Source organism: Tasmannia lanceolata, unplaced genomic scaffold (assembly GCF_043159265.1).
Source record: "Tasmannia lanceolata isolate RefF3 unplaced genomic scaffold, GAP_Taslan_0.1 ptg000016l, whole genome shotgun sequence".
NCBI classification, from domain to species: Eukaryota; Viridiplantae; Streptophyta; class Magnoliopsida; order Canellales; family Winteraceae; genus Tasmannia; species Tasmannia lanceolata.
The window spans coordinates 1,887,789-1,959,877 of NW_027518693.1; the positions used below are offsets into that span (position 1 = coordinate 1,887,789).

At 40.3% G+C, this 72,089-nt stretch overlaps 3 protein-coding genes across 5 annotated transcripts in view; all 3 read right to left on the reverse strand.

The window, feature by feature from the left end:
- Positions 1-1,505: 1,505 nt before the first annotated feature.
- LOC143848859 (alpha-terpineol synthase, chloroplastic-like) lies at positions 1,506-27,520 on the reverse strand. Its single transcript, XM_077357916.1, has 10 exons — positions 26,868-27,520; positions 26,414-26,582; positions 26,173-26,326; positions 4,881-5,050; positions 4,451-4,697; positions 3,995-4,370; positions 2,742-2,960; positions 2,493-2,631; positions 2,125-2,373; positions 1,506-2,008 (listed from the first exon to the last, which is right to left on the reverse strand). Exons 1-10 carry the CDS (start codon positions 27,518-27,520, stop codon positions 1,709-1,711), a joined length of 2,676 nt encoding a protein of 891 aa, XP_077214031.1. The 3' UTR covers positions 1,506-1,708.
- A 12,633-nt stretch (positions 27,521-40,153) lies between these two features.
- Positions 40,154-47,987, reverse strand: SWEET1 (Nodulin MtN3 family protein). The gene is made up of 8 exons (XM_077357447.1): positions 47,765-47,987; positions 47,616-47,652; positions 46,933-47,028; positions 45,176-45,455; positions 44,781-44,900; positions 41,074-43,505; positions 40,627-40,689; positions 40,154-40,442 (listed from the first exon to the last, which is right to left on the reverse strand). The coding sequence occupies exons 1-6, from the start codon at positions 47,796-47,798 to the stop codon at positions 43,323-43,325; spliced, it is 750 nt and encodes a 249-aa protein (XP_077213562.1). The 5' UTR covers positions 47,799-47,987; the 3' UTR covers positions 40,154-40,442; positions 40,627-40,689; positions 41,074-43,322.
- Positions 47,988-56,997: 9,010 nt separating this feature from the next.
- Positions 56,998-72,089, reverse strand: part of LOC143848350 (NAC domain-containing protein 82-like) — a 20,828-nt gene continuing 5,736 nt past the window's right edge. For 2 of the 3 annotated variants that reach the window (XM_077357273.1, XM_077357272.1), the window contains 4 exons: positions 58,584-58,952; positions 57,959-58,273; positions 57,734-57,854; positions 56,998-57,369 (listed from right to left, as the gene is read on the reverse strand). In XM_077357273.1, the coding sequence (XP_077213388.1) occupies positions 57,164-57,369; positions 57,734-57,854; positions 57,959-58,273; positions 58,584-58,952 (1,011 nt within the window). In that variant the 3' untranslated portion in view covers positions 56,998-57,163. Of the gene's footprint in view, positions 57,370-57,461; positions 57,499-57,733; positions 57,855-57,958; positions 58,274-58,583; positions 58,953-72,089 lie in introns of all 3 variants that reach the window. The other variant, XM_077357274.1, reaches the window with a different exon arrangement.

Genomic DNA, 72,089 nt, shown 5'->3' on the forward strand with positions numbered 1-72,089 from the left:
ACAGATCTAGAACAAAAAAATTCAGGTAAGGATAGGACAACAGGACCTTTTGCATTAACAAAGAAAAGAAACAAAAAAATTAAAAAGGAAGAGGAGAATCATGACCTTGCTATGAAGGAAACGAACTCCACTCCCACAGAGAAGAACTCTCCTCAAAACCTTTCCCAAAGATACCCCAGGAACTGAAATTTTAGCAATCTTCCAAAGAACTCCTTGTTACAGTCACTACAAGCCTATTTATAGGCTGCACATTAAGATTCTAGAAAATTGACAGCTTTATGCAGCTGTAATTGCTGACATGGCCTTCCTCTTGGAATGCCATGTGGCACATCTAGCTGTCAGTCAAAACTGAACACTGAACACCGTGGAGAACCAGATCTGTTTCAGATCTATGTTACTCTCCTCACAAGTCCAGTCTAAACTGAACACTTCAATTAACTTTGAATGCAATTATGAAGTAGAGTTAATGTCCTGTTTATTTTAGATTATGACAATTGATTGTGGGGTCCCCAACCGATTATTGGACACAAATTTAGTGCAATTTTGGCTGCAATTATCGGTCGGGGACTCTACAATCGGTTGTCATAATCTAAAACAAACAGGGCCGAGGATATAATTAGGTCCTCAAAATGAATCCTGCTATTGTTCTACCCATGAAAGATACAAAAAGTCAATTGGCTTTTCTTGATCGAAACTTCACGACAATGTTAAATAACCAGAAACTGAATTTTGTGCTAAAGGAGCAGCAGCAGATTCATTGTAAAATGGCATTCAAGCATTTCAAACTCGCTGTCATCTGAGCAACATTGTGAACTAAACATCCAGTATTGTAAGCGATTTCATAGGACCGATGACTGAAGGCTTATACCTGAGGAGTCTCTTGACTTCCAGTTCCAAGTCACAATGTTCAATCGCTTGAATTCTGGAAGCTTTGCTCATTGACCAAGTGATACAACAATCATGAATTTCAGCCACTAGTTTTGTCATTTAATTCAGCTTTTAGGAAGAGAATTCATGCCTATTTTCTTAGATGATTCATAAGAATCCAGAACACTAATACGATATTATTAACATTCCATATATTTAGGGGTCTCGCCAACTCCTAGCTTATCTACCAAAAAAACATTTCAAGATTTAACAGTTTTCTTGTTGAGAACCCAGATCTAAAGGTCATTGAATCATATAACAAAATCGAGTGTCAGCTGCTGGATAGAACTCATTCTCTTCAGTTGAGCTAGTGATATTGGATGTTCAATTTGATAACCTCAGGAAAAACCGGTTACCAATAGATCTTGATAAGATTCAAACCTAATCTGAATTCCACATGCCGAATTTCAGATCTGGCTCTGGTCTTCTAACAAATTTCCCAACCCAGGAAGACAGAAATGTATTCTTGCACAGGTCCGGAAGAAAAATAAAAATGTGTGGCTGTTTTAGATGTCTAGCAGGTACTCAAAAAGATAGAATTTTATTTGTAGAAGTTAAATTGAGTAATAGTATTGAAATGGACTTGTTGTTTCGAAGGCAATGACTAGAAACACATCACAGTTAATACCATAATATTATGTAATTTTTTTATTCTGTATATAGCATGAGTAATCTTGCTAGTTCATGTAAATAACATTAGATTTGGGTTTAATCTGATAACCACTGACATGAAGCTACTATTAATCCTTCAATATCATCTACATAAATCAGGCTGGGCTAACTATTCCATAACTGAAATGGGTTCAACCAACAATAACATGAATCGCTCCTTGGTTTCATTGTTCGAAACCTCAAATCCATCGCCATATTGGTAGTACCACTGAAAAATCCTTGCGAAATCCAACACAGCATTTTTAAGAGTTTTGGGAAGCAAAGAACAGGAGCCATAATCTCTATTTATCTTCTTCCACATATCACTAATTATACCTCTTATATGTTCACGAGCAGTTGCCTCTAGAGCACCTGTTTCATGCATATAACATTGGATCGATTTCGGGACATCACCTCTCTCTAGCTCTGCCTGCAATGGTGAAAGAGATACAAGTATGCAGTAAATTCAATGATTTAAATATCTTAACATTCAAAGGTCATATAGTTAATGAAACAAGACTGCTAAGTGATGCATAGCTCATGTACCGTTGAGGTCCCCAAATCATTGCAGAGTCGAGCAATCATCGATGAACAGCGTATGAGATTCGGATAATTGTATAGGTACTCCATTGCCTCCTTTGTTATCTCTGATTTTGATGAAAAATATGTAGTGGCCACTATGACTGGCCCTGATGTTGAAATCCATGCATTGGTCAGATACTCATCAAGTGCCGGCATGTATCCATTATTATACCATTTTGCCTCCACAAGGTATGCTTTACATAGACCTGCCCACTGTATTAAATAAAACCACTCAGAGATAAGTTGAACACTTAAGTATGACATAAAATTAGTTACTTGAATTATGCAAGAGTAAACATCAAACTAGACAAAAAAGATATTGAATGCACTACCATTTTTATCAGGTACTGGGTGGTTTCCCATCCCTGTTCTTTTAGGGTATTATAAGCCATTTCATTGACGGTGTTGAAGAGAGCTAGAAAACATATCCTCATGTACTCTGGAAGTTTTTCCATGGCCCTAACATCCCATCTGAAAATTTCCACCAATTATTCGAAAGTACAAGAATTAAAAGAAGCGTCATAAGCTCTCAGAATATTGTGAAATTTCTCCTACAAAATGAAAAAAAATAAAAACACCACCTTTCGACCGCATCAGTAAAGAGCTCTAGTTCTTCCATAGATCCATAGAGATCATAGACATCATCAATGGTAGTTATGAGTTGAGTTACTTTTGTAAGCTCTTTTCTAGACTGTGCTAACTCTGGTTCGGACGTAATTCCAAGACCCCATAGAAAGCACTCTAGCAAACGGTCTCTGGCAAAGCTTAACTTATTACCAAGTCCCAAACTTCCCCACCACCTAGCAAATGGTAAGAACAAAAGATGAGAAAAATGGAAATCTTTTAAGTGGTAACTTACATACCCTCACACATTCACTATAAATAATCTTAGATAGATTATATTATATTATCATTCCCTTGTTTTGGTAATCCCAGCTTGTAACAAGACTTCTTTTATTGGCCATTGTTAACCTTTTGGAATTTGTTAATAACACCTGCCAATAGCCAACTAAAACTGTGTAAACAAAGAGGGGGTGGGTCCCAAATTCCATTGACCGTGCATCCCCCCCCAACACACGCACTCTTTAGTTTTTATGTGGGAATAGTTTGCATTCTCTCTCTCTCTCTCTCACATGGGACATTTACTCTTCCATGTGAAATCCCTATACTCTAGCCGAGCATCATTGTGGCACAAAAAGTAGTTCTTTGCACCACTTTCTCCTTTTACCTTATATTTGCGCCGCATATCGTGGGGGCCAATATGTTCCCTGCATAGGATCATGTACTAGCATTCTTGACCCATACTATGCATGGGCGAAAACCAATGGACCCCACCCCCTATGCATGGAGTTGGGGTTTAGATATAGGCCCACCATGGGGTGTAAAATGGTGGCCCCCACAATATGCATGATTTTGGGTAGATATGGAGGGTCCAACCATATCAAAACTTGAGATGTAAATTGGTGGGCTCCACCCATGCTATGCATGAAGTGTAAAAAATCCAGAACAGAAAAAATTCCAATAAAAAATCTAATAAAAAATCCAGCAAAGAAAAAGGTTTTCAAATACAATTTTCCATTGTAAGAAAATGAATGACAAAGGAAAGAAGCAAGTTAAGTATATAGGCTAATGATATTTTCATATTTCCACTACCATGTTTTGGTAATTGATGAGATGGACTCACATTAGCTTTTATTAATAAACATGTTGTCAAAAGCTATTACAATTCTAGAGAAGCTCTCAACAACCAATTAAACAATAAGGGAGAGAGATAGAGGTATGGATGGATAGATATAGATATAGAAGGATCATACCAGCTGCATGCTCTTCTTACCTAGCCATGTCTTTAATATCAGTTTGGTATATAGCTTGCACCATGTTGTAATCCAACTTAGCAAATTCAAATAACAATGGGATCATATCTGCTTCTCCAACGTATGTTTCTATGTACCACCTTGCCTCCAACCTTGGAATGCTCCAGTGGAAAGGAAGCTCCAAGGCATGCTCTACTTTTACTTTTAGGTTCTGGTCTAATATTTTCCCTTTGAGTTCTTTGAGATGTCTTGTTGTGAAAGCTTTGGCCTCGTCCAAGACCATCTCCCCTTCGAAAACAAGGTGTGAAGCTTCATACAAGCTCAAGATCCCCTCTATATCCTCACAAAGTGATTCCATAAATTTACCATTCTCGTCCAACAACCCATTAAAAACATCTGTCTCTCACAAACACTTGGAAAGTTAGATATCACAGTAAGTTTAAAAGCAATTGTGTCATTAGAGCATATTTAATTACCTTGTGAGACCTTGAACCCATGTTGCCTAAGAAGCCTAAATTGGAGAACCATAGTATAGAGATCATCCTCCATCCTCATGTTGATGTCACTTAGTGCTTCTTTGATCTCAGTCTTGAAGTGATAATCCACACCAAGCCTTTGGAGGGTATCAATAAGCTTCAATTGAGCTACTGGTTGGTCAACTTTTTGGATCAAATCCGTCACGTCTTCCTTTAGCTTCTCTAGCCGTCTCTCATACATATCACCCTGCATAAAAAACATACCAGTTCAAATTTTCATACTCCCAATGTTGGGGAAACACAATGGATTGCAATAATCACCGTGTAATCACCCTTTTTTTTTTATGAGCGAGCTGGGGTTTAACAGGGACCCCTACCGATTTATTAGATATAGAAAAAGATATCTATTGCCGATTTATTAAATAATCACCGTGTAATCACTCTTTACAGACTGAATGAAGTCATAATCCCCAAAGCTTTGTGGGTAATTTGCTGATCGCCGATTAATAGTAGGCTCCAATGTGTGGGTGCTTAGTATGCATGTAATGTGCTTAGACATGTTTACATTTCTTCTTGCTGTCTGCGAAGGCACAAGAGAAGCTGGCAAGCGTGGTAAGGAAAAAGGGATGAACAGGGAAAGGAGAGGAAGAGCCTTAGTATCAAAGCTATGATTTTGAGACCACTGTTGAGTGTATTTATACCCTCTTGGGAGACATTTCTGTGCTTTTTGGAAAAATGTAATCGTTCTATCCAAAGTTTTAAATTTTAGTTTGGGGGTAATTTCGGTCCTCACCGAAACCGAAATTTTAGCTGAAATCCCGAAATCCCAAAATCTCAGCTGAAATTCGGCAAAGGCGCTTGAAATGTCGGTTTTTTGTGCCGAAATTTTGGCCAGAATTTTCATAATTTCAGCTGAAATTCTGTAAAGAAATATAAAAAAATAATATATTATCTAAATTTCGCCGAAATTTCAGAAATTTTGACCGTTGAAAGATTTTATCTAAATCTCTTGGGAGCCTTCTTTATACAATTACTTGGTTGAAAGCTTGTTGAAATTGATTTCTACTCTGTACAATACAAAAGTGGCAACTAAAGATCTCAACTTTTTTGTTCTTGAAAGAACAAAGAAGCCGCAAGGATTTCAGTTTGGGATTGGATTCCGATTAAGTTCTTCTCTTCCTCCTCCATCTATGCAATGAGAGGAGCCACTACATCGACATTCAGAGCTCTCGGGTTTGAGAAACACTGAGCACTTAGTGGGGAGTAGATCAAGCAGTGATTATCTTCTCAGATAATCTATGGTAAAGTTTTCTATTCTTCTATATTTCAATTCATCCCCATCATGAATCTAATAACTAGGAACTTGGTCTGGTCGGTGGAAAAGGAAAAAAATTAGTTTTTCGTGTACCAAAGCTTCCACCGCGTGTACTGATTCCACCACAGACTTTCAGTGCATACACCATATATATTGTGCAAATCCTCCCCGTATCTCATACAACGGATCTCGTACATCCATGCAATCTATAAATCTGGGATCATAATATTCCAAGGATCATAATGGATCAAGCGAGTTGTGACTGGGATCATCGTAGGGATCCGATGGTCGAACTAGTACAACCTCAAATAAGCCCCACTAAGACCTCGCTCTGTAATCATACTACTGTCGCATTGGGCAGGTTGCCTCCACCAGGACATACACCTGAAGATGGCCGTAAGATCATGCAATACCCCTAATCACATCTTATGTGTACGTTCTCCTCCAATCCTCATCTACTAGGCTGGTAGCTAAGGAGGGTGGACACTGACTACCCCCTTGGCCCACCCAAAGATAGACCTTCCAATCATACAGCCTGGGGCCGCAAATGCAATTGCAAAACCATTTCAAAATACACACAATTGTTTTCGAAATCCTTTGATAAACCTTATACCAAATCTCATAGCTAGGCACTTTTAAAGGCCCCATGTTATGATTGAAACTGTAGATGACTTTCCTCTTTACAAGAGGTGAAAGATTCCATGGCCGACATCCCTATTGACCTCATGACTACCTAAGGACCCAATACTTCCTGAATGTGACCCTAAACCCATAGCCACTATAAGGCATACCAATGTCATGGTGCGGGCTCACAAACCAATATGACCCCTCAAGTCGAAGGACATATAAAGGGTCCAGTCTTGGACGAATAGACTTACCTTTAGTCCTACCCATATGTTATTCTGGTACGATCCCATTCAACGCGTGAACAATTCACTGCACCCATTCATCTTGGTTAGGATCCACAAGTACAAAAGAATTAGATGTAGGTTGGCTTCCAGTGGGAATTAGATGTAGTTTGGCTTGAAGAGCTAGATTTTGCCATCAATTTTGCTAGGAGGGATAAGTTAAAAAAGAATTCTCTCATCGTGAAACTTGGTTGGATCTTGAAATAAACAAAAGGTTCGTGCCACCTTGCATTGTACTAAAATGGGCCCACACTGCTTCATCTCGACATCAGCCATTGGGCTTTCCCGCAGTAATGCAATGCCCAAATATTAACTTCAGTAGACAATCATGACCCATGGCTTAAATGCCCGCAGATGTCCAATGAGATCCTCGTAGTGAATAGCCCTAGTAGAGGAAAATTAATCCCACGTTATTTGTACTAACCATTGAATGATCCCAACCATTGGTCAATGGGCTCTTGCTGATAGAATGAGAATTGGGGCATACATTTCTTTTTAATTAAATATAGAGACCGGTTCACCACCCTTGCAAATCAGTCTTCAACATTTTTGTGAAGGGGTGAGGTTAAAAGACATGTTTCTTAGTAAGTTTAATCTCAGCCGTTCACAGAAAGGTGATACCTAATGGGGTCCAAAATCTGCAACCAATCGGCTGTTGACACGTGGCCCTCACAGGGACCACTGCAAAGCCAACACTTGTCCCTGCTAGGTATGACACCTGGACCAATCGGGGACTTCCACCTGCCCCTCCTAGGTATGAAACCTGGTCCATACAGGGGCTACCACCTGTCCTGGACAGGTGGCTCAGAACCACTATAAATAGCCTTCACTTGTGCTAAGGTGAGGGATCTGAGATCCAAACCCTAAGCTTTTTGCTCTGACATTGCTCTGCACTCCTGCTCATACTGACTTGAGTGTCGAAGCGCCCGTCCGGAGCACCACTCCGGGTTGGTCTTCTGACCCTTTGTATCCTTGTCTGTGCTTGTGCAGCGCATGACTCCATTGGCCCTTCAGCTGTGGCTTGCCAGATCAGCCCTTCCGGGCCTACCATAACCTGTTACCAATTTTAGACCTAACAGATTTGGCGTCATCCGTGGGACCCCGGAACAAAAAGCTGTTCGGAACCTCACTCAAGCAATGGTAGGGAAAAACGGAAAGCATGTGCCAACCTCCCGGACGACCCGGGCTACAGCCCCCCGCGAAGGAAGAAGCGAGCGACTGGCCTCGCAGATAGAGGCCGAGGCGGTAGGGGAGCAAAGTCCGACCCGCTCGGACCCTACCCCGACCCCAAGGGAGATGCGGGCCCTTTTCCAAGAAATGACAGTTATGATTGCGCAGTTCAGGAATCCGGCCCCCGCACTCCAGCAGCACCCATTCGAGGCTTCTCAGCCCACCCAGAGGAGGGGAAGCTCCCGCAGAGAGCACACGCCCCTGCCCCGGGATCAGACTCGTCACTCCACAAGACGAGATCACCTCTCCCGGAACAAGCATGTGCGCCCCGAGCCTCGCCTACATCACCGGTCACGATCTCCTTCCGTACAAAAGCATGGTAGCAGGAGAGACCCCACGCACGGAGAAGGATCGCGGCACCGGCGAAGGAGTCCGGCCAGTCAGTCCGGCTCTGCTATGAGCCCGCCGGCAAGAAGAGAGAGGCCCGTCCACCGGGCAGAGAAGAGAGACGACCCGATTTTACTAAGGATCCAGCAGATCGACCACCGGATTGAAGAGCTCGCCAGAGAGCAGGGCCGGCCTGCCTCCCGGATCTTCACAAGCACTCCCCCATTTTCGGACAGAGTGCTCAGCGCGGCAGCCCCCGCGGGCTGGAAGATGCCGCAGATTTCGCAGTATGACGGGACCACCGACCCCGTGGACCACCTGGAGACTTTCAGGACTACAATGCTCCTCCACGGGGCGTCGGATGGATTCCTTTGCCGGGCATTCCCCACCACATTGACCGCAGCCGCGAGGGACTGGTACTCGCGGCTCAAACCCAGGTCCGTGGACAATTTCGATGACTTTGGGGACGACCTGGCCCATCACTTTATGAGCAGCAGAAGACCCAGGAAGACGACGGCTTCGCTGATGGCCCTCAGGCAGGGAGATGATGAGGCCTTGAAAGTGTTCGTTGGTCGCTTTAATAGGGAAGCTCTTCAGGTTCCCAACTTGGATCCCTCCGCGGCCACGAATGCCCTTATGGCCGGCGCCCGATCAACTGACTTCAGACGAGCAGTGGCCCGGCGCAATCCGCAGTCCCTCGCAGACCTGATGGCCGGGGCAGAGGAGTACATCTCGGTGGAGGAAACTCTCGTCGCCCTGGACTCTGCTAGCAAGAGAAGGCCTGAGGAGAAGAACCCTACCAAGCAGCGTATGGATGATAAACCTCAGAAGAAGGAGAGAAGCCCTTCCCGCGAGGAGAGAAGCCCTTCCCGCAGGGAGAGAAGCCCTTCCCGAAATGGGAGAAGCCCCCACCCGAGAGAGCATTACACGCCGCTGACCGCGTCCAGAGCATAGATCCTGGCAGCCATTCGGGAAGAGGATTTCATCCGGTGGCCGGAGAAGCAAACCTCGACGGGGAAAAGAAACATGTCCCAGTACTGCAGGTTCCACAAGGACCACGGCCATGACACCAACGCGTGCCTTCATTTGAAGGAGGAGATCGAGCAGCTGATCAGCAGAGGGTACCTCGGAAGGTACTTAAAAAATAATGACAACAGAAGAGAGCGCAAGGACAAGCCGAGGAACAGAGGCAGAAGCCCCCGGGACGCTCAACCTCTGGACGACCGCATCCAAGCTCCTGCCCCGGCCAACCCCCCTTCTCAGGTACCTCAACCTCAACCTCAACCTCATGGTGTTATTGGTACCATTTCAGGAGGGCCGACCGCAGGAGGAACCTCTTCATCAGCCCGCAGGACTTATGCCCGGCAGGTCAACGCCATCCATACCTGCAGCAAGAAGGCCAGGCTAGAGAACGAGATATCCTTTTCAGATGCAGATCTCGACGGCCTGATCCTCCCGCATGATGATGCCCTGGTCATCACCATGCTGGTGGCGAACTGGGAAATGAAGAAGATCTTGGTCTACAACGGGAGCTCCGCAGACATCCTCTATTATCACGCCTTTGAGCAAATGCTGATCGGAACTGACCGTCTGAAGCCGGCCAACTCTGATCTGTTCGGGTTCTCCGGAGAAGTTGTCAAAGTTGAAAGACAGATCGAGCTTCCAGTTCTTATCGGGGAGCCGCCCTGCCAGTCCTTCGCCATGGTGAACTTCTTGGTGGTAAGGGCCAAGTCGGCCTACAATGCTATCCTGGGACGCCCCGGCCAGAATCTCCTCCGAGCTGTTCCCTCCGCCTATCATCAGAAGATGAAGTTCACTACACCAGGAGGTGTAGGGGTTCTCAGAGGGGATCAGCCCCAGTCGAGGCGGTGCTATGTAGCGGCACTGAAAGGGAAGAATGCGTCCCTTTGTACAGCGATGACTACCTGAGGGTTGTCCAGATCGGCTCTGCCCTGTCAGAGGCCGCGCAGCAGGATCTTGCTCAGTTCCTCAGAGCCAATGCTTGAAGGCCTGTAAAGAATCTCTGTAATTAAATTTCAAAGAGAAATAAAGTGGAGTTGTCACTAAACAGTGTCCCTCATTTTTGAGTCACTAATATATGCCAGCTCCTCCAATAAAAGACTCTAAGTGTTTGCAGACTTAGCTCTCAACCTAAGTGTTTGCAGACTTAGAGAACGGCAATGGTGCACTCCGGCGCGTCCAATTTGGTGTGGAGATCAGTTCCAACCATGGACCCGCCCAAGTGGAAAACCACCTCAAAGACCTGCCCGGCCTGGCCGTCCAGCGCCTAAGCCGGACAGGATATGGCGCAATCGCTAGACGCCAAAAGACCTGCCCGGCCTGGCCGTCCACAGCCTAAGCCGGACAGGATATGGCGCAATCGCTAGACGCCAAAAGACTCTAAGTGTTTGCAGACTTAGCTCTCAGCCTAAGTGTTTGCAGACTTAGAGAATGGCAGTGGTGCACTCCGGCGCGTCCAATTTGGTGTGGAGATCAGTTCCAACCATGGACCCGCCCTAGTGGAAAACCACCTCAAAGACCTGCCCGGCCTGGCCGTCCACAGCCTAAGCCGGACAGGATATGGCGCAATCGCTAGACGCCAAAAGACTCTAAGTGTTTGCAAACTTAGCTCTCAGCCTAAGTGTTTGCAGACTTAGAGAACGGCAGTGGTGCACTCCGGCGCGTCCAATTTGGTGTGGAGATCAATTCCAACCATGGACCCGCCCTAGTGGAAAACCACCTCAAAGACCTGCCCGGCCTGGCCGTCCAGCGCCTAAGCCGGACAGGATATGGCGCAATCGCTAGACGCCAAAAGACCTGCCCGGCCTGGCCGTCCACAGCCTAAGCCGGACAGGATATGGCGCAATCGCTAGACGCCAAAAGACTCTAAGTGTTTGCAGACTTAGCTCTCAGCCTAAGTGTTTGCAGACTTAGAGAACGGCAGTGGTGCACTCCAGCGCGTCCAATTTGGTGTGGAGATCAGTTCCAACCATGGACCCGCCCTAGTGGAAAACCACCTCAAAGACCTGCCCGGAATGGCCGTCCAGCGCCTAAGCCGGACAGGATATGGCGCAATCGCTAGACGCCAAAAGACCTGCCCGGCCTGGCCGTCCACAGCCTAAGCCGGACATGATATGGCGCAATCGCTAGACGCCAAAAGACTCTAAGTGTTTGCAGACTTAGCTCTCAGCCTAAGTGTTTGTAGACTTAGAGAACGGCAGTGGTGCACTCCGGCGCGTCCAATTTGGTGTGGAGATCAGTTCCAACCATGGACCCGCCCTAGTGGAAAACCACCTCAAAGACCTGCCCGGTCTGGCCGTCCAGCGCCTAAGCCGGACAGGATATGGCGCAATCGCTAGACGCCAAAAGACCTGCCCGGCCTGGCCGTCCACAGCCTAAGCCGGACAGGATATGGCGCAATCGCTAGACGCCAAAAGACTCTAAGTGTTTGCAGACTTAGCTCTCAGTCTAAGTGTTTGCAGACTTAGACCTCCTCAGCTCAGCTCTAAGTGTTTGCAGTGTTTGTAGACTTAGACCTTTGCAGCTCAGCGGTGGTACACTCCGGCACGTCCGCAATGGCTTGAAGATCAGTTCCAACCAAGGACCCGCCCTAGTGGAAACCCACCTTGAAGATTCTAAGTGTTTGCAGACTTAGCTCTCAGTCTAAGTGTTTGCAGACTTAGACCTCCTCAGCTCAGCTCTAAGTGTTTGCAGTGTTTGCAGACTTAGACCTCTGCAGCTCAGCGGTGGTACACTCCGGCACGTTCGCAATGGCTTGGAGATCAGTTCCAACCAAGGACCCGCCCCAGTGGAAACCCACCTTGAAGATTCTAAGTGTTTGCAGACTTAGCTCTCAGTCTAAGTGTTTGCAGACTTAGACCTCCTCAGCTCAGCTCTAAGTGTTTGCAGTGTTTGCAGACTTAGACCTCTGCAGCTCAGCGGTGGTACACTCCGACACTTCCGCAATGGCTTGGAGATCAGTTCCAACCAAGGACCCGCCCCAGTGGAAACCCAACCTTGAAGATTCTAAGTGTTTGCAGACTTAGCTCTCAGTCTAAGTGTTTGCAGACTTAGACCTCCTCAGCTCAGCTCTAAGTGTTTGCAGTGTTTGCAGTGTTTGCAGACTTAGACCTCTGTAGCTCAGCGGTGGTACACTCCGGCACGTCCGCAATGGCTTGGAGACCAGTTCCGGCCAAGGACACCCAGTGAAAAACCACCTTATAAAGCCCAAGTTCTGAAGACTTGGATCCAAGCAGTGGTTCACTCCGGTCCGTCCCGAAATGGCTTGGAACCCAATTCTGGCCAGGGACCACCCGTGGAAAACCACCTGAAATCCGAGTTCAGAAAAATGGGATCCTGCATTGGTGGTTCACCTCGGTTCGCCTCTAAATGGCTGTGAGCCAACTCCCGGCCAGGAGAGTACGGGGGCCAAAAACCACCCACGATGAAATCCAAGTTCTTAAACTGGGGTTAAGGAGCCGCTTGGTTCACTCCGGTACAATACTATGGCCGGACAGGATATTTTTCCTGGTCATCTCAGGCCGACCAGAAAATGAGGTCATCTCAGGCCGACCAGAAAATCTGGTCATCTTAAGAAGACAAAATTCTGCCCGACCGAGCCGCCCAGAAGGCTTAGCCGGACAGGATATGACGCGTTCGCTAGAAGACAAAAGTCTGCCCGGCCGAGCCGCCCAGAAGGCTTAGACGGACTAGATATGACGCGTTCGCTAGAAGACAAAATTCTGCCCGGCCGAGCCGCCCAGAAGGCTTAGCCGGACAGGATATGACGCGTTCGCTAGAAGACAAAATTCTGCCCGGCCGAGCCGCCCAGAAGGCTTAGCCGGACAGGATATGACGCGTTCCCTAGAAGACAAAATTCTGCCCGGCCGAGCCGCCCAGAAGGCTTAGCCGGACTGGATATGACGCGTTCGCTAGAAGACAAAAGTCTGCCCGGCCGAGCCGCCCAGAAGGCTTAGACGGACTGGATATGACGCGTTCGCTAAAAGACAAAATTCTGCCCGGCCGAGCCGCCCAGAAGGCTTAGCCGGACAGGATATGACGCGTTAGCTAGAAGACAAAATTCTGCCCGGCCGAGCCGCCCAGAAAGCTTAGCCGGACTGGATATGACGCGTTCGCTAGAAGACAAAATTCTGCCCGGCCGAGCCGCCCAGAAGGCTTAGCCGAACTGGATATGACGCGTTCACTAGAAGACAAAAGTCTGCCCGGCCGAGCCGCCCAGAAGGCTTAGCTGGACAGGATATGAGGCGTTCGCTAGAAGACAAAATTCTGTCTGGCCGAGCCGCCCAGAAGGCTTAGCCGGACAGGATATGACGCGTTCGCTAGAAGACAAAAGTCTGCCCGGCCAAGTCGCCCAGAAGGGCTCGGCCGGACAGACCTCCAGTGCAAATTCTGCTTGGCCGAGCCGCCTAGAAGGGCTCGGCCGGACAGACCTCCAGTGCAAATTCTGTCCGGCCGAGCCGCCCAGAAGGGCTCGGCCGGACAGACCTCCAGTGCAAATTCTGCCCGGCCGAGCCGCCCAGAAGGCTTAGACGGACAGACCTCCAGTGCAAATTCTGCCCGGCCGAGCCGCCCAGAAGGCCTAGACGGACAGACCTCCGGCGCAATTTCTGTCCGGCCGAGCCGCCCAGAAGGGCTTGGATTATGGCAGTAAGTTTTCTTGCTTCTCCAAGCCGTCATAAATGGCTCGGAGAACCAGGGGGCAACTGATGGGGTCCAAAATCTGCAACCAATCGGCTGTTGACACGTGGCCCTCACATGGACCACTGCAAAGCCAACACTTGTCCCTGCTAGGTATGACACCTGGACGAATCGGGGACTTCCACCTGCCCCTCCTAGGTATGAAACCTGGTCCATACAAGGGCTACCACCTGTCCTGGACAGGTGGCTCAGAACCATTATAAATAGCCTTCACTTGTGCTAAGGTGAGGGATCTGAGATCCAAACCCTAAGCTTTTTGCTCTGACATTGCTCTGCACTCCTGCTCATACTGACTTGAGTATCGAAGCGCCCGTCCAGAGCACCACTCCGGGTTGGTCTTCTGACCCTTTGTATCCTTGTCTGTGCTTGTGCAGCGCAGGACTCCATTGGCCCTTCAGCTGTGGCTTGCCAGATCAACCCTTCCGGCCCTACCATAACCTGTTACCAATTTTAGACCTAACAATACCCAAGTCAAAGCAGAGAATTAGGTGGTGGAACTAGTAAAATGAATTAATTTGGCATGATAAGGACCACAGTATTATTAGTTAGGACGGTCCACAGTAGTCAAAACCTTTCTTGCTGCTCTCAGTCTTTCAACAAGAGAAAGAAACGATTTTCCCTTGTTCGCACAACAAGAAGCCAAAAACATTGATATTTTCCTGTCAGGAAATTTTGGTAAAGATAAAATACGACTTTCGTGCTTGAGCATCGCGGTTTGTTAGTTCTAGGGAAAAAAACTTTAGGACTATCCAACGACTGTAGTTTAGATCCTCACGTGATGAAGACAACATGTGGGTGGGGACCTTCTTTTCTTTCTAAAGAAAGAGATGCTTTTGATGGTGATTTTCCACCCCTTATGGCCCAACATCCTCGCTGGCACACCGTACTGTGGGAGGTACGCTCTGATACTATTCTGTCATGCCCAACACGACTAGGTAAATATTGTCCTGTTCTGGGTCTTTTACCATCCCCGGTTTTGCTTTCCAACAGCACTAACCGTGCCTGACCCACTCTGCTGGGTCACGCCTTGGAGATGCTAATAACGCATCTACACAGAGAGGGGGGTTCACATATATTGCCTAGGAACTTTCTCTCCATTTCTGATGTGGGATCTTACAATATAAATACACTCATCACTTGTCTCATAACCACACCTATTGGAGTCAAAATAAGGCTATCGATAGCACAACTGACACATAGTAAGGGACCCATGAGAGCATGTTGAGCACCACCGATCCTTCCACTTCGGATACAAGAACCGGAAGAGTTCGGCCGAGAGGAGGGATGGCACGCCCCTGACCTCAGGGCACACGACATTTGTGGATGAGGTGGCCTTTCTGTCTTGCAATAGACCGTATGCGAAATGCCATTTGTGATTGACCCTAGCAAGTCCCAGTAAATAACATATTTAAAACAAGGTGTCAATATTAAAAATAGGGTGTTGGAGATGAAATTTGTGCCACTATCAAAAGCTGGGCAAAAATATTTGAAATCAGGGTGCAAATATCAAAAGCGAGTGATGGCATCTGACAACAGGGTCCTAGTATCAAAATTAGGTGATAAAATTTGAAAATTAGGTGCCAGTATCAAAACTAGGTGATCGCATTTTGAAAACTAGGCGTTAATATCAAAACGGGGCTATGATATTTGAAATTGAGAGCCAGTCCAATAACCAGGTTGTTAGGGTGTTATAGTTACATGGGCACTCGTAAACCTACCTATGTGAGTGTGGAAGTGGTGCCCCTTCCTATGAGAATTGGCTAGCCTCTGTGGACCCCGATCCGAGAGAGGCGGCAGGGACGTGTGCCCCACGCGCTAACAGTCTCAGGATCATCCACGTGAATGGAGAGCTCTACCAAGGAACTCTCGAAAGAATAATGCCTCTCACAGCATGAGTGACGATATGAAAGGTGAGATACCTCTCGATTCGGGGACTAGCCCAGATTCGAGGCGTACCTTAAACAAAGAAGAGTCGCCATCCAAGGAAAAAGGCAAATGGGCCTTGGATCCCATACTATGCTCTGTTGCAACGGATAACCAGAGATATAAAATAAGGTTCGTGCCTGGTTACGAATTCGGAAGGTCTAAAGAGCACCTCATCCGCCCAAGTGCAAACACCTGGTCTCTTATGCCATTTACTTAATAATTTTGAAGAGCTTTGGGCGAAAATCATATGAAATGGGAATAAATATCTCCGAGAAGACGTCTATCTAATCATGCATGTCTCGGAGATGAAATCAAAGGCACACAAGATAAAATAAAAGAAACATGTGTCACCTAAGCATAGCTAGGTTATAAGTGACATGCCTAATGGGTGTCTAAGTTCTGATGAACAAACACATGCATGACACACCAAAAAAGTATAAGGTCTGCGCAATAAAGTAAGAAAACACTGCAAAACATAGAAAATGACTCGATACCATACAACCCTAAAACTCTAATCTATACCTAGGCCCGAGTCTTTAGATGATCTGATGTTCATCCAAAGAAGCCTATGTATCCCCGCCTCCACGAGAATCAAGGCAACGTAGTTCTTCGCACCTATTCTAAGCTATGATGCCTAAGACATCTAGACCTCTATCCTAGACTCGATCTAAAAGACCAGACTAGTTCTTAAAGCTTCTTGTGTGATTATTTAAATTCCAATGGATTGTAGATTTTAGGACACCCTATATGTCTTAACTAAATGCAGGTTAGCCCTAAGCTAATGCAGGTGGTTCCTATAATCTATGTGTAGCTAGGCTGTACGCCCTAAGGGAAACAATGGGATCACTAGCGTATCCAAGAATTAATCATCAGTCAGCGATATGAATCGCCAACTGACTGGACGGAGGCGCTCCTATAACTCTAGGACAGACTCCTAACTCTAACACAAACACAAACAAACCACACAACACATCAAAGACAAACTCAAAACTCTAAAACTCTTTAACTAGGATAAACTCCTAACTCTAGAGGAAGATCTTGTTGAAAACAAGGTTTTGAAGATTTTTGGTATTTTTTCTTAAAATGGGTAAATGATTTATTTACAAAAGGTTTGGCTGGACCTGAGATAAGAATCTCAAGCTGCACTACGTACCTCGTGGAAGAGGATCAAGCCAACGTAGTTCGAAACAGATTCCCTAACTACTCCTAATGACTCAAGATTTTTGAGATTTTTGGTTTTTTAGATGTTTTTGTTGTTTTTAAGTATTTTTGACTCAAGGGGGACAAATCCTATCATCATAAGGGGAGGACAGACTCCTGATATCCCGCAAAGGTTGGACAGCATCCTATGCTTTGCGGGGGAAAAGAATAGAAACACAGCTCTGCAAGGGTTGGACAGCATCCTATACCTTGCAAGAGTGGATAAAAACATGATACGATGAGAGGTAGAATAGAATCCTAACCCCTATGATGATAGAATTTGATTCCTGAACAAGAGGATTGACTCTCTAAACTAAGGACGGATTCCTGTGCTAGTGGACTAATCAAACTAAGATAAAGCTCAACAAGTAATAAGGAAAGACCTTGTGCATATTTGGCAAAGGTAAAACATCCAGCCGGGCCGGACAGCTACCTAGCCCTAGGGTGCAACAAATGTGCAACCCAATACCCATAAGGGTAAGGGGTATGTTGCCAAGCCGAGTAGGATGTTCTCCCAAAACCAAATGATGCACAAAGAGGAGGGTTTAAGACCTATGAGACTAGAGGTAGTCTTCTAGAGGTTAACTCAGGTTGATTAATTAATGAGACAATGCCTGTCTCCAAAGATTTGGATCTAAAAGACTAGGCAAGTCTTTTGAGAAAATAGAATGCTATTTGGACTGTGCAAGTCCCCTAGAAATGGGCTTGGGCTAGCGCCTTCATCGCCCTTGCAACGAGAGGGAATTCTAATATCTAAAGAATTTTAACAGAAATCTATAAGACTGTGTTAGTCTATCAAAAAGAGAAGAAAAAAAACTACCAGATAATCGCAAATTTTATTCTAAAAATAAATCAAGTGCTAAGCAAAGAAGAATATATAATCTAATAGTAATCATAAAATGATAAATAACATTAATTAGTCCAGACCAGCCGCTGGATAGCCTAATAAAGTAAAAACAATATCAAACACTTCAAAACCAACCACAAACCCCAATACGGGGACTCCAATGAAATCAGATGATGCCAAAGTAATCATCTGATATCATATACACATGATAATATTTCTAATCCCGCCTTGAGATCAGACAGTACTCATGTCGATAATATCGAATAGAGTAGTCATCTGATCTCCTTCTTCCTATTAACAATTTATTTAAATAAAAAAAGAAATGAGTATAAAAGCAAAGCAAACATTTAATACATATTCAATTTGCACACTCGCGGGATTTTGAAAAAAAGAAACAAAATAAACATCTGATCACTAATAAATTTACATGCTTGTAAAAATTAAGCAGCCAAACAAGTATCTCTCCTGTATATTTTTTTTTATCAACTAATAAAAATTAAAGGACAACTTAAATCAAAATGACTACTAAAATATGATAGCTCTCATATCAGCAATTAAATAAACAGCCACAAGCATCATTATATCTTAACCATAATTCTACAACGTCCATTTAAACTTCTACTCCTCACATTTTCCACATCAATATATAACAGTAAATCAGCTAAAATGAGAATTAACATACATATTTCAGATTATGATTGTAAACAATTAACGTCAACAACTGTAATGTAGAGAGGAACAATGGTACATAAAAAATATATATATTCTATTTTTGCAAGCTTGCCAAAATGACGGCTCAAACATGGCTAGACAGATATATTTTCTACATGACTAAACAAAATGAATCAAAACAGTGTATATAGATCCAAGAAATTTCAATTTCCAAGCAATACATACCAAATTGACCTATATGTGAACAACATTGGGAACAAATCTAAAGTGGCCTGAATCTGCCTTTTGAAGAGACATATACATTGATCATACAAACATAAAACCTGAAATGATCTATACCTCTACATTAAACGACAATATTAACTTCCATGATAAAGATTACACTAGTATGATTCAAGCATTAATATTGAAAATTTTAAAATTGGGATGGAATCAATTTTTAAACCATAAGACATTATGCCCAAACTCTTTTGAAGCCATTTGCCAAACATTGGATGTGCAATATTTAAGACAGATTTATGCAACACAAAGACCGACACAGTAACCGAACCTTAGCTCTCTATTAACTCACAACAAAACCATAAACAGATCTAACACCTTATAATGCAATAAAATAAAATATCCAAACATTTAGCAAATGAAATCAATACTAATTTCCACATCAAGCATGCCTAATCATTTCAATCCGCATATGAAACTAAAAGCAGAGTACCTGAATCCCTCTGAAGTTGATGAGTTTTAGATTTCTGATTCTCTTACTGGAATTCTAAAAAAAATTCCAGTTCTTGCTGTTCACAAGATCAAATTCGTTGAATAAAGAACCTCAAATGTAGATCCGAGCTTCTCCTTTTCTTCTACTCAATTTCGGATTAAGATAGAGAAGTTAAATTTCAGTAGAATTTATGAATGAATTGGACAGCAGCTCTTTGATTCCGGAGAAAATAACGATCAGCTCTCCTCTAAAAATTCTCGGATCTCTCTCCCTCTCTTGCTCTGAAATTGCAAGATTCTAACAAAATTCGATCGGAGGAGGAGAAAAAATGCTTAAACTATCAATGGAAATTTCAATTGAGCAACAGATGATCTCGATCACAAAGTGACTTTCCAGAAAAGACAAGAGAAACAGATCTTCTTCTTTATAATGAAATGGATCACTAGATCTAGAAATTGAAAGTGAGGTTTAGAACTTTGAATTAGGGCTTCATGAAGAAAAACAACGAAATCTAGGATTTCCAGTCAAAGCTTTGTGCAAAGAGCGAGCTTAGAGGTACGAATATGTCGTTCGGGACTTGGCCGGAGCTACAGCAAGGCTGCCAGAGAAGATAATCGGTCGGAGCTTGAGGAGCGGAAAAAGCTAATCGGAGATTTGCTGGAAAAAAGGAGATCGGAGAAAATGGTTTTTGGCCGGCTGGAGCTTAGGATTCCAGTGAGATCCTCCAAAGAAGGTGATCAGAAAATTCTCCCTTACTCTGCACAAATCTAGAATTTTATGATTCAAAACACAAAGGATGTAGATCTAGGGTTTAGAAAAATTGGATCTAAGGTCTTAGGCTTTATATCTAGGGTTTCAAGTTAAACAAAGCTCCAGATCTTACATGAGGGAAGATCGAATCAAATCGCACATATTGAGAAGAATACACAATGATCTACCGGAGCTCAAGCTCACCGGAGGAGGTGGAATTGCCGGAGAAGAAGAAGTACGGTGGCTTGCAGGTGGTGAAGTGAAGAAGAAGGAGATAATGGCGGCCTCTTCCTCTTTCTCTCTCTCTCTCTCTGATAGATCTGGAAATGATCTCTAACCGAGATGAAGAAAAAAATCCCCTTTCTAATCTTTCTCCCTCTCTGCGCGTTTGGGCGAAAATGAGAAGAAGGTGAACTAGCTGATGATTCAAGGGTAGGTGATGAGCGAAAATAGCCGGCGAGAATGAGTAACTACCGGCCGAAAAATGACCGGCGGCAATGGTTGATCGGAGAAAATGAAGAAGAAGCTTGGAAAATGGGTTTTTGCTCTTCTCCCTTTTCCTCTCTGCGAATTTTCCTCTTCCCTTTCTTTTTTTCTGTTTTGATTTTCGTATTTAAAGAAAATTTTGGGAAATGATATTGGCACTCCAAATTTGATGGGCGCGCGGTTGCGTGAAAAGAAATGATAGGCGCGCGATTTTGCGCGTCCTATATGGCTAAATTCAGCCCTCCCCAGGATAAACTCACCTCCCTTTTTCTGGTTTACACAACGGTCCTTTCTCGGCTCGTTCGCTGGGCAAACGCATTCCGATTTCAACGAAATTTTATGGGGACCTAGCCGGGACCTTGACCTAGCTAAGGGTGGAGTTTGGGACCCTGCCTAGTTGATTTAATGGGGTTTTGCGCAAAATCGAAAGGATTAGGGCACAGTCAAAATGGGGTGTCTACAGATGCCCCTCTTTGGCAGAGCGTGCTTGTCGCGCGAATGTCAAAGCTGAACAGACAACACATTTTGACTGGCCCAAAATTAAAGAGTTTAAAATTTTTGATTTTTGATTTTTGAAAATGATATCCACAAGATAACACGGTGAAATAGCCTTTCGCCGGACTCTGACTTTGCAAACGCTGGTGAGATAGCCTCTCTCCAACTCTTAACTCAGTACATATTGACGAGATAGCCTCTCTTGCCAACATTAAAGGATAGATTTGATTGTAAATGATCTTGAAATTTGAAGAGAAAATGAATCTGGATGCCGTGTGAAAACGTTCTTGAATGCCGTGTGGAAACGGACTTGGAATGCCATGTGAAAATGGACTTGGAATGCCATGTGAAAATGGACTTGGAATGACTTGGAATGCCGTGTGAAAACGGACTTGAATACCTTGAATGCCGTGTAAAAACGGACTTTAAATGCCGTGTGAAAACGGACTTGAATACCTTGAATGCCGTGTGAAAACGGACTTGAAAATATTTTATTTTTTTAAATCTTTCAAATGGTGAAAGAAATGACCAAACTCCAAATCGCGGAGCCATTGGCGAAAACAGCTTTTAAAATCTTTCAAATGGCGAAAGAAAAGACCAAACTCCAAATCGCGGAGCCATTGGCGAAAACAACTTTTAAAATCTTTCAAATGGTGAAAGAAATGACCAAACTCCAAATCGCGGAGCCATTGGCAAAAACAACTTTTAAAATCTTTCAAATGGTGAAAGAAATGACCAAACTCCAAATCGCGGAGCCATTGGCGAAAACAGCTTTTAAAATCTTTCAAATGGTGAAAGAAATGACCAAACTCCAAATCGCGGAGCCATTGGCGAAAACAGCTTTTAAAATCTTTCAAATGGTGAAAGAAATGACCAAACTCCAAATCGCGGAGCCATTGGCGAAAACAGCTTTTAAAATCTTTCAAATGGTGAAAGAAATGACCAAACTCCAAATCGCGGAGCCATTGGCGAAAACAGCTTTTAAAATCTTTCAAATGGTGAAAGAAAAGACCAAACTCCAAATCGCGGAGCCATTGGCGAAAACAGCTTTTAAAATCTTTCAAATGGTGAAAGAAATGACCAAACTCCAAATCGCGGAGCCATTGGCGAAAACAGCTTTTAAAATCTTTCAAATGGTGAAAGAAATGACCAAACTCCAAATCGCGGAGCCATTGGCGAAAACAGCTTTTAAAATCTTTCAAATGGTGAAAGAAATGACCAAACTCCAAATCGCGGAGCCATTGGCGAAAACAGCTTTTAAAATCTTTCAAATGGTGAAAGAAAAGACCAAACTCCAAATCGCGGAGCCATTGGCGAAAACAGCTTTTAAAATCTTTCAAATAGTGAAAGAAATGACCAAACTCCAAATCGCGGAGCCATTGGCGAAAACAGCTTTTAAAATCTTTCAAATGGTGAAAGAAATGACCAAACTCCAAATCGCGGAGCCATTGGCGAAAACAGCTTTTAAAATCTTTCAAATGGTGAAAGAAAAGACCAAACTCCAAATCGCGGAGCCATTGGCGAAAACAGCTTTTAAAATCTTTCAAATGGTGAAAGAAATGACCAAACTCCAAATCGCGGAGCCATTGGCGAAAACAGCTTTTAAAATCTTTCAAATGGTGAAAGAAATGACCAAACTCCAAATCGCGGAGCCATTGGCGAAAACAGCTTTTAAAATCTTTCAAATGATGAAAGAAATGACCAAACTCCAAATCGCGGAGCCATTGGCGAAAACAGCTTTTAAAATCTTTCAAATGGTGAAAGAAAAGACCAAACTCCAAATCGCGGAGCCATTGGCGAAAACAGCTTTTAAAATCTTTCAAATGGTGAAAGAAATGACCAAACTCCAAATCGCGGAGCCATTGGCGAAAACAGCTTTTAAAATCTTTCAAATGGTGAAAGAAAAGACCAAACTCCAAATCGCGGAGCCATTGGTGAAAACATCTTTTAAAATCTTTCAAATGGTGAAAGAAATGACCAAACTCCAAATCACGGAGCCAAAGGCAAAAATATTTTTTAAATGAAAGGAAAATTCATTGAAATGATTGAAGAAATGACCAACTTTGATCGATTTCACAAGGTGAATAAGTCATTCTTCGCCAAGAATGATTGAAAATGCATGATCTTTGCTGAAGATAAAACTCAAGAAACTTGAAGAAAATTCCAGGTATTGACCCTTCTTTAACAGGTAAAAAAGCATTATGCTGAGGTTTGAAGGTTGGGGAGCAAATTCTAGACTCCATTGAGGAAATTGATTTTTCTTGGGAAGTTGACTCTTCAGGAGATTTGGCTTAAGACGTGCTCATATCTCTCTTATTTCAACTTGTTATACACATTGGCACTGATTACCTTTTCTCCTTGATATCTTTTATGACGCAAGTCATAATAGATGCCCCTAGTGTATTGTACTTCCATGACAAGAGTCCCAAGGAAAGTAAAACCAGGATAGGTAGGAAAATTTGGGTTTGTATAGGTTCTTTCTTTGGAATAAAGATGGGATAATGGCTACGCTCAAAGACTTCTCCTTTCATTGACCACTATTTGAGGTTCGCTCTTTCCACCACCTTCTGCTTGAAATTTGACATCTTCAACATTTCTGAACAAGATATTTCTCGCTTTTCTCTGGTACTTAAACCAGGGTCTATTCATTTTTATCACTTCAGAAAGTATACACCCATTCTTCCAGTGCCAGATGACTTGGACCTTGAAGGAAAACAAATATGAATGAGGAACAGACTTCCAAGACTCTATCAAAGAAAATGTACATTATTCAAGGGACTTGACTCACTTTTGATTCACCCTTAGACCTTATGTGTATTTTTAAATGGTAAGGCTAGCCGTTCTCAGAATAATTTCAAAAACCATGTCAAGAGGCATTAATTTCCTCCATCGGTATTTCCGTCATGGTTATTACCCCCTTTGGATTGCTCAGTTTTAATGCTCCTAGTTTAAAAAGGGTGTCAAAGTAAGTCTCACTGACACTACTTGGATTCCAAAATCCTGCCCAGTGTAGTGATTGCTTTTTCATCTCTTCGAGTCTCCTCTGCTGGGAACTCCTGATTATTGCATTCCAGGTTTCTGGTTTAGCAAACCATTTGCTTCAGTTTTTGCCTGGAATTCTCATACTACTCAAACTTCAGAATTCTTCATAATCGAGGAACTCCTTCCATGTCTTATCAGCTCACTTTTTGTGGAAAGTCTTCGCCTATGACTGGATTGCCTCTTCAAGTTTTCAATCCATTGGACCGCTACCCTCATTTTGCATAAGCCGGCTTCTTTGGTTATCGACTTAGCAAATACATGACTTTATCTAGGCCGCCCTTTCGGGTTTTCAACCTAGTGGGTCTTCAGACTATCGTTCTTTTCATTTCTTTCTGTTTTTGTTTTCAATTGCCTTGAACCTTTGCTCGTTTCACCAGAAGAACTTTATAGGTAGGCTCGGGTTCAAAAGGGTTGGATATCAGAAGTTCAAACGATTTGGACCGAATCTGGTCTTGCCAGACTACCTACGTACCCCAAAAATGGAGGATCAGATCCGCGTAGTTCGCTTTGGGTTTAACAAAGAATGGTTTAGCTTTTTAGCTTCAAAATTTTGGAAGGGGGATGATTTAGATTTTATCCCAAAGGTTTTGACCGAACCTGAATTGATCAGGTTGCCTACGTACCCCCGAAGAGTTGGGGATCAGGTCCGCGTAGTTCGGGTGCATAAAATGCCCCTGGTTTATAATGTGGTTGAAAGAATTGTTTGGTTTTAAAATGTTGGCTCAAAGGGCTCACAAAAGGATTTTTAAACATTAGGATTTTGGCAATAAAGGCTCAAACGTCCAAGGATGGCCTCCTGGTGTTTTGATGTACAAGCTTTTGAATGTTTAAGGTTCAAGACTTTGAGATTTTTATTTTATTTTTTTTTATTTTTTTAGAGTCTGGCGGTATTTGCAAGCAAGACTTCAACTATGGTGCTCCACTTAAACTTGTGCGCTTCTCGAATATTGAACTCATGCTCAAGATTATACTGCTCTCAATAGTCTCCAAATGTTGGAGACAATTCTGATATTCAATCTATCTCATAGACTCCATCACTTGGGTCTTTGATTTTTCTAAGGAGTTGTCTAAGGGACACATTCCCGTCTCCTTCTTATCTTTTTCTCATGCCTTTCTTTCTTTTGAATATTCTCTTTCTTTTGGACATAAGAATTGTCCTTACTATCTGAATACAATGACTTGAAATCCCACCAGGATGTACAACCCTAGTGTTCTTCTCGGGGATCAAGTTCTATGAATACAACTTTGCATCTGAAAACCTTCTCTCAATGTTCTCATCAGCTTCACTTGATGTCTGATGCTTCACTCTCTTGAATTTTTGCTTTTGACTAAATGTCTAAAGCTGATGGAGTCTTGCTTTTCATCACAACAAGGCATTCACCCGGTTTATCCTTATAGGATCAAGCAAGACTACCTCAAACCCCCTCTAAATAGGTTTATCAATTTTTCGCTTTCCTCGGGAGATAAAGTTTTGCCAATCAGTCTTTCCCGAGTTTCGGATTTCAATACCACTATCAACAGCTTTGATTTCTTCTTTGAGTGGCTATGCTCGACGCTCTTCCTCTAGTTTGATCATGTTTCATATCTCGAGGGGAATTTCGTCTGCATTCTCATCCGAAAAGGGTGTCTTTAGTTATTTTAAACATTAGATCTAAGAGTGAATCATAGAACATCAAAGATATAAAATGAACAACTTTATTGAATTGAAAACTGTATATACAATGGTAACACTCTTTTTCTCTTCTTCTTTTTTTTTTTTTTTTTGACGCGCCTCAATAGGCTCTACATTGGACTTGACAAAGAACGGAAACAACAAACTCTTGAATGAACAAGATTGACAAACATGACACTCTTTTTATTGACACTACAAGACGCACTAACTCTCAACACGAGAGCTAGTATACACTTGACGGAAAATAAATCTTGAAATATGACACTTGACACATGACATTTGAAACATGACACTTGAACTGAGACAAGGAACTAGCACTGATGTTCATGAGTAGCACGCCTTCCTCCATGATAATGACAACTACTGAGTCCGATCTCGGAGTAAGAATCGCGGAAAGGGTAATCCTACAAAGTCCGGATGACCTGGCTTGTATTGATCTCCACCCTTTGACCTCCCTGAAGTCTTTTTAGTCATGACAGAACTTTCCCGAATCTCAAACACTAACTCTTTTCCTTTCACAGCTAGTTTGCCACTCGGTACCGGGGTATGAGCAATAACAGTTGGCTTTGCAGACAGCTAAACAGGATCATCATTTTCGATTCTCAGAATATATGGAACATGCTTCGGTTCACTTGACCCTGGAAAGTGGGAGGTAGAAATAACTGGTTTTGCGAGAGGCTGAATGAATCCATCATCCTCATCTGACTTCAAAACATACGCATCCCGTCTCAGAGGTCTCTGATAAGTACTGAGCTCATGTAGAATATGGAGATCCTCATCTATCAAGTCTTGGATCTTGTGCTTCAGTGCAACACAATAATTGGTACTATGGCTAAGACATTGGTGGTACAAACAATAGCATTTACCATCACTCTGCTTCTCTGAGTTTTTCAACAGATTTGAACACGGTGGTAAGGTTAACTTTCTCATTCTAACCAACTTCTTGAGAGCTGCTGCTTGTGTACAAGGTAATTTTGAAAATTTTCTTTTCAACTCCTTGGCTGGTTTTTCTTTTTGAACAAAAGGTCTCTTTAAAGGTTGAAGGGAGGTTCTACTATAATTCATTTCCTTTTCAGCAATAAAGGATTTCATTCCATCTGGTTTCTCCTTGGATGACCTTTGCTCATAATGGATGACTTCCTCTACATTTCCATAAGAGAACCGATCAAGAAACATGTCCACTAAATCTTTCAAACTTGTGATATCCCTCAAGTTTAAAGTGAAAAACCATTTCTTAGCTTCACCAGTTAAAGAGAGTGAAAACAACTTGGCTATCTGCTCTGGAGATAGGCCTTTCATTTCTAATACAGGAATATATGACCTTAAATGACTCCTCGGGCATCCCATCCCGTCATACATGTCAAACTTAGGAACTTCAAACTCAGGAGGGAGAATAACATCTGGAAAAAGGACATAGTCATTAAGGTCAAACTTCTTTTTGTTCTGAACCCTCTTATTTTCTCCATCGCAATCCAATATCCCAAGCTCTTCTAGTAATGATTTTCCTTTGTCTAACTTGGTCTTATGTTCACAAAATTTCTCCTTGATATGTGGTCCATTATCAACATTATGCACTGATGACTTCTCAGACTGGTCCAGGCTTGTAATCAGATGAGAGTTTAAAATAGGCAGATTCTCAGAAATCATGGGTGCCTTCTCCTTTTCTTGAGCTTTCAAACGGGTCAACTCTTCTTTCATATTTGCTACCCGTAGGACGAGAGTCTTCATCATGTCCAATATCTCCATTTGTGTTTCCTCAGATTCAGCCATTTAGTAAGAACCGCGTAGAACAGGTGAGGGTTGAATAGAAATAGGTACTGAAAATGAGTGAAGTCAACAAGGTCAGACTCCCGCCATGGAATTGACAAACACTATAGTTCAATATAGGGTAATCAAATGAAAATCTCATATGCAAGTTGAGACAAAAGATGATACGAATATATCCTCTAATAGATAAAATCTGACAGCATAACATCTATGCAAAGAGATATGGTAAGATCAGCACATAGAGTTTGTCAACAAGTCTAAAAGGATACCGACCAAACCCAAGGTATTTGGAGAAAATTCGGCAGCATAACAGCTACATAGGGAGGTCAGGGTAAAGTAAACTCATGATCTAACCAACATTATAGAATAACTGTCATACACAAAAAGGTTCTAGGTAAAATTTGACAGCATAACGGTGCTACAAAGGGTATATGGGTAAAAAGAAACAGTAGTGCAGCACTCTTAAAAAGAATACCAATACCTCAAAATGACAGTGTCACTAGAAAAAGATAATAGGGTGAAAACTCGACCATAGCTAAAAACTATGTGACACGGGGTTTAATCTAATAACCGAAAGATCGAATAACAGATCATGACGATGGTAATGGACAAATAAGAGTCATAGACTAGATCTGAGACTGGATAATAAATGGAGATAACCCACTGAAATGAATAAGGATCCCTAACTAAAGGGAGAGAGGAGAACCCTAATCTAACAATCAAAATATACATATATATATATATACACATATATATCCTAACCAGGGGCACCAGCCCTAAATATATCCAAACAGAGTCAAGATACTTGACTCAAGACAGATATGTGAGTGTACTAGGACCGCATTGTAACCACATAAGGTGAGTTACAATAATCTATACACAGGACAAGGTTCCTAAATCTAGGTTCCAACATGTGTAAGTAACACATGTTCGCTCCTATATGAATAAAATACATATATTAGTACAAGCAAGTCCTAATTGGGTTTTTACTAGGTTAGCAAATATACTCATGTACATAATATATGTAAAAGGAAAGTAGAGCTCCGGACTCAATCAGGTACTATGCATATGATCCATACTTAGTATGTATAACACAAGTACGCCTAGTGTTATACATAGTATGCTTCATTGCTCATCGGCTGCTGTAAACACAAGTACGCCTAGTGTTTACGACTGCAGCACCGACGCATAGCTTGGTAATAGATACAACAGCACCATCTGGATAGTGATATCCCATGAGGCACGCATTATATCTATCCCGTGGAGCCAATAATAATAAAATCAATAAAAGAAAATAAAGAACAAAATGATGTATGCTGTGCAGTGTGTGAATCCCTTGTTTTAAACACCTATTTGGTGCCCCTGGATTCTAAACGATTAAATTCCCATTTATAATGATTTTAGCCCAAAATTTTTCAAAGTTAGTAACAAATGGCATTTTAACAGAGTTAGGCAATATCTCGAAAGAATATACCCAGCAGAGTCGCCAGCCTGTGGACCCCGATCCGAGAGAGGCGGCAGGGACGTGTGCCCCACGCGCTAACAGTCTCAGGATCATCCACGTGAATGGAGAGCTCTACCAAGGAACTCTCGAAAGAATAATGCCTCTCACAGCATGAGTGACGATATGAAAGGTGAGATACCTCTCGATTCGGGGACTAGCCCAGATTCGAGGCGTACCTTAAACAAAGAAGAGTCGCCATCCAAGGAAAAAGGCAAATGGGCCTTGGATCCCATACTATGCTCTGTTGCAACGGATAACCAGAGATATAAAATAAGGTTCGTGCCTGGTTACGAATTCGGAAGGTCTAAAGAGCACCTCATCCGCCCAAGTGCAAACACCTGGTCTCTTATGCCATTTACTTAATAATTTTGAAGAGCTTTGGGCGAAAATCATATGAAATGGGAATAAATATCTCCGAGAAGACGTCTATCTAATCATGCATGTCTCGGAGATGAAATCAAAGGCACACAAGATAAAATAAAAGAAACATGTGTCACCTAAGCATAGCTAGGTTATAAGTGACATGCCTAATGGGTGTCTAAGTTCTGATGAACAAACACATGCATGACACACCAAAAAAGTATAAGGTCTGCGCAATAAAGTAAGAAAACACTGCAAAACATAGAAAATGACTCGATACCATACAACCCTAAAACTCTAATCTATACCTAGGCCCGAGTCTTTAGATGATCTGATGTTCATCCAAAGAAGCCTATGTATCCCCGCCTCCACGAGAATCAAGGCAACGTAGTTCTTCGCACCTATTCTAAGCTATGATGCCTAAGACATCTAGACCTCTATCCTAGACTCGATCTAAAAGACCAGACTAGTTCTTAAAGCTTCTTGTGTGATTATTTAAATTCCAATGGATTGTAGATTTTAGGACACCCTATATGTCTTAACTAAATGCAGGTTAGCCCTAAGCTAATGCAGGTGGTTCCTATAATCTATGTGTAGCTAGGCTGTACGCCCTAAGGGAAACAATGGGATCACTAGCGTATCCAAGAATTAATCATCAGTCAGCGATATGAATCGCCAACTGACTGGACGGAGGCGCTCCTATAACTCTAGGACAGACTCCTAACTCTAACACAAACACAAACAAACCACACAACACATCAAAGACAAACTCAAAACTCTAAAACTCTTTAACTAGGATAAACTCCTAACTCTAGAGGAAGATCTTGTTGAAAACAAGGTTTTGAAGATTTTTGGTATTTTTTCTTAAAATGGGTAAATGATTTATTTACAAAAGGTTTGGCTGGACCTGAGATAAGAATCTCAAGCTGCACTACGTACCTCGTGGAAGAGGATCAAGCCAACGTAGTTCGAAACAGATTCCCTAACTACTCCTAATGACTCAAGATTTTTGAGATTTTTGGTTTTTTAGATGTTTTTGTTGTTTTTAAGTATTTTTGACTCAAGGGGGACAAATCCTATCATCATAAGGGGAGGACAGACTCCTGATATCCCGCAAAGGTTGGACAGCATCCTATGCTTTGCGGGGGAAAAGAATAGAAACACAGCTCTGCAAGGGTTGGACAGCATCCTATACCTTGCAAGAGTGGATAAAAACATGATACGATGAGAGGTAGAATAGAATCCTAACCCCTATGATGATAGAATTTGATTCCTGAACAAGAGGATTGACTCTCTAAACTAAGGACGGATTCCTGTGCTAGTGGACTAATCAAACTAAGATAAAGCTCAACAAGTAATAAGGAAAGACCTTGTGCATATTTGGCAAAGGTAAAACATCCAGCCGGGCCGGACAGCTACCTAGCCCTAGGGTGCAACAAATGTGCAACCCAATACCCATAAGGGTAAGGGGTATGTTGCCAAGCCGAGTAGGATGTTCTCCCAAAACCAAATGATGCACAAAGAGGAGGGTTTAAGACCTATGAGACTAGAGGTAGTCTTCTAGAGGTTAACTCAGGTTGATTAATTAATGAGACAATGCCTGTCTCCAAAGATTTGGATCTAAAAGACTAGGCAAGTCTTTTGAGAAAATAGAATGCTATTTGGACTGTGCAAGTCCCCTAGAAATGGGCTTGGGCTAGCGCCTTCATCGCCCTTGCAACGAGAGGGAATTCTAATATCTAAAGAATTTTAACAGAAATCTATAAGACTGTGTTAGTCTATCAAAAAGAGAAGAAAAAAAACTACCAGATAATCGCAAATTTTATTCTAAAAATAAATCAAGTGCTAAGCAAAGAAGAATATATAATCTAATAGTAATCATAAAATGATAAATAACATTAATTAGTCCAGACCAGCCGCTGGATAGCCTAATAAAGTAAAAACAATATCAAACACTTCAAAACCAACCACAAACCCCAATACGGGGACTCCAATGAAATCAGATGATGCCAAAGTAATCATCTGATATCATATACACATGATAATATTTCTAATCCCGCCTTGAGATCAGACAGTACTCATGTCGATAATATCGAATAGAGTAGTCATCTGATCTCCTTCTTCCTATTAACAATTTATTTAAATAAAAAAAGAAATGAGTATAAAAGCAAAGCAAACATTTAATACATATTCAATTTGCACACTCGCGGGATTTTGAAAAAAAGAAACAAAATAAACATCTGATCACTAATAAATTTACATGCTTGTAAAAATTAAGCAGCCAAACAAGTATCTCTCCTGTATATTTTTTTTTATCAACTAATAAAAATTAAAGGACAACTTAAATCAAAATGACTACTAAAATATGATAGCTCTCATATCAGCAATTAAATAAACAGCCACAAGCATCATTATATCTTAACCATAATTCTACAACGTCCATTTAAACTTCTACTCCTCACATTTTCCACATCAATATATAACAGTAAATCAGCTAAAATGAGAATTAACATACATATTTCAGATTATGATTGTAAACAATTAACGTCAACAACTGTAATGTAGAGAGGAACAATGGTACATAAAAAATATATATATTCTATTTTTGCAAGCTTGCCAAAATGACGGCTCAAACATGGCTAGACAGATATATTTTCTACATGACTAAACAAAATGAATCAAAACAGTGTATATAGATCCAAGAAATTTCAATTTCCAAGCAATACATACCAAATTGACCTATATGTGAACAACATTGGGAACAAATCTAAAGTGGCCTGAATCTGCCTTTTGAAGAGACATATACATTGATCATACAAACATAAAACCTGAAATGATCTATACCTCTACATTAAACGACAATATTAACTTCCATGATAAAGATTACACTAGTATGATTCAAGCATTAATATTGAAAATTTTAAAATTGGGATGGAATCAATTTTTAAACCATAAGACATTATGCCCAAACTCTTTTGAAGCCATTTGCCAAACATTGGATGTGCAATATTTAAGACAGATTTATGCAACACAAAGACCGACACAGTAACCGAACCTTAGCTCTCTATTAACTCACAACAAAACCATAAACAGATCTAACACCTTATAATGCAATAAAATAAAATATCCAAACATTTAGCAAATGAAATCAATACTAATTTCCACATCAAGCATGCCTAATCATTTCAATCCGCATATGAAACTAAAAGCAGAGTACCTGAATCCCTCTGAAGTTGATGAGTTTTAGATTTCTGATTCTCTTACTGGAATTCTAAAAAAAATTCCAGTTCTTGCTGTTCACAAGATCAAATTCGTTGAATAAAGAACCTCAAATGTAGATCCGAGCTTCTCCTTTTCTTCTACTCAATTTCGGATTAAGATAGAGAAGTTAAATTTCAGTAGAATTTATGAATGAATTGGACAGCAGCTCTTTGATTCCGGAGAAAATAACGATCAGCTCTCCTCTAAAAATTCTCGGATCTCTCTCCCTCTCTTGCTCTGAAATTGCAAGATTCTAACAAAATTCGATCGGAGGAGGAGAAAAAATGCTTAAACTATCAATGGAAATTTCAATTGAGCAACAGATGATCTCGATCACAAAGTGACTTTCCAGAAAAGACAAGAGAAACAGATCTTCTTCTTTATAATGAAATGGATCACTAGATCTAGAAATTGAAAGTGAGGTTTAGAACTTTGAATTAGGGCTTCATGAAGAAAAACAACGAAATCTAGGATTTCCAGTCAAAGCTTTGTGCAAAGAGCGAGCTTAGAGGTACGAATATGTCGTTCGGGACTTGGCCGGAGCTACAGCAAGGCTGCCAGAGAAGATAATCGGTCGGAGCTTGAGGAGCGGAAAAAGCTAATCGGAGATTTGCTGGAAAAAAGGAGATCGGAGAAAATGGTTTTTGGCCGGCTGGAGCTTAGGATTCCAGTGAGATCCTCCAAAGAAGGTGATCAGAAAATTCTCCCTTACTCTGCACAAATCTAGAATTTTATGATTCAAAACACAAAGGATGTAGATCTAGGGTTTAGAAAAATTGGATCTAAGGTCTTAGGCTTTATATCTAGGGTTTCAAGTTAAACAAAGCTCCAGATCTTACATGAGGGAAGATCGAATCAAATCGCACATATTGAGAAGAATACACAATGATCTACCGGAGCTCAAGCTCACCGGAGGAGGTGGAATTGCCGGAGAAGAAGAAGTACGGTGGCTTGCAGGTGGTGAAGTGAAGAAGAAGGAGATAATGGCGGCCTCTTCCTCTTTCTCTCTCTCTCTCTCTGATAGATCTGGAAATGATCTCTAACCGAGATGAAGAAAAAAATCCCCTTTCTAATCTTTCTCCCTCTCTGCGCGTTTGGGCGAAAATGAGAAGAAGGTGAACTAGCTGATGATTCAAGGGGAGGTGATGAGCGAAAATAGCCGGCGAGAATGAGTAACTACCGGCCGAAAAATGACCGGCGGCAATGGTTGATCGGAGAAAATGAAGAAGAAGCTTGGAAAATGGGTTTTTGCTCTTCTCCCTTTTCCTCTCTGCGAATTTTCCTCTTCCCTTTCTTTTTTTCTGTTTTGATTTTCGTATTTAAAGAAAATTTTGGGAAATGATATTGGCACTCCAAATTTGATGGGCGCGCGGTTGCGTGAAAAGAAATGATAGGCGCGCGATTTTGCGCGTCCTATATGGCTAAATTCAGCCCTCCCCAGGATAAACTCACCTCCCTTTTTCTGGTTTACACAACGGTCCTTTCTCGGCTCGTTCGCTGGGCAAACGCATTCCGATTTCAACGAAATTTTATGGAGACCTAGCCGGGACCTTGACCTAGCTAAGGGTGGAGTTTGGGACCCTGCCTAGTTGATTTAATGGGGTTTTGCGCAAAATCGAAAGGATTAGGGCACAGTCAAAATGGGGTGTCTACAGCCTCTAGAGCACTTATGAAACCGAGATACAGACACATGGCCAATACACGTGTCGGCTTATAAGAATCACCTGAGGAGAAGAATTTCTTATGTGTGTAACGTATCTGGTTGGCCGTATAGAATAGGTAGTTCAAAGACACGTCTACTATGCTATTCTGGTCAACTTTGATGTGTTCTCACTAAGTGAAGGTTCAAATCGTAAGATACCTTCATTTATGCATAAGAGTTCCAAGTATGATGAGACATTTTTTAATTTTGAAAATGGTGAGGGATTGTTAGATTTTGATTTTCAAAATCTTATTTTTTGGTCAAAAGAAACTGTTTAGAAAATGTTTTCTAAATGTGTTATAAAGCTTTACTCTTTTTTCTTCTTTATTATGGTGCACAACGGGTCTTAGCCATAGGTTGAACCGTGGGACGGTTCGCACACGCGTCCGCGGCGTGGGCAATGGGCTATAGGGCGCATTGTGGCATTTTTTTAGGCGCACTTTGCATCGTAGCAAGGAGCGATTGGAGCATTTCATTTCTCCCGATTTGATCCGGACTGTTGAATCAAGATCGACTTGGATCGGTCAAGTGGGTAGACCAAATGGTTAGGTGAGGTTGGGCCTGAGTTCGGGCCCAACGGTTGGCCCAGCAGGCTTAGGGGCTCCAATGGATAGTGCGTGAGCAGGTCCGATCCGAACCGTCGGATCGTGGTGTAACAGCTAGTGGATGATGACCGTTGGATTGTGTCTCTTCTACACAACGGTCAAGTTCCTAAAGGGTGCAATCTGCACCGTGGATGGGAGATCTAGCGGTTACGGAGTTGGAAGGGTTTTTACATAAGCCAACGGTCACCCCATGATTGATCTGAACCGTAGAGTCGCGATTAGACACGATCTAACAGTCAGAATTCAAACCTGCTGAAAGGATGCGCAGAAAGGGTGTTTTCCAACGGGAAAAGCCACCACAAGCTCTATAAAAACAGAAGAAATTGTCCATTCTAATAGAATTTAGATTTCTACTTTGGTATACCCAAAATTGCTATTTCCAGCACAATTCTCTCTCTCTAATCCCCTACAAAGTTTCTGTTTTACTGTTTTAGAAGTTTTGTTCAAAGTGTTCTATGTTCTGGAGAAACAGACACTTGTGTCTCACATACTTGCAAAATTCAAAGGTGATTCAGGGCTTGATTCCGTTCAGTACAGAACGTCGTCAAGCAATCGGTTTGGAACCGGGCTTCATTGCATCTTGGAGGCGAGTTCGTGGTCCCTTTTGCACACTACTGGTGGGGGCGAATATCATCTTAAGGAGAGCGTTTACGCACCTTGAAGCATCTTCCTATCTTCTTATCTTTTCTTAGATTGAACCAGTACACAAATTTTCCAACAAAAAGGTCATATGTTAAGTACATTGTCATTAAAATTTCCTACTTTTCTTACTCACGGAAAAGAATAAGTTCAACCAACCCTATTCAAGTCTCCAATTTTTTATGATAATACTTCTAAATTAACCAGAAATATATCATTTCCCTCTAAAGTTTTCTCAAGAATTTATTTTCTTGGAATTTCAACAGGGCGTAAAGGTTTGGGAAGTTCATCTGCTACCTGGTTGGATCTTGAAATAAACAAAAGGTTGAGATCCTAGGGGTGCCACCTTGTATTGTATAAAGTATAAATCAATTTCAATGTGCTTTTAATAAAGTAAGGGAAATATTATCCGCCCAACCTTATTTTGATATTTGCACAAACCCAGTTGTCTTTTTTTCTTTAATTGGCTGGTGAAGCTTTTTGGGAAATATAATAACCTTTTCACAGCTTTTCAAATACTAAAAGACAGGATGGGTTAGCAGCTGATAATAACCGATTGCCTGCCCAGCTCTATAAGGTATTCAAGTGTTCACGTAAAAGACAAGATGGGTTAGCGAAAATATCAAAATAGGGTTGTGATGATAATGGGATATCATTTCCGTAAAGTAATTAACTTTTCCATCCAAGTGTTCAATTCATTTCCCTAAAGTAATTAACTTTTGCTTTATTTAATACAGTGGGCAGATTTATGTAAAGCATACCTTGTGGAGGTAAAATGGTACAATAATGGATACATGCCGATATTTGATGAGTATCTCAACAATGCATGGATATCAATATTTGGGCCGGTCATACTATCCACTACCTATTTTTCAGCAAACCTGTCATGCCCCGACCCCACTGTGCAGATATTGTCCGGTTCTGGGTCATCTACACTCCCCGGTTTTGTTTTCCAGCAGCACAGCCCATACCCGACCCACTCCGCGGGGCCCGCCCCTTGGAGATGCTGAAAACGCGTCTACACAAGGAGAGGGGAAATCCACATATATAGTACAATAACTTTTCCTCCCTTTCCGATGTAGGATCTCACAATCCACCCCCTCCCCCCTAAGTCCTAGCATCCTCGTTGGCACACCGTACTTGATGGGAGGTCCCGCTCTGATACCATTATGTCGTGCCCCGACTTCACTATGTAGATATTGTTCGGTTCTGAGTCATCTAACCTCCCAGATTTTGTTTTCTAGCAACACTAACCGTGCCCGACCCACTCCGCGGGGACCACCCCCTGGAGATGCTGAAAACACGTCTATACAGGGAGAGGGGAAATCCACATATATAGCCCAGTAACTTCTCTTCCCTTTCCGACGTGGGATCTCACAAAACCAAAGATAACAAGGGAGGAAATGGAGTACCTATACAACCATCCCAATCTCATACAATGTTCATCAATGATGGCTCGACTCTGCGATGATTTGGGGACCTCAACGGCACATAAGCCTTGCTTCACTTAACAATCTTGTTTAGCTGTTTCATGACTATACCGCCTTTGAAGAATTCACTGTATATCTTATATCTTTTTCACCATTGCAGGCAGAGTTAGAGAGAGGTGATGTTCTCAAATCGATCCAATGTTACATGCATGAAAAAGGCGCTCTTGAAGCAACTGCTCGTCACCATATAAGAGGTCTAATTAGTGATACTTGGAAGAAGATGAACTCAGATTATGGCTCTTGTTCTCTGCTTTCCGAAACTCTTAACAATGCTGAGTTGGATTTTGCACGGATTTTCCCTTGGTATACCAATATGGCGATGGATTTGCAAACACTGAATCCAAGGAGCGAGCCACGTTATTCCTGGTGAACCCTTTTCAGATATGGAATAGTAAGCCTAGTTTGATATATGTGGATGATGTGGAAGGGTTAATGTATATTAGCTTCATCTCAGCGGTTGTCAGAGTAACCCCAAATGTAGTGTTATCTATATGAAGTAGCGAACGTATTAACAACAATGTCTTTCTAGTCATTGTCATCGAACCAATGTCTATTTCAATACTCTAAAAGTCAATTTATGATAAAATCAAGAGAATTGGACTAATCTTGCTTGATTACAATCAATCATAGACTGTTCTTGTATAGAGCACTTAAATTATAAACATAGAATGAAAGCAAGATAATTATGAAAGGAAACTATCCTAATCCAATATCCCAATCCATCTAGTTTCCTACTTTATCAAGGTTCCTTTGATCATAATAAAAAATGGAAAGTGTTCAATTGAAACAGGAAAACGTGACTGAATTGGTCCTAGTTACACTACGAGACCGAGGGAAAGAAGGGAGGAGATTCTCAAACAAGGAAAAGGATCCAATTACTTTGAAAGAATTGAATGCATCTAACTAACTTGCTTAATATACCACCAAGATGATCCAGCAAAGAGATTTACACCCAATCCAACTGTTGGATCTTACATATTCTAGCATACCCTCTCAAACGTACGTGGACTGAAAATTGACATATGTTTGATTGTAATAAAATGTCCGAAATTGATTACAATAAAAATCCACAAAAAATAATTAATTAGCACACTGAATGTCCGCTGATGTATATTGCCGATGATGTTGAAGATGTGTCACTTGGGAGAGCCGAAATGGACTGGATGAACCTCAAGCCTTGATGGGTGAGTTTCGTGGCCGGTTTAGATTCCGTTCCTCATAAGAATGAGCCACTATGGGCCAGTCCATCCAATGGGCTAAAGTAAGCCTTGATGGGTAGGACATCATGGGTCGGTTTTTAGTACCGATCCACATAGAATTTGAAAATCTCTTTCAACCATGCACTTCAAATGAAATGAAGTACCTCAATTAAAAGGAGTCAATATTTCAGGCGCCCACTACCTCAACTGAGGCACCCCAACCCAAATAGACAAAATGAAGTGAAAGGAAGAAGGAATAAAGAAATGGTGAGAAGTGGTAATTACTAAGAAGGATGACGGAAAATATCAGCGGAAAAATACTAAGCATTTGGACAATGGAAGGATTTTTTTTGAAAAAAAAAAGGTGCACATATCAAGCATGGAGATGTGCAATATAAAGATGAGTGAAAGAAAGTGGATTAAAATAAAATACAAGGGGGTCAATGTGTGTGTGCGCGTGAGAGAGAGAGAGAGAGAGAGTGGCAATATCAATTTCAAAAGGTACGTACGTAGTTTAATTAAAAACAAAAGAGGGGTGTAGGGATCAAGATTGGAGGTGCTAATTTTACCTTGGGTAAGGGCGGGCTGGATGTAGATGTTGAGGGACTCCTTGGACTTCACTGGGGGTGGATAAACTTGCGTTGTTGTCTCCAGCCGAATGGATCATTTGGCTCCTTGTTGTGCTAGGGGTGCGGTTCCAGCCCCCTGCTCCACCTATCAACGGAGTAGGCTCGCTAAGTCACCCAGCGGACTAATAAGGTGGCTTGGCTGTTGGCTCTACGTGAGCGTTTGGGCCTTGCTAGTATTTTGGATAGCTAACATATTCCAGGTACTTCTTCTTGTTGCCATGATGATTCGGCTTTCTTTTTTGTCAATCTGTTTCCATTAAAATATGGTTGAGTGCAAACGGGTCCCTCCTTGCTGTGCTCATTCTTGGGGGGGGGGGGGGGGGGGGGGGGGGGATAACCCGCACCCAAAGTTTAGAACTACAGGGGAACCTTTCGATACTCAAATCCTAAGGGATAGTCAAATCCTAAGGGGCCGTTTGGATATGCGGATTTTAGAATATGAGATTTCTTCAAAATTTTAGCTAAGAGACAAGAGAAGAAGCAGACCAGCCCTCGTTTTTTACTTCTCCCCTTCTTTCCATCAGTAAGAGAGTAGTAGATCCTCCCATATTTCCAGGTTTTAGAAATCTAAGGATGCATGAGAGATTTTTAAAACATAAATTTCTCACTTAAAATCCAAGAAACACTGTCACGACAGCATACAACAGCTTGATCATGAACCCTCTTTTTACACTGTTTTCAAACTAAAAACCTATATTCTAAAATCCACATTTCCAAACGGCCCCTCCGTGTTCGCTTCCTTAATTATCTCATATACCCTCACCTAAATGTCTTAAAATTAGGCTTCAAGCCTTCAACTAATAAAAATAAAAATGATTGTTTAAATTAGGTGGCTAGCTTCAAAAAAAATAAAATCAGTCAAGTTTTAAATTAAACACAACATATTTGAACAATTGCACCAGTAACTTTTTCGAAATAGCACTGAGATTTTTTGTTGTGATGAGCAATTTGAAGAAAACGTTACCTAAAAATCTTCATTTTCAGGAAGCCCTGTTTGGATTGGAAGAAAAACATTTCTAATGGAAATTTTATTCTTGAATATTTTCTACATGATTATGGTTCATTTGAAGGGATAGTAACACAAATTAAAGGTCCTCCTAAGTGAAACTTGAATAGGGTTGGTTCGATCAAGTTATTTTTTTTAGTGTAGAAACAAAATTAGGAACTTCTAGAAATAATTTTCCTTTCCAAACTTTTCCAAAAAGTTCCTCCAATCCAATCAGGGCCTAAATGCAAAGTCCAATACATGATGAGATTACTGTTTTATTCACTCTCTTACCCAATGTACAGTGAAATTTAAAAAAAAAATACATATAGAGCCTTGATGGAAGGAAACATCATACAAAAAATGAAAAAAACATAAAAGCTAGAGAGGAATTTCAGGAACAAAAGCATTCAGAAAGGAGCTGAAACCACGTCTCTAGTCCCCCTAACAAGAGGAGCAATCCTCAGATGAGGTGCACAGTAGTCCCATTCTTCTCCTGAATCCTCAATTGTTGTTTCCTTGTGACTCGCACTCACCACCGGTTCCAAACCCTAATTACATCACAACCCATTTCATTTTGTGAGTCCATGGAAATAAATACGATCCAACGGTTCATATTTAATCTAAACAGTACTATCTTAAATCAAGGGCTAGGATCGTCTAATATGAGAGATTTTTAAGAGTAGGCGAGAGTACACATGTATAATGTGAATTCAAAAGAACAGTGATATTTACCTTGGTGAAAATACGTATAGCTTCTTCTATGCTTTTTGTGTTCATCACATAGACTGCAGCATCCTACAATATATAAAAAGGTACATGAGTTCTTCAAATATCATTCAATTCCTTACAAGAAGAAACAATAAATTTAGAGAAAATTATAGAAATCTATACTATCAGGATACCCATTTAAAGGTCCATGAGTTCTTCAAATATCGTTCAATTCCTTACTAGAACTAACAATAAATTTAGTATCAGGAGACCCATTTAAAGGTCCATGAGTTCTTCAAATATCCTGCAATTCTTTACTAGAACTAACAATAAATTTACGGCCGAATAATAAAAAATTAATACCCATTTCTTCTTCTTTTTTGAATGGCCTTCCCAAAATGGGGAATATCACAGAAAAAGAAAAAAAAAAGGACAAAAACCATTCAAAAAAAGAGAGAGGAATGCTCTAACCCTTGCATATTGCATTTGATTAAGGGTAAGCGTCCGTGGCTCGTTTTCGATCGAAGACTTTCTCTCAATTGTGAGGGCCGAAGATTTCTTCATTTCTTAGATATAGATATTGTATAAGCTACAGAGAAGAGACTAAAATGAAAAGGAAATTGAAAGTCTCCCTCTCCAAAATAACTCAAAAAAGGACTCGCCATTGGAAACATTGTCTCTAGTTAAATAGGAGGTCTGATGGTGGAGGTGGACTACAGCTCGGACACGTGTTTGTCCAGGGTGAATCCAACCGCACATGTGGCAATCTATATGTGGGTGTCAGGGACAAGTGGCGATAGATAAACATTGTCTCTAGTTATACCATGTGCCGTGTAGGGATTTGCTCTCTTTCACTCTTATAAAAATCAAGTAGCTGCTAATGACACATGTATCTCTGTACAATTAGGATCTGGTTGAGATGATGAGATAAATAGAGATCTAATTCCAACCACAGTCATGTGGGTCCCACCTTTGGTTGTTTGAGTGGCTTCGATTTGGAGCTCCTAACAACAAACATACACATGGTTAAAAACATTAGAATTCGATGTATTACAATGTCCAAGGTTTTCAAATAGTTCAGTTGCCGCCCTACCATCACAATAGTATAGTCGGTCCCATCTTTGATTGTTCTCAAGCAGTTATTTGATGGCCTGAGGCACAAAAAATACGCATTGACCAAGGCATGTCAATGGTCATGCAGGGGTGATAAGTTTTGATTTCCACTTATCTTTGTTGATTATTGTTGGAGATAAAACCGGGCCTCAGCTGTATGGTGCCTCGTGCCTCCATGACCCGGAGTGCCCTCACTTAGGAATCGTCAATGCGGCATGAAGGAAATGGATGTTCGGAAGGCGCTCGGCTCGTCCATCAGCACAGAACATCCAGCCCACATGGCATCTAGAACTCATGCGCCGCCTCATTGCCCAATCAGCCATCATTCCAGATCTCCCTAGACCTCGTAGCATGCTAGTTTCAATCATGCCGTCACCATGCAATGACTCGGCAGCATAGCATGCCAGTTTCAATCATGCCAACAATTGCCCCAGTGCCACTCCACTTTCAAGTTTCACCCCCTGAGTCATGAAACCTCCATCTACAGAAGGGAAACCCGCACTCCAATTCGAAGGTAACGCAAGGTAATGCCCAAAAGACCCAAACCAATTCCTTGGCGCTTAAACTTCATCTGTTGCCTCTACTAATTTGAGTGTCGAATGGTTTACTTAGAGTCACAGCACCTTTACTTAGAGTCGCAGCACCGGACATTCCTAACCTTCTTATGCCTAGAAATAGCCTTGCCGACTGTCTTGGTGGACCATGAGGAGCTTTCAATCGACCCGAGCCGGATTCGAGTACATAGCAACATATTGGTGCCCACCATGGGTCCGATTGAGTCCTCACATAAACCAACTTTGATTAAGTAACTAAAAGTAAAACTAGTATTCAAGAGCAAAAGCTTTGAAGTCCAAATTTTTTATAAGTCAACCAATTCACCCTCCTCTTGAGTGTCCATCTGGGATTTCAGCGGCCAATGTGACGTCCTATGGTCTTAGGATACGCGCTCAAGGTATCGCGGGCCGTACCAGCATACATTGGGATTTTCAGATGCCGAGGGCCCAAGTTTCTGTCAAGGACTCCAAATTGGTCCTGCCGTGTGGCGGCTTCTCGCCGGGGGATTGCATGGGCCCCATGCCATTGATGCTGGATTTTGACCCCTACACTTTTACACCTCGTTCAAAAAGCACACATTTAATTTCCAAAAACAAAACATTTTTATTTTCAAAATTATTTTTAAAAAAAAAACTCTTGTTTTGGATGGGCCACCTCTCTCTCTCTCTCTCTCTCTCTCTCTCTCTCTCTCTCTCTCTCCCCCCTCGGGTGTGTGTGCAAGGAGGATTTTTCAATACCCATGAAGTACTTCTCTAAACTCCGTCATATCAATAAACAAAACTCATATCATCAAACTGATACTACTACAATTCCTTAAGTTGTCCTTTTACAAACAAATAAGGAATTACGCACACAAATAAAAGACCAAAAGACAAATGAGCTTATGCAAGTCATGCACACTCTAAATCTTGTATGTATATATGGAAGTTAAATCAGAGAACATGAAAGAGAGAAAAGAAAAGAAAAACTAAAATGAAACTAGGAGATTATTCTACGGAAAGATGTTCTATTAGCTTCGACGTTGTGGTTGCATTAGTTGTGCGCTGGCTTAGTCATGGTACTTCCACCATAACCGAGCTCAATGAATCGTTGCCGTTAGTAACCATACTCCTTTCTCCTTTATCGTTGTCGTTGTCTCTCGGTTTTTCCTCGTCTCCATCCCCTTTATTGCCTCTGTAGATGGCGTACAGAATCAGTTGCAGAGTTCCTAGTCCACACCCGAATCCGTTGGGAACCTGCAAAGGGCACCAACAAACCACATCCTTTCAGTTCGTTACACTCTACATCATATGTTACATAGGGGTGAAGGAACAACCCACATCCTTGGTAGTTAAACTCTAAAGTGTCATGGGACCCACCAGCTCCTTTATACATGTTTGTTATAGCACGTAGGGACCCACCATTTTACACTTCATGTTTCGATACCCATAACACATATGCATAAGGTGGAGCCCACATTTTACACCTTATAATTTGATGTAGTGGGCCCACTATTTAAACATAATGTTCTAATAGATGGGGCCTGCTATTTTACACCCTTGCATATCATGGCCCAAGAATGTCAGTGATTTAATTGAGATTTTATATGTTGTGCGCTTGAAGTCCATTATTTTTCAAAAAATTATTTCCAATAAATGACAAAATACTACCTGTGTTAGTAAGCAATAAATTTTAAATTTTATTTTACAAAACGCACAATGAATAAATCAGAATAACAATGCTAACGGAAATTATATCCTTTTCAAAATGAAAATCAATGCAACAAAAAAACAGAACTTGGCAAACAGAATATGATTTTCGGTTATGTTTGTCAAGTTTTTATACGATGTAAGCCCTTGTAGCACCGTAATTTTCAAAATCTATTGTACGGACAACATCATAGGATGATCCGAACCATCCATGTGATGGGCCATAACAAAAATAGGTATGCCCAAAAAATCATTTCTATAGAATGATCCCAACCCTCCGATCTGTAGAGAAACTCCATATTATGGAAACTCTGTAGATCGGAGGGCTAGGATCATCCTATGGAAACGATTTTTGGGGCTCAGCCTATTCAGGTTGAGGTTCAAATTAAAGAAGTAAAGACAGCTGGGTTTCTGTAAATATCAAAACATGGTTGTGCTCATAACATTTCCCTTTTTAAGAAAAAAGGAGCAGTGAGTATGGCCCAGTGAGTATCCCCTTTAGGAAGGAGCCAAGCAGCCAATGTCATTTTGATATTTTCATTATTACACACCTCGTGAAGTCTTGGGAAGGGAAATTATATTAGCACGACCAAGTTTTGATATTTGCACTAACTTATCTTGTCTTTTATTTTTTAAGGAGCTGTCAAAGGTTATTATAGTTCCAAAAAAAGTTCTCACAAGCCAATTGAAAAAGAAAAGACAAGCTAGGTTTGTGCAATTATTAAAACATGGTTCTGCTGGTAACATTTTCCTGCAGAAATTATTTTGGGGACTTGGTAATTTTCAGGAAAAAAGAGAGAAGAGAAGGGAACAGAAGCTCACAGCAACAAAAGGATCGTGCCCCAAAAGACCGTAGATGAACCAGGAAGTACCGCAGAGGAAGACAAAGAGAGACAGAAAAAATGGCATGAACTCCACGCTTTTCGTTCGGATCACCCGTCTCTGCAACAGCATATACACCATCAAAACCATGTATGTATATCAACGTAGAGTTTTTATATGGTGCTCGACCGTCAAGTCCCTTGTGGGCGGTACCACTCTTGATGTTTGATCCAACCGGAGAACACCTTTTAAGAGGGGCTGCTGTTGGATCAAACATTAAGGGTGGTACTTTTGACGTACCACCAACAAGGGACTTGAAGGTCGGGCACCATATAATTTCTCATCAACAAAAGGAGAAAAAGAATGTAAAAGAAGCAAATTCCTCCTCTTCTTACCATGATCGATAAAGGAGAGGCGTACATGCAAATGGAGAAGATGGTGGCTGCAAACCCACAGAAAATCTTCCTTTTCTGGTGGTGGAGGGCCAAGAGAGAGACAAGGGCTACGGCCGAGAAAACCATCAGTACTAAGACTAGCAATCCTAGTATCTTCCCTCTCACATTCTTCGGCGCATATATAAGGAAGATGACAACGTATACGAACTCGATTCCGGCTCCTGTGCCGTTGATCGTGCTCACTAGAAGGTTGTGTGGAGACACGAAAGGCAAGCCATACCTATACATCAAAGTTCGGTGGATACACTTAGAATGTAACTGCATAGATAAGTAAACTACCTTTCGCCCCCATTTTTAATCATATTTCACTAAGTGGTAGTTTGGATATGCGGATTTTAGAAATTTGGATTTCCTCGAAAACCTGGATGGGAGACGAGAGAAGAAGGAGACCGTCCGTCATTTTCTGATTTCTCGCCCTTTTTTCTAACAACAAGAGAGTAGGAGATTATCCCAGGTTTTAGAAATCTCATGATGAGGAGAGATTTCTAAAACCTAGATTTCTTACTTAAAATCTAGGATTCTAAATAGAAGCAAAACAAATTGTCTCCTTCTCTTGTCTCTCATCTTGGATTTTGAGGAAATCCAAGATTCTAAAATCCGCTTATCTAAAATTTTGGGCTATCCTTTCATTTCCCTATCAAGTGAAGGGTATTGGATGATGCACGTGGGAGGTTTGCAAGCATCTGTTTGTAGTAAAAAGACAAAAATAGCCCTAACCTGACGAGAGAATTTGATAAAAGAAGAGAAATGATATCATCACAAACCATCTTGTGTTTTTTAGTATTTAAAGAGCTGTCAAAAAGGTTAAAACATCTCCCAAAAAGTGCTCAAGGAGCTAATTAAAGAAGAAAAGACAGCTGGGTTTGTGCTAATATCAACATATGGTTGTGCTGGTAGCATTTCCCTGAAAAAATTGAAGATACTATCATTGATTCATTGTAGGGTTTGAAAAGAGATTTTATATGGTGTAAGCTCTGATAGTCCGGTATTTTTACAAAAAGTACTGTATGAACCACTCTATAGGGTAATCCAAACCGTCCATGTGATGGAAAACAACCTAAACAGAGAAACTAAGGAATAGGTGGTCTGTGTGGTATTTTTGGAAAAATACGGGACTACAAGGGCTTACACCATATAAAATCTCTTTAATAAAATCTCTTTAATAGGACAGGTATTTGGCCCATGAATTTAGACATTTCCACCCGTATCCCTTTGTCCTTTCAAAACTAAGGATCAGAGATAGGTGGAACTAGGGGTGTAAACAAGCCGAGCCGAGCTTGGCCAAGCTCGGCTCGGCTCAGTCAGGCTCGGCCAGGCTCGCGAGCCTTATCGAGCTCGGGTTATATTAAATTCACACCCCCGACTACTCTTTTTACACTACGGGGGTGGTCCAAGTAACAAATGGGGTTCCAAAAAAGAAGTCACATATTTTTCCTCCCCCTTTCACTCCATGGACAATCCTTTTAGTGTATATATTAATATATAATATATATTTCAATATATTAAATTCTTAACGAGCAGAGCCGAGCCTGGCCTAACTCAGGCTCAGCTCGTTAAGCTTAATGAGCCTGGCTCGTTAAGGATTCGAGCCGAGCTCAAGCGAGCTCCCGAGCCCGAGCCAAAATTGACATCTGTAGGTGGAACCGTCTAACTTTAATAGGGGCTATCAAGGAGATAAGACTGAAAACAGAGATTACCATGCAGAGAGGAGACAGTTGAGCAAGGTCATGACATAAGGGACTCCTGAGAATTTTTCTGTTGATTTGCTCTGTATGATCCTCCTAAATGTAATTCTGTACAAAACCCAACATATATATACAATTATATAATATCAGCACCATACCACTAGATGAGAGAGAGAGAGAGAGAGAGAGAGAGAGGAAATTTTTAGAACAGTCTAAGATTTTAATCAGCACCATATCAGGAAATACAAAAAGAAGGGAGTGAGAGAAAGAATTAAAGAAAATTAAAGAAACTTTTTATGAGATTTTCATAGAAGAACATGATTAGGTGCATGAATAGAAGGCTTCTTTCAAAAATATAAAATAATCACGGGAGGAAAATATTAGAACTTCACATGATTTTTATAAAGAAGATGACAAGAAGGCAAAGAAAAGAAGAACGAATTCTCAGTTTCTTTAAACAGAATTATCTGCAGAGCTCAGAGACCCAATAGAATTGAATGCAAAACAGTATTCTCTGCTACTTTTACTCAAGAATTGAAAAGAAAATTGCATGGCTAATCTGAAATAAAGAAAAGAGAAATGATATTTAAAATATTATTCAAGAAGAGAATAGGGTCACAACACCTTGAGAGAAAAATTAAATCATGGAAACAAACATAAGATGGAATCATGAAAATGAGGAAGGCTATACTTACATGGGAGCCAAGAAAAGAAACAGAGCAGTGGCATTCCCTGTTTCAAAAATATTGTAAAAGAGAAAACTCATTAAGAAAAAATTGAAGAGAAACCCAAGAAAGATTGAGAATCCAAACAAAACAAAACAAAAAAAGATCAAATCACCCACCAAAAATCCCAATCGAGAATTGAAGGACATTCATCTTTTCAGAAAACTGACACCGGACACTGAAAACCAAGATCAAGAATCTCAAAGAGCACTTGAATTTCCTGACCAAATCACTGAATTCTTTTAATTGAATGAATGCAACAGAGAGCTCTAGTGATCAATATATATAGAGAGAAAGAAAGTGGTAGAGTAGCTATTGACTTCACTTTCATCAAAAGGCCCGGTAAATACAAAATGTTATGTTTCAATTCCTTCTCTCACTCTCTATGCAATTTCACCTTTTATTTTTACTTGGCTCTGTTTATATTTCTTGATATTCTTAACTAGGCAGAAATTCTCTATTTTTTCGTTTATCTTCTTGTTTTACTTGTTACTGTTATTCTATTTTGAGATTTGGTGGTTGTGAAATCACACACTCGAGCCCCTTCTGTTTCATCCAAAATAGGTGTCCATCCGAATCCTATTTTTTTTCTAGAAAATTACTGAACCGTCCCTAATTATGATATAATTACAAAAATAACCCTGCAAGAGTGGACAAGTTTCTTCCGGAAAGTGGGCCCCTGAAAATTGCGGAGTTGGGGACGGATATTTGGGGTCTTGTTTTCTTTTAGAGTGCAAGCTATGAAGGTGGGACCCCTTTTTTTATATTAAAAGACGGAGCAATTTAAGATTTGTGTTCGAACTGCATTAGTATGATAAAATCAGCAGTCAAGAGAGTTAATAGGCCGTTTCACCTACATCGTGACACACGACAAAACCGTTCGTAGCCCATGTCTCAGCATTTGGATCAAGGGAACGATTCAGATTAAAACTTCTAAAAACCCTTTGAAAAGGTAGCTTGTAACCTAATTCCTCCCCTTTTCTAATTTTTTTCACTCTAAGGGGTGTCAACGGATTCACTTCGGATCGAATCCATGTCTTAGTCACGATCCAATCAAATCCATTATCGGTCGGATTGGATTCGGAATGTTCTTCCGATCCTACGTCTTTTGTCCCGGTCACGATCCATTTCCAATCGGACCGTCCATCAGAGATAAATGAATTCCAAGGCTGCCTTAACGTTTCTTTAACAAAGCAGTGAGTAGTAAAAGAGAAAGCAAAATGTAGTTGAAACTGTAGTTGCCAATAGAAAGAAAGAGAAAAAGATTAAAAAAAAATATTAACCTTAGGAAGAAATACCTCTTTGCTCAGAGTGAGCAGGCAAATCCGCAAACATATGCAAGAAGAAATGGATTTCACAATGAAAAGATGCGGCCACCATATAATTTCTCTGAAAAGAGATGGAAACTAAGAAAAGTGAAAGTTTTAGGTGTGAGCCAAAACCTTTTCCAATTATTTAAATCCACTTTAAGTAAAGACATATGAGTACTCCTCATTTCCCACGTTAGAAGTAACCTTAATTTGCTCATATTGGTTGTACTCTGCTAGGCAACAGAGCTTAGTGACTTCTATTAAGTAGATGTAAGAGTTTTATTATTGAAAAACTCTACTTGAGAGAGCCTTTTGGGTGGACTAACATCGAAAAACTTGGTTTTTTTTTTCCAAAATGACAAAAAATCCCTATTGGATTATAATGTAGGATATTTTACCCACCGATCTATTGAATTTTCTTTTACTTCTCCTACTTTTTTCTCATTTTTGCTTTTCCGATTCCCACTTTTCTGTGTAAGCAAGAGAATGGAATCTTGGAAATAAGTTTTGTTTCCTTGGTGATACGAGCAAAGTAAATTACGGATACAGCCAAAATAGGTCAGTTTTGTACAACATCATTCTTCTTTTTTATTTGGCACGTTTGGACACCTTATGAAAAGAAGAGAATTTATATGATGGGTGGCCATGAAAACACGTGAAGTCTAAAAAAGTAGGCGGCCACTTTTCTTGATGATCCAAACCGTTCATCTGTTTGGGCACAGCGTAAATAGGTTGTGCCCCAAAAATCATTTCCGTAGGATGATCCTAACCCTCCGATCTTAACTAATCTGAAAATGAAGATTTCCAAAAATCATTTATGGAATCTTCTACGGATCGGAAGGTTAGGAACTTAGGATCATCCTATGGAAATGATCTTTTGGGCACAACCTATTTACGTTGTGCCCATACAGATGAAAAAGTGGGCCGTACCTACTTTTTTTAGACTTCACGTGTTTTCACGGCCATCCATCATATAAATTTATATATTCATTGCGGAATTTGTGTCATCTTTTATTTTTTTGAGTTTATAATAATTTATTGATAATTGTGTATAAGACAATATGTCCCCTTTTATTACCTTCTTCTTATATCAATAAAATTTAAGGTGTTGGCCTGGGTTCCTACATAAATTCAGGGTTAAAAAAGACTATGTGTACATCAGCATTCTATTTTATGTTGAAAGAATACCCAATCATTATGGGTCAGGCACCAAATTAGTCTTAAGCCCAATCTATTTTCGGGAAAAAAAAAAAAAAGAGCTTGAAAAGATACGTCTTGAGCATTTGGGTACGGAAAACTACTTCATGTGTACCGCTTGTTCCGTTAGTAATTCTCATTATCGCATTTGGGACCCACCACTTGAAACTCTACCCAATGATATTTACGCCCCTTTTGATCACGAACGACACAGTGTACTTTGCAATCAAAGCCACTGGAATTTTGTGACATCAAGTACATTAGCTCCCTTTTCATCATTGATACACTGATGCTGGGTGTCCCTGGTGATCAAAAGGGGCATAAATATCACTCCCCATTAAGGTTAAAATAGAGGTAGAGTGCACGAGAATGAGAATTGGCATGAATGCACATGGTGAGAAGTGGCAAAAAAAAAGACAAGGAAAAAACCAATCATATTTTGCGTGGAGTTTTTTGTTCCATGTTTTTCAGGCTTTACTTACCCTTTCCTCACTCAGAGCCTCTCGTGTCTATCCCTCTCCAACCATCTCTCACAATTGAGTAACCTCTCTCTGTTGTAGATAATAACATAACAAAATGTAGAAAAAGAACAGTATAATTTATTGGGAAAAGCACTTCCAGGAAGCTATCTTTAAGATAGTAATTTCCCACATATAGTTGCAAGTGAGCTCTTCAAATTATATCTCCAGGATACAATGTCCAACACTAAGAATTTTAACAAGACTGCACTTCTTGTATTCTCACGAAATAGAACCCACTCAGAAAAAATTTAAACTTATATGTAAGAGAGAAGAGAATGACAAAAGAAGATTTTTTAACAAACTCGGATCGAGTCCTTTTTAAAGACTTCAAATAGGTGCAAAAACACCTTTCCGAAGAGACTCAGAATCGGTGCAAAGACACCCTTCCGAAGAGACTTGCACCATTTTTTTAAAGAATAGGCGCAACTCTTCAAATATAGCCGTTTAACAGAAAACAGTTTCGGCATTTAAAATTTAAACTCTTTTGTTTGAATGACAGTTATAGCCATTAGGCTTAACCATCCTTTTATCTTCCTTCTTATATATATATATATATATACACACACTTAAAGTTCATTCATAGTGCTCTCTCAAAGAGAAAGAGCTCCAAAAAACTTGAATGAGAAGAGTGAATCATTCACCTATTTATAGATGAAGGAGTTTGAATCCTAAATCTTCATGTGGGATTCAACAAATTTCAAATAATTCCCACCAAAGCATTTGAACATATTCCAAAATGAAAAAGTAGAGGGAACTTGCACAACTCTCAAGACTTTGATTTTTTCCTTCAAATTAATGAATGGAACTTGCACAAATCTCAAGACTTTGACTTTTCCCTTTAAAAAATATTATTGTAATGTAATATAATTTATAATATAAAATACATCATTAGTAATATAATACAATATATAATATATAACAATCTCACCATTGAGTAAGGTAATGTTGCTGGAAAAAAATTCATGGGAGCCAAACATGCCTGTAACAACTACCCAGTTAACACTAAGGCTATGTCTGGCTGCCATGATTTTTCTTTTAATGAAAATTTGGTTTCTCCAATAGGTGAGAGAGGGGTAGGGCTGTGGCAGAAGGAAAGAGATTTGAGATGACACAATTTAGATGAGTCAGAGAAGTGGCTAAAAATCGTAAAAAAGTTGATCCTATTTTGAGTAGAGTTTTTTGTTTCCTGCTTCACCCTCATCTCCACTCCGAGGGCATGTTTGGCTACAAGGAAAACGTATTCCATGGAATATTTGTGAGGCCAATTAAATTTTTTTTTAATTATGGAGATAGAGAAAATTTGTTGCCAATGAATATATTGGGTCATTGCTTTTTACATATAAAAACCCTTTTTTTTTTCTTTCTTTTTTGGGGTTGGTTACATATACGAATTTATTCCAATGGAAGGTACAAATAACATAATTCTAGAGAAATGAGCCATCCTCATCTTTCTACACCTGCATGATATCTACTTCCCAAGGAAATTTAATTTTGAAAGAGAAGGATACATCCCCCTGCAAAGTTTTAGCAGCTTGTGTTGAGGGGTGTTGCCATGCGAAGAAGGGCATGCGAATAAATGCATCCTTATTTATGAGATACAACTGCTGGCATTCGCCAAATCCAAGCATTTATGAAGGAGTGATAAGGAGAAGCCTCTTGAAATTGTGGGCTCAAGCCAAGCTACTATCATCTTGCTTCTTTCTTTATCAGGAAGGTACCAAATTGATATGGGATTTAAAAAAGTAGCTAAACATACCCGATTTTTCTCGAGAAATTTGGTAAGAAAACTTTTTTTTTGGAATTTTTTACTTTTCCATTGTTTGATTCCACATTAGAAAAGGGAATTGCCGGGGTCCATCGCAAAAGGCATTACGCAGCTGGTCTGTCGCAATTGTCTCCATTACACAGGTGGGTGGTCTGACATGCGACAAACCAGCTGCGTAATGCCTTTTGCGATGGACCCTAGCAAATCCCTAAAAAAATAGGGAAATGATATCAGAAGAACAGGGCATTATTAATTGCATAAACCCAGCTTGTCATTTCCTTTTTAATTGGCTTGTGAGAGCTTTTTGGGAACTGACCTTTGACAGCTCTTAATTAATTAAGGCACTCCTTAAGGTACAAACTCAAAAAATTTGCAAAATTCTCAAACCATGTGTAAAATGATTGTAAAATTTCCTTCCCACTGAGTTGGTGGAAATGTCAAAACATGATTGTGCCGATATCATTTCCCAAAAAATAACATGAATGGTCAGGGTTAATGTTTTATTTAGAGGGACCTTTAATTTGTGATGTTATCCCTCTAAATATGCCATAGGCATATTGTTTTCCTCTAAATTAGAGTAGCAAGTGGGGTTGTTTTAGAGTTCCTTGGGGTTGATCATGATAGGTGCATCTGGTTTATTTGTGCCTAACAATAAAATCACTACCATTTCATTGCGCAGTTGAAGTGTATTATTGCATAGGGAAAAAAACCGTTTTATAATTGCATATGTGGTTTCTGATGAAATGCTGCAATTATTCAGTCATTTTCATAAGATTTTATACGGTGCAAGGCCTTACAACAATACAGTAGGGGTATCGCCCTTGATATTTGATCCAACATCAACTCACTTTTTGAGGAGCTGTTGCTGGATCAAATATCAAGGGTGGTACTTCCACTGTATAAAGTCCTTATTGTTGTAAGGCCTTGCACCATATAATTTCTCCATTTTCATGACCATATTGAATGGCATATGGAGAGGTGCAATCATAGAGTTGCGACTGCCATGACTCTCACGGTAAAGCATTAAATGCATGTGAATTAAAATGTGCTGTAGGCCATGCTCCGCAGCCAGGAAATTTTTTTCATGATAAATCAGTGTCTCGTAGCGGTAAGATAGGGGTAGGGCAGTGGGAGGAAGAGAGAGATTTGAAAGGGCACTATAGGGATGAGGGTAAGAAGTGGCTAAAAATCAAGAAAAAGTCGATCCTATTTTGAATAGAGTTATTTATATTCAGATTTTTAACCACTTCAACACTAGTTTCCTGATTTTTGTTTCGTGGTTTTTAGCCACTTCACACATCTTACCCCTTTCTCACCCTTGAAGACACCAATTTATCATGAAGAAATGAAGAAAGAACTAGTCTTGGCTGCCAAACGTGCCCAGTAAGGTAAGGGTCTCTCTCAGATAGAAGTGTAACATGAGACCAAATCTTGTTTAGAGAAAGCTTTTAAGATGTTTGTCTCTGTACTGTTGAGTTGGGAATGCTTTTGCAACAGAACAACAAAAGAGAAATTATTTGATGGAAGGGCGTACAAACACGTACTCATCATCCCATCCTTATATCTGACCCAACAGCAACTCACTTTTTTGACAAGCTACTGGCAGTGATAAATCGACCCCTTTATATGATAAATCGACCCTAATGTCTCTTTTATACCCCTGTTAATACTTAAAAGTATGCCACATACCATCGACCCCTTTAACGTTTCACCTTAAGGTGTCTCTCTTATAGCCGCTTAATACTATGCCACATACCCTCGGGACTCTCTCTCTCTCTCTCTCTCTCTCTCTCTCTCATAGGATCCTGTGTGTTTTTTTTTTTTAACATGAGAAATTAGAGAAAAGGGTTGTTGCGCTCGAGCACAGAAATAGGGGGGTGAGGCCATTGGGGGGGGGGGGGATCCTAACCATTCATTTGAAAGGCCCCATCATGGATGGGGGGCTACCAAAAATCAGTTCCATTGGATCACTAATGGGTGTCCATTTGTGGGGTAAAAAATGGACAGATACTGTTTGTCCACAAATCTGTCCATTTTTTGCCCCACAAATGAACACCCTAAGGTGATCCAATGGAGATGATTTTTTTGTGAACACCCTACCCATGAAAGGGCCCATCAAATGAATGCTTTGTATCCCACCCAAAATGTGGCCCCACCCTGTTTCTGTGCTCGAGCGCAGCAACTCTATCCTCGAGAAATTAAATGATGGGTGCCGTACAAATCCCTATTTTTTAAAATGTGTGTTACGGCCCACTCCATAGGATGATCCAAACTGTTAATCTGTTGTGCCGCCAGGTGAATAGGTTGTGCCCCAAAAAAACATTTCCATAGTATGATCCTAACCCTCAAATCTATAGAGGAACTGCACATTATAAAACTTCAATAGATCGGAGGGTTAGGATCATACTATAAGAAATAATTTTTTGTGGCACAGCTTATTTACGTTGTGGCCCAACCAATGGATGGTTTGGATCATCCTATGGAGTTAGCCATAAATTACTTTTTGAAATATGCAGGTTTGTACGGCTACCCATCATATAATTTCTCAATAAAGCATATCCCATGTGCGGACAACATAGAGCGTCTTTTTTTTCAAAATAAATCACTTTGGCCCAACTTCTTCTGAAGATCCAAACCATTCATTTGCTGGGCCCAATGTAAATAAGCTCTCCCCTAAAAATCATGGCCAAAGGATGATTCTAACCACCCTAAGAGATAATTTTTGGGGGAAAGCCTAACAAATGAAAGGTTTGGATCTTTGAACAATGTTGCCCCAATAAATTTTCTAATAAATACTCATTATGATATGGTGCCCATACGTAGGGGTATCTATTTAAAAAAAAAACCACTTGGCCGACTTTGTACGAAGATCGCAAAGTTAGGATATCAATAAAAATCTCTGCGAGATCAGCCACATAGGCTCTCTTTTCAGCGGACTTGTCTTCATTCGCGAGGTGGCTGCTCTCACATGCAACAGGCCATCCACAAAATGCCTTCTTCGATGGACGCTAGCAAATCCCTATAGGAAACTCCCCAGGGGTCCGTTCAGGCTGTTCAGCTAGTTTCCTCGGAAAGGTAAGAGATATACCGGAAATGGATGGTAAAATGGAAAAGAAACATAATGAAAAACCTGTGAGATGGGCATTCCGTTGCGAGAAAACCCAATAGAAACTAAACTGAAAATATAAAATGATGCATTCAATTGCATAGAAACTCAATAAAACTTTATTAACTTTATCCCAGCCATAATCATCCGAAACCGAATGTGGTAGTCTAGGCATGTTATATAGAGCCCAAATATAATATGCACCTAATGTTTCTAAAATAATTAGGCCCAATATGCTAAAATTTAAATTAAGGAAAGTACAACTACAAGAATAAGAAAATGATACTGACAAAGTGCGCTCGCGCTCTCTGTAAAAGCAATGTGAATTTATTTTCCCATATACCTCTAGAATAACAACTTGATTAGAAAGATGAGAGAGCACCGCTTAAGATGGTTTGGTTATATCCAACGTAGGCCTTTGAATGCTCCAATAAGAAGAAGTGACTAGTGCCAAGTTGATGGAGTAAAAAGAGATCGAGGCAGACCGAAAACAACTTGGATATAAACAGTGAGCAAAGACTTGAGGGCTAGGAACATAACAAGGAACATGACCTTTGATAGGAGAGAATGGAAGAAAATTATCCATTTTAACGAACCCAACTAGTGTTGGGATTAGACTTGGTCAATTTGAGCCGGGTAGATCCCTTTCACCTACTTCATGCAAAATTTCTAAAGGACTCGTTAGCCAACCCCAACTAGTTCGTGACAAAGACTTAGTTGAGTTGAGTATACCTCTAGAATAACAAAGTCATTATTAGCATGTAATTATGGTGGAGAACATGCAGCCACCTCATGAATGAAGACAAAATTTGCTAGCGTCCATCGCAAAAGGCATTTCTCAAAAGACGGTCAAATTAATAAGTCGTGAAGTTTGCTCGCAAAAGGCATTTCTCAAAAGGCAGTCAAATTAATCAGTAGTGAAGTTTGCTAGCGTCGATCGTAGGAGGCATTTCGCTGATGGCCTGTTGCATGTGAGAGCAGCCACCTCGTGAATGACGGCAAAATCCACTGAAACGCGAGCCTATGTGGCTGCTCTCAATTGATTTACTTTATTAAATACATACTAGATTTAAAACCATTTCCATAGTTAAGCTCATTTCACAATCACATTCTAGACTATATATTTATTCTTCATTATATTCAACTAAAATAAATTTTGCTTTCGTTTGAATTTTAACCGTTAATTCAATTCAGATTCTGCCACGGTGAAACCCGATCGACTCCGGCCAATCCAGGACTGACTGGGAATTTCTAAAAGAAGAAATAGAAAAAATAAGAAAGAAATAAAAAGGGGATGAGAATAGTTTCCACAAAGCTTCTAGCCCATTACTGCCTTGGTCATGGCATATTTTCCTAGTAATAAAATCTCACCAGTTCATAAAAAAAAATTCTGTTCAGATTGATGGCTCTCCAGCAGCTAGAAGCCCCACATCTCTTTCTCTCTACATGAAAATCAAGAAACTCCTACAGGAATGAATAGATGAAAGAATCTTTATACATGGTATAACAATTAGACAAAATTGGTCAAACCATTCAAGAGAAAACATAACGTGAAATCCTCTGCTGTGAAATGAGGAACAAAAAAGTGAATCCTCCTAATGAGAGATCTCTTACAAGCTTCACAGACAACTTATACCCATAACAACACATGCAAAGAAAATCCACCGATTTGCCCATTGTATCATCACGAGTGCATCCACACTAGTCAGCCTCGAGAGACAGGTACTCTGTAGCCAGAGCAGCAAGAGAGCAGGGATAGAACACAACAGTCTCTGGAGTTTTAAAAAAGATCCTCCTCCATTGGAGTTAAGGGGCGAAAATTCACCTGGATGGAACACGATAATGATGATGAATGATGGACTCTATGAAAGTTAAGTTTAAAAACCATAACCTGTGGACCTGCTCTTCTGCCTTCACCTCAAATCAGAGGTCGCAGATCCCTTTTTTACTGAGTCTACACAGGAACATACTAAAAGATTAAGAGAGAAAATAGAGAGTTTACTTGCAGAGTTGCAATCAACATGCACATCAACTGCAAAACTGCCTGATAAAATTATCTCGTAAAACAAAAACATAGACTCCAAGTTTTTCCTGCTGTTCTATTTCCCATTTTATCATCTTTCTACTCAAAATAAAAAATAAAAGTACCGGGCAATGTAATTAGAATAACATGGGATTGTGAAATCTACCTCCTGCCAATGGTTGTAAAACATGTGTTTTTTCCACCTCTGTTAACTGAACTGAAGGGGCAGCTGAGCTACCCGTAGCTTCTTGACATTCCCAGATGGTATTTATTTTCGAAAAATCAATCTGTTGTATATAGAGACTGATTAATTTGCAAACATCAATCAAATGAAAAAAATATTAAAATAGAAGGCAAGCAGTAAAAGAATATAAAAGATAATATTGCCTACCTCAGGCTCAGGATCGGACATAGAAGCACCATGCCAGTTGTCAACTGGAGAATATAAATTCTGATAAATTCCATATTCATCGTCAGCCTTTATCGGAAACTGAAGATCTTTCAACTCTAAATAAAAGCCATCATTGACTCCTGAATGCATTTCTTGCATCATATGTTCACCTTCTGGAATAGATTGGGAACGTAATCCGTCAAATGTATTGTGCTCTGCATGACTGGGGATGTCTTCTAAGCCACTGAATCTCTCATCATCATCCATAGGAACTGCATCCTCGAGAATAATATTCGGAGGTAATGGTCCCCGCTCCTGCAAGCAAGTTCGATGAAAATTTGCGTAAAGAAGCTGAGTAACATTCAAAGGTATAAAAATAAGGTAAATGATAGAATGAAGGGTTCCCTTGCAAAAACAAGCTACAAGGGTGGCCCCATGGTCCATATCCACTAAGTAGGCACAGAAAATTACGAAATGGAAGAGCAATAAATGCGCTATGTTGACTTTAGGTGGATATGGACCAATGGGACGCCCTTGTAGCTTGTTTTTGCTATGGCGCCCTTCATTCTATCATTCCTCTAAAAATAAAAATGAACAAACAGCAATTTAAAAAAAAAAAGCTTACCTCCTCAATGCCATTTCTCTGCGAACATAAAGTGTCATCATCATTGTCACAACATTTTCGCAGAAACATATCAAGATCATCAGACTCTTGTAAGGAGGAGTGCTCCTCTCCGCCACCAGAGGTTCCAAACTGTTGAGAACAAGACCCTACTAAAGAGCCACATCCTTTCCCAGTGTCAAAGGCGCTCTGTGTCGTGATAATATTTTGCCCATCTACTGGAGGAAGCAAAGGAGATACCGGGTCAACAACAGGAAAAGATATCAGAGAATCATCATCCCATTCTTCCTCCTCAAATGGTGCTCCGTGGTGTTCACCATTTTTCGGGCCTCGGCCACTTTTTTGAAAAATCTTGCAAAGGACATACGCATCCTGCAGAAGAAACCCAACCCCATTTATTTGAGACAGTACTAAACATAAATGCGAAGAATGGGACAAGGATAGCAACAAATGACTCCAAAATGTTTGAGTAAAAAGGAACACTAAGTCCAAAGAACTTATGGAAACAAATGACCCCAAGAAAAGCATAGCATTCATAAAGGGAGACGGGTAGATAGAAAGGGTCAACTTCAATCACTTTCTAGAATACAACTTAGGATAGGATAAATTAGTTAAGTAATCTATCAAGATCTACCATTATCAAATGGCAGCAAAAAATTGAATTATGAATTGTAAGCCCAACAACCAGTCATCACAACAGTTACATCATCCTACTGTTTTCTGTCAATACATCAATAGTCTTTGTTTTCAAAAAGCAATACATTTAAAACCATATGAGGCGTAAGCCTAGGTGTAGAAAAAAAAACATGACACCAATGAGGCATACTCCTCAATGCTCCTCAGGTCAGACATGTGCATACGTGCGCAGGCTGAAAGGGCGAACTGGCAAAGAATGTGACCAATTTTATTTCGATTAACTTCAATCTAGTCTAATAATTATGTGAGGTGTACCTCCCATTTCATGGATCAAAACACTCGTATATGATATCATTCAATAAAAAAGCTCTCAGTATATGATTTATAGAAGATTTAAGTTTTTTTGATGAGTTTTTGGAGATAACACTATTTACTTCATTACTTCCAAACCGTTCAATGGAGAATCCAAATCCATCACTTTCAAGGGATTCTTCTCATCGAGGTATGACGGCTGCAGCACTGGTTAAATGTCAGTTTGCATGCAAACCCGGAGGATCGCAAACTACGCCGAAGAACCCTTTTGAGCCTAAGGGGGATAGTCTTTACAAAAAGTAGCATAAATCAGTTCCAATTTCAGCTTAGGCAGTCAAAAAAGTTAATCATGTCACGTTAAAGCAATTTACTTTAATCTAGCCTTAAAAATAACTCAACAATAAGTTTAAAACCTGTCCCGAACATGCATTGCTCAAATAGATCACACCAAATAAAATAGCAAATGTATATAAATATAGCAGCACATGTCCAACATGCATTGCTCAAATAGATCACACAAATGAAATAGCAAATGTATATACATATAGCAGCAATGGTATGCGACCAAAAGCGTAAATGTAAAGCAAATAAAGGCTAGACGGGCTAGAAATAACAGCGGTCACATCTCACGGGAAAAAAATGCATAACCCTCAGATTCTACCATAGGGGGCCAAAGACGTGTGGTGGAGAATCCGGGAAGCCCAATCCACTCAAGATAACAATAGGTCGAGGTCTAGAAGAGCTATTAAGGAAATATGGTCGTCGCAGCCCCTCGAACACTAGAGAAGCTCCTCGATAGATATAAGGACTGTAGGTATCAAGAGATGGGAAAAGTCGGAGAGGAAGGTTGTAACCAACAAGGTTATCAACCAGGGAAGAAGAAATTAGGAGGAAGTCGCAAGGAATATGGAAGTGGAAGGTAGGGCTTATTGCTTGTGCACAGACTGCTGGGACTGTTTGGGCAACTAGAGAGGTAGACAGGAGAGTAGGGGGAAAAAGGGAAGGGAAGGAAAGGAAGGTCAGAAATAGAAGAAAAGGTGTAGGGATAGGATTGGGATAAGAGGGAGAAACAAGATAAGGGAGTGAGCACTGTTTTATAAATCCTTGGCCTTGGCCTCTCTTTTATAAATCCTCCCTTGGCCTTATAAATCCTTTTAAGAGATAAAGGTAGCCTCCTTTCTTGACCAATAGGCACTCACCACATAAGTTTAATAAGGGCCAATGAGAACATCTCACTTAAGTCATCATTAAGTAATGCCTTAACTGCCCCTATTTGAAATAAAAGGGAATAGTAACTAGCCATGAGCATTATGATCAAGTCATGGAAAGAAGCATGAAATGTGATGTGTGAGGTGTAGTGGGGCCCAGATGATGTAGCCACATCTACACTCCAAAATAACAATATAATGAAATATAAAGTCCTGGATATATTAAAAAACTAAATAACTGAAAAGTCTATAGATGGTTGGAAGATGGGGCCCGATCAAATCAGTATGTCACAAATGAGGAGGGGTGTGATGAAGAAGTTGATGATAAAGAGGGTGAAAATGATGAGGGCATCCAATACATGGCTAAAGTGGATGCGGACGATGAGGTTGAGGATGAAGACCTAAATTCATAAGGAATCAATGGTGTTCTTATAAATCTAAAGCTTTTCATCTATATGATAGTCAAATCATTCAAAAGCAATGAGTATGAGTATAAGGAAACTAGGATAGGAATAAGGCGAGACCTCTAATACTCCTTTTTTATATCATATTTTAGTTTTTCAGTTGACAATTCAAGTACAGCTCAGTTCATAGCACCATACAGATCCTTTTATTCTAACATATTATGTGACACTTCATATCATTTTGCCTTTTTAAAATATAAAAAAAAGGGCAGGGATAAATCGACTCCCAAATATCTTAAATCGACCCCCCATCTGTCTTTCTCTCTCCTCTTTCTCTCTCTAAAACATAGGAGAGAGAAAGACACATGGGAAGTCGATTTAAGATATATGGGAGTCGATTTATCACTCCCCAAAAAAATCATAGAATTGTGTTGTTATATAGACCCATAATGGTTTGAGTATACTAGGCACATTTTGTTCCATAAATGGCTTTTACCAATGTGGGGATAACCAAGTCAACCTTTCCAGTTGGGTTGCAACCTCATGTGCAGTTAAGGAAGCACTATAATTTGATGTATGAACATTGAAGTTGACAATGACAATAATTTGACTACTTTAATATCACAAACTATCCTCGCATCCTAGGGTTTACAGATCTCATGGAACAAAATCTTGTCAATTGTGTACCCCTATCATAAGATTTTGGAGTTTAGGGTATCCTCGTAGCCAATCATTTATGAAACAAAACCTTATCAACGACGTACCCCTATCACAAGATGTTGGGGTTTAGGCTATCCTCATACCCAATCCTTAACGCATCAGATACCATATCCGTATCTAGCTAACACCATAGCTTTTCATTTCTGTTTTTGCCAACTAGTTAAATGACCAAGTCTTTGAGACTGTAATATCTTTTGTAATATTTCCAGCTTCCTAGGCTCAGACAACAACCAAAAATTCTTTCTCTGAATCTTAAAGGGTTCCATGTCATACCCGTAACAGGTATTCCAACTGTACCGAATGTTTAAAAGATCATCTTTCGAGGTTGAATAATCTCATTATCGATTATCTTCCACCTTTCACAAAAGGTTAGCGTTGCAACAGACTTTGAATTAAGAGTCAGTATGTCTTGAATTAGGTGCCTTCTTTCAACTTTCCCTGTGTTGGTTAGTTTATCCACTATCATTTCATCATACAATATAGTTCCATCATGAGTTCTCTCGTTGAGACCCACATTTGAAAGTCTCAACGGAAACCTCATCTCAAATCTCTAAAAAAAAAAATTTCTATCTATCAGATAACAGCCATTCTTTTTAAGAAGCATCGTGTATGGTGTTTGCATCAGCATTCCACATAACACAATAATACCGTTGACTTAGTAGATGCAAGTTTTCCTTGTTAAGAGAAACTGGGAGGGGTCCTGAAAATTATAAATTCACAGTCCCGGTTACTCGCAATTCAAGCATATTGTAGCAGAATTGTTGTAATTCTTGTTGCTGACCATAGGGTATGGCATCACCCGAAACCTAAAGTTCGTCATCATTTATAATATCGTTGTACATATCACTACAAACATCACATAATATTCTCCAATCAAGAGTTGAAAGGCAATCGAAATTTTCGGACTTTGTTTCATTATAGAATCTATACAGTGCATACAAATAATCTGCCTTGTATATGCCAGGAGGACGTGCATGCGCAAACATCCGCAACGCAGTCGTCACGGAAATGAATTGCGAACGCATTAGGAAATGTACTATCATCATTCATGTGCGGTTATGCTCATGGATACAATGGACAAGAACATACTTTTTCGGATTTAGGGTGTTGAAGAACCTAAGCAACTCGTACACAAATATGTTAACCGAGTCATTTTCAGGCACAGAATCCCACCCCGTGCACCGAATCTTAAGATATCTGACACCATTTTTCTCCCAGTCCAATCGCGGATAATAGCGAGTGGCATCTGTGAGATCAACAACCAAACCGATTTCCCTCTTCAGGGCTATTTTGCTAATTAATCACATGGTGCACATAATATCTTTTATGGAAGGTGACAACTTCGTCGAAAGAGCAGCTTAGGGGACCTTCGCCACAAGGAGAACAATTCAACCAAGCACAGGGCAGCAAAGTAGGTATTGGTATTTCAATTGATCCAGAATCTGGGTAATCACGTTTTAACCCCCGGTTTAAGGCCACTGATGTTTCTTCTTCAATTCGTGGTTCTTTTTCATCTGAAGGCTTTTTGTTTAAGTCAAAGGGCTTCATCATTAGCCAAACTCTACATTCCTGGTCGAAATCTATTTTTCGAGTCATAAAAAATATTTCATGGCCATAGGGTCCTGTGATTATTGGATTTTAAAAGGCCCTGTTTGTTTTGGATTTTGAGAACTAAATGTGAGTCCCAAAGTGATTATTGGACCCAAAATTAAACGTAAATTTGAGTCCAATAATCAGTTTTGGAGTCACAATCGGTTGTCAAAATCCAAGACAAACTGGGAAAACGATTTGTTCGAGATTAAGAAAAAATTGATTGTCAGCCAACATTCGGTACATGGGTCGCGATTATGTGCCTGAAAATGACTGTTAACATATTTGTGTGCGAGTTGCTTAGGTTCTTCAACACCGCAAATCCGAACAAGTATGTTCTTGTCCACTATATCCATGGGTATAACCGCTACGAATGTTTGCGAATGCACGTCCTCTTGGCATATACAAGGCAGATTATTTACATGCACTGTATAGATTCTATAATGAAACAAAGTCCGAAAATTTCGATTGCCTTTCAACTCTTGATTGGAGAATATTATGTGATGTTTGTAGTGATATGAACAATGATATTATAGATGATGACGAACTTTTGGTCTTGAATGATGCCATATCCTATGGTCAGCAACAAGAATTGCAGCAATTCTGCTATAATATGCTTGAATTTGTGCAACGGGGACGAAGAATTTACAATCTTCAGGAACCCTCCCAGTTTCTCTTAACAAGGAAAACTTGCATCTACTAAGTCAACGGTATTATTATTTTACGTGGAATACGGATACAACACCATACACGATGCTTCTTAAAAAGTATGGCTGATATCTGCTAGACAGAAATTTTTGTTTCTGGAAAATTGAGATGAGGTTTCCATTGAGACTTTCAAATGTGGGTCTCAATGAGAGAACTCCTGATGGAATTATATTGCATGGTAAAATGATAGTGGATAAACTACCCAACACACGGAAAGTTGAAAGAAAATACCTAATTCAAAACATATTGACTCTTAATTCAAAGTCTGTTGCAACGCTAACCTTTTGTGAAAGGTGGAAGATAATCGAGAATGAGATTATTCAACTTCGAAAAGATGACCTTTTAAACATTCGGTACAGTTGGAATACATGTTACAAGTATGACATGGAACCCTTTAAAGTTCGGAAAAGAGATTTTTGGTTGTTATCTGCGGCTAGGAAGGTGGAAAAATTTCGCCAGCAACTTTCCCATGCATCAAATGGGTTGATTTTAGTGCTGGGATTATCAGTATATGCCCTCTACCCATGAATCCATTTCGAAATGGAATGATTCTAAGACGAGCACTGTACAGTTCCTGTTCGAGGTGGAGGGTGATGGCTGCCGATCAATATTTCTTCTTGAGAAAGGTAGGAAGAAGAAATGGTTCACGGCAGCGCGATCTGCTTCGTTTATTACGGATCCGATGGTCTGAGATTCTCCAGGGTTTAGAAGACAACACGATTGAATTACACGTAGAGATTCCGGACGGAAATCCGGAGGATTTCATCGGAAATCCCAAGGATTATGTCGATGCGGAGGGATACAAGGTTTTGCTTTAGGATTTTTTGGAGAATGAGAGAGGAAGGAGGAGAGAAGCACCTCCTGCGGCAAGATCTGTGGGCTCAGCGCTACCGACGGTCGAGATCACTCAGATCTCGGAAGGAGAGGGCTTGATCTGTGTCGTTTGTAAGGAATCAGTATACATGGTTTTAAATTTCGGCCGAAACGAAACGTTTCGGCCGAAATATTTCGGTTTCGGTGGAAAACGAAACGAAATTCACAATGAGTCGGAAAAGTACCAAATTTCGCCGAAACGTTTCGGAAATTTCGGCCGAAACGTTTCATTTCGGTAAAATTTCGGTGAAATTTCGGAAATCTCGGTGAAATTTTGGAAATTTCGGTGAAACGTTTCGGAAATTTCGATGAAACGTTTCGGTGAAGTACAAAATTTCACCCGAAATTTCGGTGAAATTTTTACAAGATTTCGTCCGAAATTTCGTACCGAAACCGAAACGTTTCGGTGATGACCGAAACCGAGATTTAAAACCTTGTCGGTATATGATGGGGGATTATTGAAGAAGCTTCCATGTGAACATATATATCATGAGGATTGTATAATTCCGTGGTGGTTAGATTCGAGAAATTCTTGTCCGATTTGCCAATTCAAGTTACCGACCAATGATGCTGATAGTAAAGAGCAGAAGAAGAAGAAGAAGAAGAAGAGGCCTGGTTCATATTCAGGTGAAGGTAATTCATTCCATCATCTAACTGAAAAAATTAGGGTTTTTTCTTTTTTATTTTGTTAGAAGATTGTCTATGCAGAGTCTGTGTTGGCTTAGTTTTTTATTAATGAAGATAAAAATTGTTGATGATCAAAATAATTTGCCTTTTTTTCTTCTACTTTTGTGATTGTAAATATTTTTTTCTGTTAATTCAATGAATGTTGTTGTAGAAAAATCTTCCATTTGTTTTTTTCTTGTTTATGTTTAAAATATTCCGTTGATTTTTTTCTTGTTTATGTTTTTATTTTTTTATAGGAGTGATTGAAATTATTTTTGTTAATGATCAAATAACCGGCCTTATTTCTTCTTCTTCTCTTCTCCTTCTTTTGTGATTGTAAATACTAGTAAAAATGCACGTGCAATACATTTCGCGTAAGAATAACCACAAATTAAGTAATGGCCTAAAAATAGCTGTAAAACCTACATAAGTGAACTCTATGCATTTAGATAGGCATAGGCAGAAATGAATTTTTTTTATGATAAAGACCATTTGGCATGTGAATTGGTACAAACATTTAGCACAAGTAAACCCTAAGACAATGTGATTAAGAAGACTTCACAAAGGATATTTATATCAATTAACCTACAATAAAGTTGAGAGCTTATTTCTTAGATGGATGCATATAAATAAAAGAAAAAGAAATAAATCGAAGAGAAAATGTAAGTACTGGCGTATAAATAAATAAAAGTAAAATTTTCAAAAGAAAAAAAGAAGAAGTATGAGAGACATAAATTTGCAAGTCACTAAATAACTAAATGATGTGTTAATATGAAGATGACAAATTAAGAAAAAAATAAATGTAAACTATAAAATATACCTTCTTAGTTTTGCCAAAAAGTAGAGTTTCACAATCATTCATTGCCAATGCATTGACCGATTTTTTATCCCCTTTGGCAGAGATTGGACTGCACCTATGTCAATGAATCTATGTCACTGAGATATGGTACCAATTGTTGACCATCTCAACTCAAGCCGGGTTGTTTTGGATTTTGAGAAGCAATAGTGAGTCACCAATAATCAGTTTGTAACTCACAATCAGTTCTCAAAATCCAAACCAAATAGGGACTAACAATTAACAAAGGGAAATGTTATCCGCACTACTATATCTTAATGATCACACTCCTCACTTTATTAAAGTACGGTATGACCGGCACCATAGGATTATCCAAACCATCTATTGTGGACAGTGGAGACTATTTCAATGTTGAAAAAGAAAAACACATATACAGAACTTCTTCAGATGGAACCCAAATTCGGGTTTCGGGTCGGGTCGGGTTGCCCGACAACCCAACCCGACCCGACCCTATTTCCAATTCGGGTTGATTTTTCCCAACCCAACCCAACCCAACCCCGATTTGCAAAAAAGCTTAACCTGGCCCAACCCAAATTCATTTTGAACCCGACCCGCGTGAGAACATCCAAGTAACAACGATGGTTTCAAATTATATATAGTGCTAATGTCCTCACTACCATATTTTGTAATGGCACTACTCACCGTATTTTGATGATCGCACTTCTCACTTTATTAAAATGTACGGTATGGCCCGTACCATAGGATGATCCAAACCGTCCATTAGATGGGCCACTGCCTACATAGGTGGTGCCCCAAAAATAATTTTCATAGGTTGATCCGAACCCTCCGATCTATAGAGGGTTATAGGTTGATCCAAACCGTCCATGTGATGGAACACAACATCAATCGGTTGTGCCCATAAAATCATTTCCATAGGTTGATCCTAGCCCTCCAATCGATATAGGTTGATTTTAGCCCTCCAATCGATAGAGGTTTCCATAATTGTTGTTCCTCTTAAGGTGCCCGGAATCCGTCAATATTTTGCAAGTGTCCTGCATGAGTAATATCAAGTAGTTCTTTCGTCATTGTCATATGTCTTTACCTCTTCTTGGTACTTTTTTCCGTAATTGTCATAGACAGGTACCCTGTGCCAGTACTTTTTGTACGTAGATTACGATTTCACCCTAAAGAAAGTAGGTAACATCATAACGTCTTATTCAAGAAAATAGGTAGGGCTGCAACTCGAGTCGGGCGGGTCGGGTTTTGGAGAACCCAACCCTACCCAAGAAATATCTCTGGTCGGGTCGGGTCGGGTCGGGTTTTTTTTCGGAAAACCCACGATTCCCAAACCCGGCCCTACCCATGATAAATCTCGGGTCAGTTCGGGTCGGGTCGGGTTTTTTCACGTTGGCGCAATTTTTTAAGGAAAATTCTTGTTTGGCAAGGCAACTCAACTCATAGAAGCAGAAATTACACTCACATTACACTTGAATCAAACAATGATGTAATTACACTCGCATTACACTTGAATCAAACAATGTTGTAATCAAACAATGTTGTAATTACAATCAAACAATGCTGAATCAAACACTTGAATCAACTCAACTCATAGAAGCAGAAATTACACTCACATACAATAACAGTGGGTGCGTGGGTTTTCACTTTTAACTTTTAACTAACAATAGAAAAAAATGTACATACTATAACTTATGAAACTCGGGTCGGGTCGGGTCGGGTCGGGCCCCTTCAAACCCGGCTCGACCCGAGATTCATGCGGGCTTTTGAATGCTCAACCCGGCTCGACCCGAAACCCATGAAACCTGAACCCAACCCAGGCTATTTTCGGGTCGGGTCGATGCGGGTCGGGTAAAACCCGGCTCGAGTTGCAGCCCTAAAAATAGGCATACTACAACTGGGATATAGATGGAATTTTTGGCAAAGGGTGGAAGAAAATAACCCAAGATTTTGCCTTTATATATGTAGATGTAGATTACTATTTTACCCTAAAGAAAGTAGGTAATATCATAACGTCTTATTGAAGAGAATAGGCATAATACAACTGGAATATAGATGGAATTTTTGGCAAAGGGTGGAAGAAAATAACCCAAAATTTTGCCTTTATATATGTAGATGTAGATTACGATTTTACCCTAAAGAAAGTAGGTAATATCATAACGTCTTATTGAAGAGAATAGGCATAATACAACTGGGATATAGATGGAATTTTTGGCAAGGGTGGAAGAAAATAACCCAAGATTTTGCCTTTATATATGTAGATGTAGATTACAATTTTGCCCTAAAGAAAGTATAATATCATAACGTCTTAGTGAAGAGAATAGGCATAGTACAACTGGGATATAGATGGAATTTTTGGCAAAGGGTGGAAAACATTAACCCATCATTTTGCCTTTATATATAGTAGTTAGATTTTCGCCTGTTTTACACTTGGTTTTGCTGTAGTTTATCTTTCCTTTTTTTGGAAAGGAATCATTTAAAAATTGTTAATGATCAAAATAATTGGCCTTATTTTTCTTCTCATCTTCTCCTTATTTTGTGATTGTAAATATTTTATGTTTCCATGAATGATGGTGGTGCAGAAAAATATTACATTTGGTATTTTTATCTTGTTTATATTTTCAATTTTTTGTATTGTGCACGACACAACCTTAAAAATATGTAGTGGGTGAGAATCAAGAAACTTTTATATACATAGAGGAGTATCTTTGAAGACGGGGTTTTGATTGCGTTGAATTATTTTTGCCCGTGGTTTGTTCCATGTTGTATTATAAAAGAATAAATTATCTAAAGGAATTATAAGTGAAGGATATTGTTACAAGAGCCCTATAATTAAAATTACTAAACTACCCCTATCTCAAGGAAAATGGCCAAAATACCTTATCTCATGTAAAATGACCAAAATACCCTTATCATAACAATGACAAAAATAACTCGATATCATAGAAAATTACTAAAGTTCCATCTCATAAAAATGACCTAAATACCCCTAATCCTTGGGAGTTATGGGTGAAAAAGATGAGGGTATTTTGGTTATTTTCCAAAATATAGGGGTATTTTGGTAATGTTATCAGTTTTGTGAGATATGAGTATTTTGATCATTTTCAAAGCTAAGTACTTTGGGAATTTTTAACGCGGTAGGGGTATTTTAGTCATTTTTATGATAAGGTTATTTTGGTCATTTTCTACTTTACAAAAAGTAGCATTAATCAGTTCCAATTTCAGCTTAGGCAATCAAAAAAATTAATCATATCACATTAAAGCAATTTACTTTAATCTAGCCGTAAAGATAACAATAAGTTTAAAACCTGTCCCGAACATGCATTGCTCAGATAGATCACACCAAATAAAATAGCAAATGTATATAAATATAGCAGCACATGTCTAACATGCATTTCTCAAATAGATCACACAAATGAAATAGCAAATGTATATACATATAGTAGCACACGTCTGAACTAACTACCTATAAAGGGTCAAACAATGTCATGACAAATATAGGAGCAATGGTATGCGACCAAAAGGGTAAGGGTAAAGCAAATATAGGCTAGACTCAACTCAACTCAACTCAACAAAGCCTTTGTCCCAAGCTAGTTGGGGTCAGCTAAATGAATCCTTTAGAAGAAAAAAAAAATCATGAAGGTAAAAAGGGTCTTCCCGGCTCTAATCTTGGTTCTAGTTGGGTTCTTCTACGTGGATCATTTTCTTCCATTCTATCCTATCCAAGGTTATGTTCTCTGTTATGTTCCTAGCTATCAAGTCTTTCCTCACTGTTTCTACCCATATTATTTTCGGTCTACCCTTACATCTTTTTACTCCCTCAATTTCGCACGAGTCACCTCTTCTCACCGGAGCATCGAAAGGCCTACGTTGGATATGTCCAAACCATCTTAAGAGGTGCTCTCTCATCTTCTCCTCGATTGGAGCCACCCCCACCTTTTTACGAATGTCTTCATTTTTAATTCTCTCTGTGGCCGCACATCCATCTAAGCATTCGCATCTCCGCTACACTCATCTTATGCACATGCTACTTTTTGGTGGCCCAACATTCTGAGCCGTACAGCATGGCTGGCCTCACAGCTGTCTTAAAAAACTTTCCCTTCAACTTGGTAGGGATTTTACAGTCGCACAGAACTCCTGAGGCAAGCTTCCACTTCAACCAACCTGCTCTTATTCTATGGTTAAACATCCTCTTCAATCTCTCCTTCCTTGCGTAGAATTGAACCAAGATATCGAAATATATCCCTCTTAGGTACCTCCTGTCCACTCATACTTACTACGTCCTCGTCCCGCCTCCTTACATTACTAAAGTTGCATTCCATATATTCTGTCTTAGTCCTACTCAGTCTAAAACCTTTAGATTCCAAAGTAATTCTCCATAACTCTAATTTAGCATTTACTCCTGCTTTGGTTCGTCTATTAATACTATATCATTTGCGAATAACATACACCACGGCACCTCATCTTGGATACCCTCCGTAAGCTCATCCATAACTAGGGTAAAAGGATAAGGGCTTAGAGCTGATTCTTGGTGCAGTTCTATTGTAATTGGAAACTCCGCTTGTGTTTTCCACAGCCTGTCCCAATCCAGGGTAAAGGAGGAGGGTTGGCGTCAAGTTGGCAGCCGGCCGAAAAACTTTGCCACTCTTCTATGAAATGAATTCCATTAGAAATGAAGGCTAAACGGGCTAGAAATAACAACGGTCACATCTCACGGGAAAAAAAATGCGTCACCCTCAGATTCTACTGTAGGAGGCTAAAGACGTGTGGTGGAGAATCCGGGAAGCCCAATCCACTCAAGATAACTGCAGTTGCACCAATAGGTCGAGGTCTAAGGGAGCTATTAAGGAAATATGGTCGTGCGCAGCCCCTCGAACACTAGAGAAGCTCCTCGATAGATATAAGGACTGTAGGTATCAAGAGATGGGAAAAGTCGGAGAGGAAGGTTGTAACCAACAAGGTTATCAACCAGGGAAGAAGAAATTAGGAGGAAGTCGCAAGGAATATGGAAGCGGAGGGTAGGGCCTATTGCTTGTGCACAGACTGCTAGGGATGTTTGGGCAACTAGAGAGGTAGACAGGAGAGTAGGGGGGGAAGGGAAGGACAGGAAGGTGAGAAATAGAAGAAAAGGTGTAGGAATAGGATTGGGATAAGAGGGCGAAACAAGATAGGGTAGTGAGGACTGTTTTATAAATCCTTGGCCTTGGCCTCCCTTTTATAAATCCTCCCTTGGCCTCTCTTTTATAAATCCTTTTAAGAGATAAAGGTCGCCTCCTTTCTTGACCAATAGGCTCTCACCACTTAAGTTTAATAAGGGCCAATGAGAACATCTCACTTAAGTCATCATTAAGTAATGCCTTAACTGCCCCTATTTGAAATAAAGGGGAATAGTAACTAGTCATGAGCACTATGATCAAGTCATGGAAAGAAGCATGAAATGTGATGTGTGAGGTGTAGTGGGGCCCGATGATGTGGCCACATCTAGACTCCAAAATAACAATATAATGAAACATAAAGTCCTGGATACTATAGATGGTTGGAAGATGGGCCTGATCACATCAGTCTGTCACAAATGAGGAGG

What these genes read in the sequence shown, in the direction of transcription:
- LOC143848859 (XM_077357916.1), bottom strand. Translation starts at nt 27,520, where the DNA reads ATGGCTGAATCTGAGGAAACACAAATGGAGATATTGGACATGATGAAG. An exon ending in GATATTAAAGACATGGCTAG is followed by an intron (nt 2,961 to 3,994) that starts GTAAGAAGAGCA and finishes ACCATTTGCTAG; the next exon opens with GTGGTGGGGAAGTTTGGGAC. An exon ending in CCCAGTACCTGATAAAAATG is followed by an intron (nt 2,374 to 2,492) that starts GTAGTGCATTCA and finishes TATTTAATACAG; the next exon opens with TGGGCAGGTCTATGTAAAGC.
- SWEET1 (XM_077357447.1), bottom strand. Translation starts at nt 47,798, where the DNA reads ATGAATGTCCTTCAATTCTCGATTGGGATTTTTG. An exon ending in AACTGTCTCCTCTCTGCATG is followed by an intron (nt 45,456 to 46,932) that starts GTAATCTCTGTT and finishes TTTGATGTATAG; the next exon opens with GTATGGCTTGCCTTTCGTGT. An exon ending in GGCACGATCCTTTTGTTGCT is followed by an intron (nt 43,506 to 44,780) that starts GTGAGCTTCTGT and finishes TGCCCTTTGCAG; the next exon opens with GTTCCCAACGGATTCGGGTG.